Below are 72,089 nucleotides of genomic sequence, written 5' to 3' on the forward strand. Positions count from 1 at the left end.
GGTGCAGAAATTCTGGAGTGGCTGCAAGCTGCTATTTTTAGGTTGGGAAGGGCCAAATAACCATGGGCCTTCGCAGCCTGATAATATCAGCCCCCTGCTTTCTGCTTTACCTTGACTGATTATCAAAAATAGGGGGAATCCCACGTAATATTTTAAAATTATTTATTTATTTATTAGGTTAAACAAGACTAAAAACATTGTTTAGTGCCACGTGAAAGGCTCTAAATGGTGCAAATGTATAATATGTAGGGGGGTTGTGACATTATATATCTGTAGGATAGCAATCTATTTTGTCTAAAATATTTCTATCATCTATCTAGCTTTATCTTTTATATTTTTATTTTATATTTGTACATGTGTTTTTTGTGTATTTTTAGATGTTGAATTCTTTGCTTTTGACAAAATTCTGTTTTCTCTGCTGTCTTTATTTCAACAAACTTTTATTAAGACAAAAACACGTCAAAACTGCATCAAAACACATGTAACAAAAATGCAAGGCAAAAGCGCAAATAAACTAAGGTACTGAATTGGTGCAGAAATTCTGCGGTGTCAAAAACTCAACAAACACTAGTCATGGGAACCCTGGGGTATGTGCACACATTAGTATTTGGTGCAGTCATTTCTGCACCATTTCTGCATCTCTTGGCAGGAAAAACGCAGCAGAAAAAAACCCCGTTTCCGATACGTTTTTCTGGTGTTTTTGGACAGCAATTGCTATAGAGATAGATAATAGATATAGGAAAGACAGTACACGGACAAATAAACATATAATTGCACAACCTCCAGACATCTAATATATAAAGCTGAATGTGTATATGTATGTGTGTTTGTGTGTGTGTGTATGTCCGGGATTGGCATCTGCACCGTCGCAGCTACAGTCATAAAATTTTGAACACTCACACGTCTGGACCCCGAGAGCGTCATAGGCTATGTTGTGAGGCGAAATTTTAACCCCGCGCGTTCCAATTTACCAATCAATTTTGCCCTTATCTACATAATGGGGAAAAAGTGAAACGAAAAGTGTATCCGCACCGTCGCATTTACATTCATAAAATTTTGCACAGACACCTCATGTGACCCAGGGAACGTCGTAGACTATGTTTTGACAGGAAAATCTAACCCCGCGCTTTACAGTTACTCTCTGAAAAACATGCCTTCATTAAAGTAAATGGAGCCTGGAACTTCAGGTTATTAGTAGCAGCTTTGAGTGGTTGCTACAGGAACAAAAGACATTCATAGTATAAGAAGCGTATATGTGAGATAATAAGATGTCAGTGGGGAGATGGATAGAGAGAGACAGACAGAGAGAGAATCAGACAGATACAGACAGGGAAAGAGACAGACAGAGACAAACGGTGAAAGAGACAGACAGAGACAGACGGGGAAAAGGAGAGACAGACCTGGAAAGAGACAGACCTGGAAAGAGACAGACCTGGAAAGAGACAGGCAGATATGCAGACAGGTACAGAGACAGGAAGACAGGGAAGGAGAAGACAGCCAGAGAGACAGACAAAGATAGATGGAGAAAGACACAGACCTTGATAGAGACAGATGGGGAAAGAGACAGAGAAATAGAGACAGACAAAGACAGGCAGACAGGGAAAGAGACAGACAGGAAAAGACACAGACAAAGAGACGGCGAGACAGACGGGGTAAGAGACAGACCTGGGAAAGAGACAGACCTGGAAAGAGACAGATGGGGAAAGAAGCAGAGAGATAGAGACAGACAAAGAAAGAGACAGAGACAGGCAGCGAGGAAAGAGGCAGACCTGGAAAGAGGCAGACCTGGAAAGAGACAGACCTGGAAAGAGACAGACCTGGAAAGAGACAGACAGAGACAGACGGGAAAGAGACAGACGGGGAAAGAGACAGATCTGGAAAGAGACGGAGCACATTACTTAGCTAATTTAGTTAAATCTGTGTGGAATATCTGTGGTGTTGAAATATATGTTCTGAAATGCTTCTATTAGCTTAGTTTTTGCCTTTTAATAATTACATTTCTATCTATTTGTTTTGTTGTTTGTGTTTGCAGAATACATTTTTGTTAATGCATTCTATTTTGTTAACAGCAGTTATTAACATGGGTGAAGCCGGGTAGTACAGCTAGTATAATAATAAAATTGTAACCTGTGGAGCTTATTGGACAACTTTTTATGATTAAATAAATAAATGGGGGGAAAAAACAGCGTGGGGTGCCCCTTATTTTTGATAACCAGCAAGGGCAAAGCAGACAGCTGGAGGCTGTTATTATGAGGCTGGAAAGGCCCATGATTATTGGCTCCTTCTTAGACTAAAAGTAACAGCCTGCAGCCACCCCAGAAGCGGCACATCACATTAGATGCACCAGTTCTGGCTCTTTGCCTCAGCTCTTCCTGATTACCCTGGTGCGGTACAGGCCAATAACCATGGGTCTTCCCAGACGAAAAATAGCAGCACTCAACCACCCCAGAAGAGGCGCATCACATTAGATGCGCCAATTCTAGCGCTTTGCATGGTTCTTCCCTGGCGTGGTGGCAATCAGGGTAATGGTAGTTGGGGTTAATGGCACCTGTGTAGTGTTAGCTGGCATCAAGCCCAGGGATTAGTAATGGAAAAGTATGTATCAGACATCGCCATTACGTCCCCAGTAATAAAAAAAAATCCACACGTAAAAAATAATTTATTAAAATAAACACTTTCCATCATTCAATACTTTACTAAATAAAAAAAAAACAGCAGGACCACCGTAGTCCAAGGAATCTGCCATATTCCACAAATGGAAGCCTGAAAACATAAACATAGAGAAATAAAAACAAGACACAGTCACTAGTTCACCAATTTATTAAAAAGCAAAGTTGCCACGCAGGTCCAACGTAGTCCGGCTCTTACCAAGACGTTGCACAATGATCAAAGACTATGGAGGCTCAGAACAAGGCTCCATAGAGTTTGAGAAGACACAGTCCTTTGTTCACCAATTTATTAAAATGCAAAGTTCCCACCAAAGTCTGACGTAGTCCAGTGCTTCCCAGGATGTTTCTCCACAATAAAAGACTATGGAGGCTCAGAATAAGGCTCAGAACGAGGCTCAGAACGAGACTCCATAGAATTTGAGAAGCAGCCGCTCCCGCCTCTTGCCACGCACAGCGAAACCCGGCAATTCTGATGAATGGTATTGTCAGGAACGTCACTTATATGCAGTTGTATACCTTCTATGTCCCCCAAAATGTACTCGTGCCCCTATTCGTGTTCCTACACAATAGTAATGTCCATTTTTGAACACAGTCAACTTGGAATTGTTTCGCCTTTGTGTTCTTACACAGTAAAAATGCCCTGTGTGTGTCCTACACAATAATAGTTCTTCTCTTAGGGCTGTACAATTATACTACACCCTATGTGCCCCCTTTAGTCCCCAATATTGTTGTAATGTCCCCGAATGTTTACCCACACAATAATAATGGCCCTTTTTTTCAGCCACATTTATTGGTATTGTTTGTCCTTTGTGCTCCTACAAAGTAAAAATTACCTCTCTGTGCCCCTATACAAATGTAATGTCCCCTTCCATCCCCCAACACAGTAGTAATGTCCCTCTTTGTTTCCCACTTAGGCTGCTTTCACACATCCGGCTTGAGCTCTGCGGCTCAATCCGGCTGTGCAAGCTATGCAACGGATGCGGTGAAAACACCGCATCCTTTGCATAAGTTTTTCCTTTGCAGCCAGTCCGGTTTTTGCCGCTTGCGGCATGCTACTGAGCATGCGCAGTGGCAAAAACCGCATGCGGCGGCCGGATGCGGTTATTGCCGCATCGCGCCGCATCTGGCCGCCATAGACATGCATTGAAAAATGTGCCGCATCGACCGAATGCGGCGCGATGCGTTTTTTTTTTGCCGCACGAAAAAACGTGCCAGGCAACGTTCCATCCGGCCGCCGCATCGGCTAAATCTGCCGCATGCGGCATAAACCGGATGGAACGCAAGCCCTTGTGGCACAATGCGGCACTAATTAAAGTCTATGCAGAAAAAACGCAACCGGCAGCAAAAAAAAAACGGTTGCGATTTTCCTACAAAGTGCCGGATAGTGCCGCACAGGAAAAACCGGAGGTGTGAAAGCAGCCTTAGGCTGCTTTCACACATCCGGCTTTTGCAATGCGGCACAATCCGGCACTTTGCAGGAAAACCGCAACCGTTTTTTTTTGCTGCCGGTTGCGTTTTTCCTGCATAGACTTTAATTAGTGCCGCATTGTGCCGCATGGGCTCGCGTTCGGTCCGTTTTTTGCCGCATGCGGCAGATTTAGCCGATGCGGCGGCCGGATGGAACGTTCCCTGGCACGTTTTTTGCTCCGGCAAAAAAAAACCGCATCGCGCCGCATCCGGCGCTTTTCCCAATGCATCCCTATGGATGCCGGATGCGGCGCGATGCGGCAAAAACCGCATCCGGCCGCCGCATGCGGTTTTTGCCACTGCGCATGCTCAGTAGCATGCCGCAAGCGGCAAAAACCGGACCGGCCGCATGTAAAAAACTTATGCAAAGGATGCAGTGTTTTCACCGCATCCGTTGCATAGCTTGCACAGCCGGATTGAGCCGCACAGCTCAAGCCGGATGTGTGAAAGTAGCCTTATACTACAACATCTATCACAGGCAAAAGCTGCCCCCTCACTATCTCCCAGCATGCTCTGCAGTGTGGATCTAATTTGCATATTGAATTATTGCACAATATCTCTTATTTTTTCCCCAATTAGCTTTTTTACAGTTTGATTTCTTCATTAATAGGATATTACCGAAAATCTTTCAGAATTTACTGTAAAAAAAATAAATAAATTAAAATAATAAATAAAATGATGTCCATAAGTTAAAATATCCCATTTTTTTAGGCCTATATATAGCGGTCAGGTCGGATATCAGTTGGAGCTTGCTTTGGCAGCACATATACTTTGCTTTTGGCAGCACATTTACTAAACTTGGTACGATACAGAGAAGATAAGCATGGCCCCTGCGCAAGGATGACACGCAAATTCGTGAAGCGTTCCATATTTTGACGCATTTATTAACCCAAATGTACTTTTTTTTCGTCAATTTTTGAGGTAAGAACATTTCTGGCCTTGTTAACCCCTTCAAGCCATGGCCATTTTGCTTTATTTCCTTTTCGTTTTTCGTCCTCTTCTTCAAAAAAGCTCTAACGTATTGATTTTTCCACGTGAGGGCCGTGTGTTGTACTTTTGAATGACATCACTCATTTTTTCCATATAATGTACTGGAAAATGGGGGAAAAAAATCCAAAAGTGGAGAAATTGTAATTTAAAAGTGAAATTCCACAATGTAGGATTTTTTTTGCCACCATGTTTACAATTTGGTAAAAGTGACCCGGCATTATGATGCCTCAGGCCGGTGCGAGTTCGTAGATACAAAACATGTATACTTTTACTTTTATCTAAAGGGTGAAGAAAAAGCAGAAGTTTGTCCAAAAAAAGAATAGCGCTTTGTCGCCATGTTCGGAGACCTGTAGCATTCTCATTGTTCGGGATCTGGGGCTCAGTGACGGTTTTTTTTTTTGCGTTTTGACCTGATGTTTTTAATTATACCATATTTGTATATGATGATTTGATCGCCTGTTATTTCATTTTAGGGCCATGTTGCAATGACCAAAAACCATCATTTTGTCATCTGGAATATTTTTTCTCGCTACACCTTGTACTAATCAGATTAATTGCTTTTATATTTTGATAGCCCAAGCATTTCTGAACTCAGCAATACCAAATATGTGTATTGTCGCACCCCGGGGCAGCCGAGCTGCTCGGATCCAGGCAATCCGTGGCTCGAGGGGTCCCAGATCCAGGGGCACGTCGATCAATTTTTAAAAAAAATGGGAAAAATAATAAAAATAGTCCGACTACGCCACACGCGGTGCGCGGCCAGGGATGGCATGGCCACCGCTGCCGTTCTTCCCTGGGGGTGATGGATGGGGCAGCGTGGATGGTGAAGCCCTACGTGAGCAGGGCTTTTCCCCAGGGGTAGGTAGGGGTTAATGTGGAGGTGCAGTGAAATACCTCAGTCCAGACAGGGGAGTGCAGTTTGGTCGCTTTACTTACAGCTGGGTTCGCAACCTGGGGACGTGCTGGATCCCAGGTGCGCCCGAGTCCTGTGTCCCTGTGCCAGCTGACCTGGTGCCACTCGCCCACCGATGCACTTGTGTGTGTGTGTGTGGGTCCTCCCTGGCGTGGAGCACTTGGAGGTCCTCCTGGTGTCTGGGTCCTGCCGCAGACAGTTTGGACTATTTAAGGGAATATGTCCCGGTCCTCCCTTTGCTGCTTATGCCTCGGATGTTAATGGTGGCAGATGAGTCCTGGAAACCCACCCACCTGGCAGAGAATAGACGGCTTGAAGTCCCGGTGTGTTCTAGGATCTGCACCCCGTGCGTGCAAAGTACTAGGAGCCCTGGATTTCCACTCCCACAGCATTCCACTGTCCCTGGAGCTTGACCTCTCGTTCTCCAGATACTTTCTCCCCTGAGTGGCTGCTGTTTCTACTCAGGTCTTGGCGGGGTCTTTGCTACTTTCACTGTGCCTCAAGATTCCTTTCTCTGTCTTGACACCTTTACTGACAACTCATTCTCCTCCTTGCGACTGCTCACTTTCACTCTCTCCAGCCCGCTAACTGACTCCTCCCACTGTCTACCCACACTCCCCAGGCCATCCACTCCTCCCCCAGGTCTGATCTCTCCCTACCCAGTTGTCTGCCTGTTAGCTCACAGTGCCCAGCCCTGTCACCTGGTTCTATGGGAGTCTCCCGCCCTGGTTTTGGAGTGTATGTGTCCTGGTGTGCTGGTGTGTGTGTACTGACTGGCACAGTTATGTAGGACCCGAGCTGTTACAGTGATGTTACCTTGTTTTGTGACACCTGGTTACCGCAGGGGCGTCTCAATTTTGTTTTGTTTTTTAGTTTTTTAATTGTTTTGCTTTCAATGAGGCAAAAGGGGGGTGATTTGAGCTTTAGCTTTTATTTTTTCATATTTTACATAATTATTTATTTCTTTAATATTTTTTTACTGATTTTACTAGTTGCCCTAGAGGACTTTATGACTGTACACTGCGATGGCTTTTCCTGTTCAGAGCGATGCTGCAGCATCGCTCTGATCAGGAGAAATGCTGGTCTCCTGAGAGTGCTGGCGCTCTGTTGACTCTCACAGGAAGTGATTCATGACAGCATTAGGAGTAATAATCTGACCCCGAGCTGTCATGGAAATACAACGACGCCCCGTGATCGCATCACGGGGCCACTGACGGTGGCGGGAGCAGAGTTTGACAGTGTGATCTAAAGGGTTAACACACGCATGTCTGCTGATCAGATCCGCCGGAGCCCATGGTAACCGCAGGGACACGACCAATGGCGTCCTAGTCACTGGGTTAAATAAATAAATTATCGTAGTTAATTAAAAAACTGGCATGGGTTCCCTGCTATGTTTGGTAACCAGCCAAGGAAAAGCAGACAGCTAGGAGCTGATAGGCTGGGAAGGTCCATGGTTATTGGCTCGTCCAAGCCTAAAACTAGCAGCCTGCAGCTGCTTGAGAAGTGGGCATCACACTGGATGCTCTAATTCTGACGCTTTGCCCGCCTCTTTCTGATTGCCATGGTGCAGTGGCAATCGGAGTAATGGTAGCTGGGGTTGATGTCAGCTGTGTAATGTCAGCTGGCAGCAAGCCCAGGGGATAGTAATGGAGAGGCATCTATCAGGCACCCCCATTAATAACCCAGTAATAAAAAAAGACAACATACACAATTTAACAAAATGATTTATTAAAATAAACACTTTCCATCATTCACTACTTTATTAAAACAAACAAACAAAAAAATAGCACCGCCGTAGTCCAAGGAATCCGCCATAGTCCACAAATGGGAACCTGAAAAAGATAGAGAGAAATAAAAACAAGAGACTGTCCCCTGTGAGCCACTGTATAGTATTAGTAGCCCCATGTACAGTAGTAATGCCCCCTGCACAGTAGTAATGCCCCCTGTACAGTAGTAATGCCCCCTGTACAGTAGTTATGCCCCCTGCACAGTAGTAATGCCCCCTGTAGAATAGCAATGCCCGCAAGATCAGTAGTAATGCCCACCTTTGACCCCCTGTACAGTAGTAATGCTCCGTTGTGCAGTAGTAATTTCCTCTGTGAGCCCCAGTACAGTAATAATGCCTTCCTGTACAATAGTATTGCCCAACTGTGATCCCCATGTACAAAAATAATGCCCCCTCGTACAGTAGTATTGCCCTCTGTGAGGAGCCTCTGTACAATACTAATACCTCCTGTACAGTAGTAATGCCTCTTGTGAGCCCCTGTAAAATTGGAATGCCCCCTGTGTGTGCAGTAGTAATGCCCCATGTACCTTAGTAATTCCCCCGTGTGGCCCTGTACAATAGTAATGCCCGTTGTACAGTAGGAAATAGTCCCCATGTGCTCCCAGGATCCTGTGCGGCGGCGCGGATCTCATTTGCATATTAATTAGTGACAAATATTAACTATTTTTTCCCTGATTACATTTATTACACTTTAACTGCAACATTCATAGAGTGCTACCTAAAACCTTTCAGAATTAACTGATTTTAAAAATAATCTCCCTAAGTTAAAATATTTACTTTTATAGGACTATATATAGCGGACACGTCGGATGGCAGTTTGTGCTCGCTTCGGCAGCACATATGCTGAAATTGGAACGATACAGAGAAGATTAGCATGGCCCCTGCGCAAGGATGACACGTATAATCGTGAAGCGTTCCACATTTTCACACATTTCTCAACCCCAAGTTTTTGTTACCCTCATCTCCCAACATTTCGGCCCTTGTTAACCCCTTACGTTTTTTCGCTTTTCCTCTCCTTCTTATTCCAAAAGTCAGAACGTTTTTTTTATTTTTTCCGCAATATAGTTATATTTGGGCTTGCTTTTTGAGGGAAAACTTGACCTTAATACTAATAATTTATAAATGTATTCATTTATTTAGCGCTATTAATTCCACACTTTATATACATCAGGACACTGTCCCCATTGGGGCTCACAATCTAGAGTCCCTATCTGTATGTCTTTGGAGTGTGGGAGGAAACCGGAGTACCCAGAGGAAACCCACGCAAACACGGGGAGAACATAGAAACTCCTCACAGAAAGTGTCCTTGATGGGTTTTCAACCCAGGACCCCAGTTCTGCAAGACTGCAGTGCCAACCACTGAGCCACCGTGCTGCCCGTGACTGACATCATTGATTTTACATTTTTTTTTACTTTATAAAGTAGTGGAAAATGGTAAAAAAAAAATCCAAGTTCGGTGAAATTGCTAACAAAGTGCAAGTCCGCATTGTTTTGGGTTTTTTTTACTTTCCATTTTCACCATATGGTAAATTAGACTTTGCAGCATGATTGCCCAGGTCAGTACGAACTCTTAGATACCAAACATGTATCATTTTTGTTTTTATTTAAATGGTCAAAAAAAATTCAGAAATATGTAAAAAAACAAATAAATATACCTTTTCGCGATATTTTCCAGGACCGTAATGTTTTTATTTTTTGGGGATCTGGGACTATGGGAAGGTTTATTTTTTGTGCCCTGAGCTGACTTTTTACTGATAAAACCGGGGGTAGATATGTGTTTTATTACAATTTAGGCTATGTGCACACGTAAAGTATTTTGTGCAGCTCCACTTCTGCATCTTTTTGCAGGAAAACACGTTTTTGTACAAGGTTGTGCACTACATCGGATTCCCTGTACTACGTCAGACCTGCCTGGGTTTTTATTTTAAATATATTGGTGAACCAGGGAAAGAGTTGGAGAGTGGAGTTTTTTCAAATAAACTCTTTGTGTGTGTTTTTTCTTTTTACTTATCGGGTTAATTATGGGGGTGATTGATTGACGCCTCTTCATTAATAACTCCTAGGCTTGATGACAGCTGACATTACAAAGCTGACATCGACCCCAAAAATATATTACCCTGATAGCCACCGCACCAGGGCAATCGAGAAGAGTCAAGCAAAGCTCCAGAATTGGCGCATCTAATGTGGTGCAGAAATTCTGGAGTGGCTGCGGGCTGCTATTTTTAGGTTGGGAAGGGCCAAATAACCATGGGTCTTCGCAGCCTGATAATATCAGCCCCCTGCTTTCTGCTTTACCTTGACTGATTATCAAAGATAGGGGGAATCCCACGTAATATTTTAAAATTATTTATTTATTTATTAGGTTAAACAAGACTAAAAACATTGTTTAGTGCCACATGAAAGGCTCTAAATGGTGCAAATGTACACCTCATGACATGTATGACATGTATGACACCTCATGTAACCCAGGGAACGTCGTAGACTATGTTTTGACAGGAAAATCTAACCCCGCGCTTTACAGTTACTCTCTGAAAAACATGCCTTCATTAAAGTAAATGGCGCCTGGAACTTCAGGTTATTAGTAGCAGCTGTGAGTGGTTGCTACAGGAACAAAAGACATTCATAGTATAAGAAGCGTATATGTGAGATAATAAGATGTCAGTGGGGAGATGGATAGAGAGAGACAGACAGAGAGAGAATCAGACAGAGACAGACAGGGAAAGAGACAGACAGAAACAAATGGTGAAAGAGACAGACAGAGACAGACGGGGAAAAGGAGAGACAGACCTGGAAAGAGACAGACCTGGAAAGAGACAGGCAGATATGCAGACAGGTAAAGAGACAGGAAGACAGGGAAGGAGGAGACAGCCAGAGAGACAGACAAAGATAGATGGGGAAAGACACAGACCTTGATAGAGATAGATGGGGAAAGAGACAGAGAAACAGAGACAGACAAAGACAGGCAGACAGGGAAAGAGACAGACAGGAAAAGACACAGACAAAGAGACGGGGAGACAGACGGGGTAAGAGACAGACCTGGGAAAGAGACAGACCTGGAAAGAGACAGATGGGGAAAGAAGCAGAGAGATAGAGACAGACAAAGAAAGAGACAGAGACAGGCAGACGAGGAAAGAGGCAGACCTGGAAAGAGACAGACCTGGAAAGAGACAGACCTGGAAAGAGACAGACGAGGAAAGAGACAGACAGAGACAGACGGGAAAGAGACAGACGGGGAAAAAAACAGATCTGGAAAGAGACAGACGGAGCACATTACTTGGTTAATTTAGTTAAATCTGTGTGGAATATCTGTGGTGTTGAAATATATGTTGTGAAATGCTTCTATTAGCTTAGTTTTTGCCTTTCAATAATTACATTTCTATCTATTTATTTTGTTGTTTGTGTTTGCAGAATGCATTTTTGTTAATGCATTCTATTTTGATAACAGCAGTTATTAACATGGGTGAAGCCGGGTAGTACAGCTAGTATAATAATAAAATTGTAACCTGTGGAGCTTATTGGACAACTTTTTATGATTAAATAAATAAATGGGGGGAAAAAACAGCGTGGGGTGCCCCTTATTTTTGATAACCAACAAGGGCAAAGCAGACAGCTGGAAGCTGTTATTATGAGGCTGGAAAGGCCCATGATTATTGGCTCCTTCTTAGACTAAAAATACCAGCCCGCAGCCACCCCAGAAGAGGCGCATCACATTAGATGCGCCAATTTTAGCGCTTTGCATGGTTCTTCCCTGGCGTGGTGGCAATCAGGGTAATGGTAGTTGGGGTTAATGGCACCTGTGTAGTGTTAGCTGGCATCAAGCCTAGGGATTAGTAATGGAAAAGTATCTATCAGACATCGCCATTACGTCCCCAGTAATAAAAAAAAATCCACACGTAAAAAATACTTTATTAAAATAAACACTTTCCATCATTCAATACTTTACTAAAGAAAAAAAAAAAAACAGCAGGACCACCGTAGTCCAAGGAATCTGCCATATTCCACAAATGGAAGCCTGAAAACATAAACATAGAGAAATAAAAACAAGACACAGTCACTAGTTCACCAATTTATTAAAAAGCAAAGTTCCCACGCAGGTCCAACGTAGTTCGGCTCTTACCAAGACGTTGCACAATGATCAAAGACTATGGAGGCTCAGAACAAGGCTCCATAGAGTTTGAGAAGACACAGTCCTTTGTTCACCAATTTATTAAAATGCAAAGTTCCCACCAAAGTCTGACGTAGTCCAGTGCTTCCCAGGATGTTTCTCCACAATAAAAGACTATGGAGGCTCAGAATAAGGCTCAGAACGAGGCTCAGAACGAGACTCCATAGAATTTGAGAAGCAGCCGCTCCCGCCTCTTGCCACGCACAGCGAAACCCGGCAATTCTGATGAATGGTATTGTCAGGAACGTCACTTATATGCAGTTGTATACGTTCTATTTCCCCCAAAATGTACTCGTGCCCCTTTTCGTGTTCCTACACAATAGCAATGTCCCTTTTTGAACACAGTCAACTTGGAATTGTTTCACCTTTGTGTTCTTACACAGTAAAAATGCCCTGTGTGTGTCCTACACAATAATAGTTCTTCTCTTAGGGCTGTACAATTATACTACACCCTATGTGCCCCTTTTAGTCCCCAATACTGTTGTAATGTCCCCGAATGTTTACCCACACAATAATAATGGCCCTTTTTTTCAGCCACATTCATTGGTATTGTTTGTCCTTTGTGCTCCTACAAAGTAAAAATTACCTCTCTGTGCCCCTATACAAATGTAATGTCCCCTTCCATCCCCCAACACAGTAGTAATGTCCCTCTTTGTTTCCCACTTAGGCTGCTTTCACACATCCGGCTTGAGCTCTGCGGCTCAATCCGGCTGTGCAAGCTATGCAACGGATGCGGTGAAAACACCGCATCCTTTGCATAAGTTTTTCCTTTGCGGCCAGTCCGGTTTTTGCCGCTTGCGGCATGCTACTGAGCATGCGCAGTGGCAAAAACCGCATGCGGCGGCCAGATGCGGTTATTGCCGCATCGCGCCGCATCCGGCCGCCATAGGCATGCATTGAAAAATGCGCCGCATCGGCCGAATGCGGCGCGATGCGTTTTTTTTTGCCGCATGAAAAAACGTGCCAGGCAACGTTCCATCCGGCCGCCGCATCGGCTAAATCTGCCACATGCAGCAAAAACCGGATGGAACGCAAGGCCTTGCGGCACAATGCGGCACTAATTAAAGTCTATGCAGAAAAAACGCAACCGGCAGCAAAAAAAAACGGTTGCGATTTTCCTGCAAAGTGCCGGATTGTGCCGCACAGGAAAAACCGGAGGTGTGAAAGCAGCCTTATACTACAACATCTATCACAGGCAAAAGCTGCCCCCTCACTTCCTCCCAGCATGCTCTGCAGTGTGGATCTAATTTGCATATTGAATTATTGCACAATATCTCTTATTTTTTCCCTAATTAGCTTTTTTACAGTTAATTTCTTCATTAATAGGATATTACCGAAAATATTTCAGAATTTACTGTAAAAAAAATAAATAAATTAAAAAAATAAATAAAATGATGTCCATAAGTTAAAATATCCCATTTTTTTAGGCCTATATATAGCGGTCAGGTCCAATATCAGTTAGAGCCTGCTTTGGCAGCACATATACTTTGCTTTTGGCAGCACATTTACTAAACTTGGTACGATACAGAGAAGATAAGCATGGCCCCTGCGCAAGGATGACACGCAAATTCGTGAAGCGTTCCATATTTTGACGCATTTATTAACCCAAATGTACTTTTTTTTCGTCAATTTTTTAGGTAAGAACATTTCTGGCCTTGTTAACCCCTTCAAGCCATGGCCATTTTGCTTTATTTCCTTTTCGTTTTTCGTCCGCTTCTTCCAAAAGCCCTACCGTATTGATTTTTCCACGTGAGGGCCGTGTGTTGTACTTTTGAATGACATCACTCATTTTTTCCATATAATGTACTAGAAAATGGGGAAAAAAAATCCAAAAGTGGAGAAATTGTAATTTAAAAGTGAAATTCCACAATGTAGGGGTTTTTTTGCTTTTTTTGTCACCATGTTTACAATTTGGTAAAAGTGACCCGGCATTATGATGCCTCAGGCCGGTGCGAGTTCGTAGATACAAAACATGTATACTTTTACTTTTATCTAAAGGGTGAAGAAAAAGCAGAAGTTTGTCCAAAAAAAGAATAGCGCCTTGTCGCCATGTTCGGAGACCTGTAGCATTCTCATTGTTCGGGATCTGGGGCTCAGTGACGGCTTTTTTTTTGCGTTTTGAGCTGATGTTTTTAATTATACCATATTTGTATATCATGATTTGATCGCCTGTTATTGCATTTTAGTGCCATGTTGCGATGACCAAAAACCATCATTTTGTCATCTGGAATATTTTTTCTCCTTACACCTTGTACTAATCAGATTAATTGCTTTTATATTTTTATAGCCCAGGCATTTATGAACTCAGCAATACCAAATATGTGTATTGTCGCACCCCGGGGCAGCCGAGCTGCTCGGATCCGGGCAATCCGTGGCTCGAGGGGTCCCAGATCCAGGGGCACGTCGATCAGTTTTTAAATAAAATGGGAAAAATAATAAAAATAGTCCGACTACGCCACACACGGTGCGCGGCCAGGGATGGTATGGCCACCGCTGCCGTTCTTCCCTGGGGGTGATGGATGGGGCAGCGGGGATGGTGAAGCCCTACGCGAGCAGGGCTTTTCCCCAGGGGTAGGTAGGGGTTAATGTGGAGGTGAAACAGCAAGGGAAGAAGAAAGGATCCGGCAGAGATTCTTCTTAGGATAAAATCATCAAAAACTTTATTCAAATAATTTTAAAAGGATCATGAAGACCGAGTATCTATTTAAATCATGAGAGCTTGAGTCAAAGAAAACCAAAAGAGTCCTTAGTCATAAGGAGTTATGACTAAGGACTCTTTTGGTTTTAAATGGAAGTCCGAAACGCGTAAAGTTCTCATGACTCAAGCTCTCATGATTTAAATAGACACTCGGTCTTCACGATCCTTTTAAAATTATTTGAATAAAGTTTTTGATGATTTTATCCTAAGAAGAATCTGTGCCGGATCCTTTCTTCTTCCCTTGCTATTTCGCTTATTACCGGTTGAGACTCACCGGTGGATCCCAGGCACCCGCAAGGCTGAGCAGTCTGGGCAGCAAGTGAGCTGAAGATAAACTTTTTCTCGTTAATGTGGAGGTGCAATGAAATACCTCAGTCCAGACAGGAGAGTGCAGTTTGGTCGCTTTACTTACAGCTGGGTTCGCAACCTGGGGAGGTGCTGGATCCCAGGTGCGCCCGAGTCTTGTGTCCCTGTGCCAGCTGACCTGGTGCCACTCGCCCACCGATGCACTTGTGTGTGTGTGTGTGGGTCCTCCCTGGCGTGGAGCACTTGGAGGTCCTCCTGGTGTCTGGGTCCTGCCGCAGGCAGCTTGGACTATTTAAGGGAATATGTCCCGGACCTCCCTTTGCTGCTTATGTCTCGGATGTTAATGGTGGTAGATGAGTCCTGGAAACCCACCCACCTTGCAGAGTTAATAGACGGCTTGAAGTCCCGGTCTGTTCTCGGATCTGCACCCCGTGCGTGCAAAGTACTAGGAGCCCTGGATTTCCACTCCCACAGCATTCCACTGTTCCTGGAGCTTGACCTCTCGTTCTCCAGATACTTTCTCCCCTGAGTGGCTGCTGTTTCTACTCAGGTCTTGGCGGGGTATTTTCTACTTTCACTGTGTCTCAAGATTCCTTTGTCTGTCTTGACACCTTTACTGACAACTCATTCTCCTCCTTGCGACTGCTCACTTTCACTCTCTCCAGCGAGCTAACTGACTCCTCCCACTGTCTACCCACACTCCCCAGGCCATCCACTCCTCCCCCAGGTCTGATCTCTCCCTACTAGAGTTGAGCACGGTTCGCGGTTCGAGGTTCTCCAGTTCGCGGCTCGAGTGATTTTGGGGGCTGTTCTAGATCGAACTAGAACTCGAGCTTTTTGCAAAAGCTCGATAGTTCTAGATACGTTCGAGAACGGTTCTAGCATCAAAAAACCCAGCTAATTCCTAGCTGGCTTTCCGCTGTAATAGTGTAAGTCACTCTGTGACTCACACTATTATGACATTTCAGTGTATAGTGTGCGGGAACAGCGCATTCAGATCACTGCTGTATGGATAATGGCGATCGCCATTTTTTTTTTTTTTTCCTTGTCTTCCTTCCCTAAGCGCGCGCGTGTAGTGGGGCGGGCAGCATGTCAGCCAATCCCAGACACACACACAGCTAAGTGGACTTTTAGCCAGAGAAGCAACGGCATGTGTGATAGGATGTCCATGTCACATGTCCCTGCATTATAAAACCGGACATTTTCCTCCAGCACGCCATTATCTGCTTTCTGCGTCCTTGGTGTCAGACATCACTGGCGCAGCTCCGTCCTGAGTCCTATCGCCGATACTGCTGTATGCGTTCATACACAGCGCTGGACAGCTTAGGGAGAGCACTTTCTATCAGTCCTTTTAAGGGCTCGTACCGGCAGGGTCAGAGCCATAGGTGACAGGTCCTGAAAACAGAGTTTAACAGCTACACAAGATGACAGTGTCTGTGTAGCTAAGGTCTGGGATTTCCTCGCTGCATTTCCCCATTGGGAGGGATAAAAAGGCAGGCTTCCATTCCTCTACCCAGAGACCCACAACCCTGGCACTGTACCCTCCTGTCCTGTGCACACTCCAACTCCAACCCAGTAGTGCACAGATATTTGCAGCACGTCTGCCTGCATTGCACATTCCAACTCATTATAACTAAGCCATTATACTAGCAAACACTGAGTGTACCTAGTGGCATCCTAAACGTGGCTATTGGACTTCTGTATAGTCCCACTAGTGCACAGATATTTGCAGCACGTCTGCCTGCATTGCACACTCAAACTCATTGTAGCTAAGCCATTATACTAGCAAACACTGAGTGTACCTAGTGGCATCCTAAACGTGGCTGTTGGACTTCTGTATAGTCCCAGTAGTGCAAAGATATTTGCAGCACGTCTGCCTGCATTGCACACTCCAACTCATTATAACTAAGCCATTATACTAGCAAACACTGAGTGTACCTAGTGGCATCCTAAACGTGGCTGTTGGACTTCTGTATAGTCCCAGTAGTGCACAGATATTTGCAGCACGTCTGCCTGCATTGCACACTCCAACTCATTATAACTAAGCCATTATACTAGCAAACACTGAGTGTACCTAGTGGCATCCTAAACGTGGCTGTTGGACTTCTGTATAGTCCCAGTAGTGCACAGATATTTGCAGCACGTCTGCCTGCATTGCACACTCCAACTCATTATAACTAAGCCATTATACTAGCAAACACTGAATGTACCTAGTGGCATCCTAAACGTGGCTATTGGACTTCTGTATAGTCCCATTAGTGCAAAGATATTTGCAGCACGTCTGCCTGCATTGCACACTCAAACTCATTGTAGCTAAGCCATTATACTAGCAAACACTGAGTGTACCTAGTGGCATCCTAAACGTGGCTGTTGGACTTCTGTATAGTCCCATTAGTGCAAAGATATTTGCAGCACGTCTGCCTGCATTGCACACTCCAACTCATTATAACTAAGCCATTATACTAGCAATTTATGCTGCCAGTTTAAGGGCCGTAGTTGCATTGTCAGGGATATTTATTCTTTATTATTCTGCTGTTAATAAAGCTAGACCACCGCTGCAATCTACACCACCTCTCAATTTTTACTACCACATTTTCAGTGCACAATCTTGTCGCAATCAACATGAGTGGCAAAATGACAGATGCTGGTGGAAAGGGGAAGAGGCGTGGTGGAAAAGGAAAAAAAGGGTTTGTCCGTGGGGAAGGTGGCAAAGCTCCATTATCATTTGCTGAAGATAGACCATCTACCAGCATAAGTAAGATGTCTACTACTTACCGTGGACAATCCGATGTGCTCCCTTTTTTACGGACACGAACAACAGGAACAAAGCTAGATGATGGCCAAAAAAGGAAAATGCTTGAATGGATCTCAAGTGGTCCAACAAGTACCCTCTCAGCCACTTCAAGTACCGCATCCAAAAAACACCAGTCCTCTGAGTTGTCATCCCAATCAAACTTGCTTTCTCCCAGCTCTGAAGTCTCCATCAGCCCTGCACAATATGGTGGAACTGAGATGGCTGAGTCTGCAGAGCTGTTCAGTCACACTATAGCCTGGGAATCAGAGGTCTGCTCCCAAGCTACAGTGAGTACAGGCCAGGAAATGGTCTGCAGTGATGCCCAGAACCTTTGTGACTCTGATTCAGGCTGTGAGGACCAAGTTTATGAGCGTAATGTTGACCCTTTGTCACAAACTGTAACACCTGTGGTTATAGACAATGAGGAACATACTGATGACGATGAGACCCAGATACCAGATTGGGATGACAACTTAAATATTCAGTCAGGGCAAGAAGAGGCTCGGTCTGAGGGGGAGGGGAGTGCAAACACAACAATTGATGATGGAGTTCTAGATCCCACCTACTGTCAACCCCCAGTCAGGCACTCGAGGAGGTCAACAGAGGCGGTGGAGGAGGATGCAACCGACGACGAAGTTACCTTGCGCCTTCCTGGACAGAGTCGGAGCACTGGTATCACGTCTACAACTGCATCATCAGCCACCACTCTGCCTCTGAGCAGTAGTCGGGGGGGCTCAGCAGGTCGCATGCCCTCTAAGCCTTGCCTAGCCTGGTCCTTTTTTGACATAGCAAAAGATCGCCCAAATTATGTGATGTGTAAAATTTGTCGTGATTCTGTTAGTAGAGGTCAAAACCTCAGCAGTTTGACAACTTCTTCCATGAATCGTCACATGAATAAATATCATATGTCCCAGTGGGAAGCTCACCGTGCTGCAATGCGTCCTAGCGGAGCGAACCATCCACGGCCTGCCCCTTCCAGTGCATCCGCGCGCTCTTCATCTTCTAGGACTGTGGGGACAGCTGTCACACCTGGTTTTCCACGCACAACTTTCACCACTGTAACCGCAACAGGCAGTTTGCTTGGTAGGTCGTCAGTTGGTTTGGAAGGGGAAACAAGTGAGTGTGTACAGCTCTCTCAGACATCGATAGCACCAACGTTGGATGAAGGCAACATCATGTCTCCGCCTGCACTTTCCTCACAAACCTGCATTTTTCCAGGGACACCCAACTCAACACCGTCTACACACAGCAGCCAGATCTCTGTCCCTCAGATGTGGTCAAATAAAAGGCCATTTCCTGCGACCCATGACAAAGCTAAGAGGTTGACTCTATCCCTCTGTAAGCTCTTAGCTACCGAAATGCTGCCTTTCCGCCTAGTGGACACACAGGCTTTTAGAGACCTTATGTCTGTCGCTGTGCCCCAGTACCAGATGCCTAGTCGCCACTACTTCTCTAAGAAAGGTGTGCCCGCGCTACACCAGCATGTCGCACACAACATCACCGCTTCCTTGAGAAACTCTGTGTGTGAACGGGTGCATTTCACCACCGATACTTGGACCAGTAAGCATGGACAGGGACGTTACATGTCGCTGACTGGGCACTGGGTAACTATGGTGATAGATGGTGAAGGGTCTGCTGCACAAGTCTTGCCGTCCCCACGACTTGTGTGTCAATCCTCTGTCTGTCCAAGTTCCGCCACTGCTTCTGACTCCTCCACCTCATCTGGGTCCTCCACCTCCGCCCCAAGCCTGCCTGGTCAGGCCACCAGCGTTCTCACTGCGCAGAAGGAATCACACACCCCTCACTACTATGCTGGCAGCAGAGCGCAACGGCATCAGGCGGTCTTTAGCTTGACATGTCTTGGGAATAGGAGTCACACAGCTGAGGAGTTGTGGTCAGCTCTGCGGTCCGAGTTTAATAAATGGTTGTCTCCACTCAACCTGCAGACTGGTAAGGCCGTGTGCGACAATGCTGCAAACCTGGGTGCGGCCCTTCGCCTGGGCAAGGTGACACACATGCCTTGTATGGCTCACGTGTTGAACCTTGTTGTCCAGCAATTCTTAACACACTATCCCGGCCTAGATGGCCTTCTGACCAGGGCACGAAAACTGTCTGCTCACTTCCGCCGTTCAACCGCCGCAGCTGAGCGACTTGCATCTCTCCAGACGTCTTTCGGCATGCCGGTTCATCGCCTGAAATGCGATGTGCCGACATGCTGGAATTCGACTCTCCACATGTTACAGCGACTGTGGCAGCACCGCCGAGCCCTGGTGCAATACGTCATGATGTATAGCCTGGGCCAACGAGATGCAGAGGTGGGACAGATCACCCTGATGGAGTGGTCTCAGATCAAGGACCTATGCACCCTTCTGCACAGTTTCGACACGGCGACGAATATGTTTAGCGCTGACAATGCCATTATCAGCATGACAATTCCAGTCATTTACATGCTGGAGCACACGCTAAACACTATTCGGAGTCAGGGGGTGGGACAACAGGAAGGGGAGGAACTACAGGAGGATTCATATGCGCAAGGGACAACAACATCACCAAGGTCCAGACGTTCATCATCACCAACGCAGCAGGCATGGGACCATGGGGGATCAGGGATCAACAAGGGCACATAGTAGCAGGCGAAATGTTGAGGAAGGTGCAGGAGAACATGAAGAAATGGAGGACGAACTGTCCATGGATATGGAAGACTCAGCAGATGAGGGAGACCTTGGTGAAATTTCAGTTGAAAGAGGTTGGGGGGAGATGTCAGAGGAAGAAAGAACGGGTAGCACCTCTATGCCACAAACACAGCGTGGACTTGGTCCGCATGGCTGCGCAAGACACATGAGTGCCTTCTTGTTGCACTACCTCCAACATGACCCTCGTATTGTCAAAATTAGAAGTGATGATGACTACTGGCTTGCCACACTATTAGATCCCCGGTACAAGTCCAAATTTTGTGACATAATTCCAGCCATAGAAAGGGACACACGTATGCAGGAGTATCAGCAGAAGCTGTTACTCGATCTTAGCTCGGCTTTTCCACCAAACAACCGTGCAGGTGCAGGGAGTGATTCTCCCAGTTGTAACTTGACAAACATGGGACGGTCTCGTCATCTTCAACAGTCTACCCGTACCAGTAGGACTGTATCTGGTGCTGGTAACAGCAATTTTATGGAATCTTTTCATAATTTTTTTAGACCCTCCTTTGCAAGGCCACCAGAGACAACAAGTCTGACACATAGTCAATGGCTGGAGAGGATGATACAGGAGTATCTCCAAATGAACATCGATGCCATGACTTTGCAAATGGAGCCTTGCTCATTTTGGGCTTCAAATCTAGAAAAATGGCCAGAGCTCTCCAGTTACGCCTTGGAGATTTTGTCGTGTCCAGCTGCCAGCGTTGTCTCTGAACGTGTCTTCAGTGCTGCTGGGTGTGTGCTGACAGATAAGCGCACGCGTCTGTCCAGTGACAATGTGGACAGACTAACGTTCATCAAAATGAACAAGTCATGGATCCACAAGGAATTTACTACCCCTGTGTCATCTTGGGGAGAGTAAATGCTTGTGGATTTGGAATGTGCTTGATGCAAATCAAAACATCCTGTTTGCAACTAGGGCACAACTGCTGCCACTGAATGGGTGGGTGTGTGTGGGGCCCAATTTTTGGAAAAAAAGGAGACTCCGCTTGGAGTAACCCTTGCTTACATTGTTTTTAAAAGAAGCCAAGATGAACAAGTCATGGTTCAGCAAAGACTTTGCTGCCTACCCCGGTGTCATCCTGGGGACGGTTAAGAATAGCGTATTTTTGAATGTGCTTGATGCAAATCTAGCTGTGAAGTGTACAACTGGGGCACAACTGCTGCCACTGAATGGGTGTGTGTGTGTGGGGCCCAATTTTTGGAAAAAAGGGAGACTCCGCTTGGAGTAACCCTTGCTTACATTGTTTTTAAAAGAAGCCAAGATGAACAGAGCTGGGATCAGCAAAGACTTTGCTGCCTACCCCGGTGTCATCCTGGGGACGGTTAAGAATAGCGTATTTTTGAATGTGCTTGATGCAAATCTAGCTGTGAAGTGTACAACTGGGGCACAACTGCTGCCACTGAATGGGTGGGTGTGTGTGGGGCCCAATTTTTGGAAAAAAGGGAGACTCCGCTTGGAGTAACCCTTGCTTACATTGTTTTTAAAAGAAGCCAAGATGAACAGAGCTGGGATCAGCAAAGACTTTGCTGCCTACCCCGGTGTCATCCTGGGGACGGTTAAGAATAGCGTATTTTTGAATGTGCTTGATGCAAATCTAGCTGTGAAGTGTACAACTGGGGCACAACTGCTGCCACTGAATGGGTGGGTGTGTGTGGGGCCCAATTTTTGGAAAAAAGGGAGACTCCGCTTGGAGTAACCCTTGCTTACATTGTTTTTAAAAGAAGCCAAGATGAACAAGTCATGGTTCAGCAAAGACTTTGCTGCCTACCCCGGTGTCATCCTGGGGACGGTTAAGAATAGCGTATTTTTGAATGTGCTTGATGCATATCTAGCTGTGAAGTGTACAACTGGGGCAAACTGCTGCCACTGAAGGGGTGTCTGTGGGGCCAAATTTTTGGAAAAAAGGGAGACTCCGCTTGGAGTCACCTTGCGGTGTTTTACATGATTTTAGAAGGGCGTGCCATGCCTATATCTGTGTCTCGTCCTCTTTTTCCTCGTAACGCTGTTTTGTTTTCAAATGAGAATTTGTCCTTGTCACTTTCCCATGTGCTTGTGTTGTGTTGTGAGTTGTTTGTCACCTTTTGGACACCTTTGAGGGTGTTTTCTAGGTGTTTTTATGTGTTTGTGATTGCCTGCCATAGTTTCCTATGCAGTTCGAGTTCGGTTCGTCGAACGTTCGACGAACCGAACTCGAACGGGACCTCCGTTCGGCGAACCGAACTCGAGCCGAACCGCGACCGGTTCGCTCATCTCTACTCCCTACCCAGTTGTCTGCCTGTTAGCTCACAGTGCCCAGCCCTGTCACCTGGTTCTATGGGAGTCTCCCGCCCTGGTTTTGGAGTGTATGTGTCCCGGTGTGCTGGTGTGTGTGTACTGACTGGCACAGTTATGTAGGACCCGAGCTGTTACAGTGATGTTATCTTGTTTTGTGACACCTAGTTACCTCAGGGGCGTCCCAAATTTGTTTTGTTTTTTAGTTTTTTAATTGTTTTGCTTTCAATGGGGCAAAAGGGGGGTGATTTGAGCTTTAGCTTTTATTTTTTCATATTTTACATATTTATTTTTTTCTTTAATATTTTTTACTGAGTTTACCAGTTGCCCTAAAGGACTTTATGACTGTACACTGCGATTGCTTTTCCTGTTCAGAGCGATGCTGCAGCATCACTCTGATCAGGAGAAATGCTGGTCTCCTGAGAGTGCTGGTGCTCTGTTGACTCTCACAGGAAGTGATTCATGACAGCATCAGGAGTAATAATCTGACCCCGAGCTGTCATGGAAATACAAGTGTGCCCCTTGATTGCATCACGAGGCCACCGACGGTGGCAGAAGCAGAGTTTGACAGTGTGATCCAAAAGGTTAACACACGCATGTCTGCTGATCAGATCCGCAGGAGCCCAAGGTAACCACAGGGTCACGACCAATGGCGTACTAGTGACGGGGTTAAATAAATAAATAAATTAGTTAATTAAAAAACTGGCATGGGTTCCCTGCTATGTTTGGTAACCAGCCAAGGAAAAGCAGACAGCTAGGGGCTGATAGGCTGGGAAGGTCCATGGTTATTGGCTTGTCCAAGCCTAAAATTAGCAGCCTGCAGCTGCTGCAGAAGTGGAGCATCACACTAGATGCTCTAATTCTGACGCTTTGCCCGCCTCTTCCTGATTGCCATGGTGTGGTGGCAATCGGAGTAATGGTAGCTGGGGTTGATGTCAGCTGTGTAATGTCAGCTGGCAGCAAGCCCAGGGGATAGTAATGGAGAGGCGTTTATCAGGCACCCCCATTAATAAACCAGTAATAAAAAAAAGACAACATACACAATTTAACAAAATGATTTATTAAAATAAACACTTTCCATCATTCACTACTTTATTAAAACAAACAAACAAACAAAAAAAAATAGCAGGACCGCCGTAGTCCAAGGAATCCGCCATAGTCCACAAATGGGAACCTGAAAAAGATAAACAGAGAGAAATAAAAACAAGAGACTGTCCCCTGTGAGCCACTGTATAGTATTAGTAGCCCCATGTACAAAAGTAATGCTTATCAATGAGCCCCTCTACAGTAGTAATGACCTGATGTACAGTGGTAATGCCCCCTGTGTTCCCCAGTACATGAGTAATGCCTCCTGTACAGTAATAATGCCCTCTGTGAGCCCCTGTACAATTATAATGCCCCTGTACAGCAGTAATGTCCCATTGTACAGTAGTAATACTCTCTGTGAGCTCCTGTACACTAGTAATGCCCCCATGTACAGCAGTAATGCCCTCATTCACAATAGTAATGCCCCCTGTACAATAGTAGTGCCCCCTTGTGCAGTAGTAATGCCCCATGATCAGTAGTAATGCTCACTTGTGACCCCATGTACAGTAGTAATGCCCCCTGTACAGTAGTTATGCCCCCTGCACAGTAGTAATGCCCCCTGTACAGTAGTTATGCCCCCTGCACAGTAGTAATGCCCCCTGTACAGTAGTAATGCCCCCTGTACAGTAGTTATGCCCCCTGCACAGTAGTAATGCCCCCTGTACAATAGCAATGCCCCCAAGATCAGTAGTAATGCCCACCTTTGACCCCATGTACAGTAGTAATGCCATACCTCCCAACCGTCCCGGATACAGCGGGACTATCACGATTTGCAGAGTTTGTCCTGTTGCCCTGGGCGGGAGGTCTGTATCCCGTGGCTCCACCCACCCACTCTCTCCCCGCCTCGCTGCTTTTCCCTCCAACCATCCTAGCACGTGACGTGAGCATTACAGAGCAGAGCACGCTAGTCTCTGTGCTGCTTCTGCTAAGGGCTGCTTCTCACTTGCGAGTTTCTCGCAGTAGAGCAATACGAGAAAATCTCGCATTGGAATCGGACACATGTTAATGAATGATTTAGCTCGCATTTGCGATTTTTTTCTCAGTCCAAATCGGACTGAGAAAAAAATCGCAGTATGCTGCTTTTTTGCGAGTTTCTACTGCGAGTCTCTCCAATGCAAGTCTATGGGAGCGTGTAAAAAATCGGATGTCACGGGACGGCACTCACACCATCCTAGTGACATTCGATTTTCTAAATACATTTCTCGCATGTTTCCTAAAACACTGGAAACGAGTGATATCGCACAATGTCTGTCAATCACTATTCTCTGTCAGTCGGTCTCTCCCTCTCGCTCTCTATTCTCTCTCTGTCGGTCGGTCGGTCGGTCACTATCTCTGTCCCTCTCTCTCTGTCTATGTCGGTCTATCCCTCTCCCCCCCTCTCTCATACTCACTGATCCCCGATCACCAGCGCGGCGCTGCACGTCGTTCACACTCCTCCGGCGGCTTCTCCTCTTTTGAAAAAGCCGGCCGCTCATTATTCAATCTTGTATTCCCTGCTTTACCCGCCCACCGGCACCTATTATTGGTTGCAGTCAGGCACGCCCCCACGCTGAGTGACAGCTATCTCACTGCAACCAATCACAGCAGCCGGTGGGTGTGTCTATGCTGAGCAGTAAAATAAATAAATAAATAAATAATTAAAAAAAAATGGCGTGCGGTCCCCCCAATTTTAATACCAGCCAAGATAAAGCCATACGGCTGAAGGCTGGTATTCTCAGGATGGGGAGCTCCACGTTATGGGGAGCCCACCCGGCCTAACAATATCAGTCAGCAGCCGCCCAGAATTGCCGCATACATTATATGCGACAGTTCTGGGACTGTACCCGGCTCTTCCCGATTTGCCCTGGTGCGTTGGCAATCGGGGTAATAAGGACTTAATGGCAGCCCATAGCTGCCACTAAATCTTAGATTAATCATTGCAGGCGTCTATGAGACACCCCCAATGATTAACCTGTAAATTAAAGTTAATAAACACACACAGTGAAAAAATCCTTTATTTGAAATAATAAACAATAACAAAGACCCTCGTTCACCACTTTATTAAGTACGCAAAAAACCCATCCTTGTCCGACGTAATCCACGGAGGTCCCTCGACGCTCTCAGCTCTGCTACATGACGGTGACAGGAGCTGCAGAAGACACCGCCGCTCCTCTCAGCTTCTTGCAGCCACTGAGGTGACTATCGCGATCAGCTGATGATGTCAGTCAGGTTACTCGCGGCCACCACTGGATCCTCCAACAGTGACAGCAAGTCACCCGAGTGACAGCGATGAAGTCACAGGTGAGTTGCGGTCACGGGGGGAAGATCCAGCTAGCCGCGGGTAACCTGAGTGACAACAGCGCTAATCGCGCTGCTCAATTCAGTCACTCAGGGGATTAGCGGTCACCGGTGAGTCCTTCACGGGTGACCGCTTATCAGGACGTGACACAGACAGAGCCGCGGCATGACAATGAAGTGGGGTGAAGTTCACCCGAGTTCATTCTGATTGTGTGGCTCTGTCTATGTCTACTGTCATCTGCCATTCAGCTCTGCTACATGGCTGTCTGTGGCTGCTGTCAGCGGCCATGTAGCAAAGCTGAATGGCAGATGACAGCTGCTGAGAAAAAAAAGGATCACACACGGATCGCACACGCATTGCACTCGCACTGCAATCATAAGAAAAATCTCAGGATCGCAGTGCAGTTGCATTGCATTCTGACCTAATGTGAACTAAAATCATCAAAATCATCATTTTTTTTCAGCTAACTCGGACCGATTTTACTCGCATAGATGGTCTTTCCAGCCTAAGGTAATGAATCTCACCCCCCCCTCCCCTATCCCGAGCCTGTGCTCCTCCAGCTCTTTCTCTGACTCCCGTGTGTTTGTGTCCTGATCTATCGTGTGTTTGCTTCTCAATGCTGCAGGCACACGGTAGATCAGGACATTGGGGACAGGACAGTGTGTACTTACCACTTGTTTCCTCTCCTGCAGGTGCACAGCACTGGCCGGTAATATGCAAAGATAGAAGCATTGCCAATGCTTCTATCAGCTACCGACCACATGATCTCCTGCTTGGCAGAGTTGCTGCATCTTAGGCTGCTTTCACACCTCCGGTTTTGCAGTCAGCCAATCCGGCTCTAAAACCTATGCAACGGATGCGGCGACAAAACCGCATCCTTTGCATAAGTTTTTTACATGCGGCCTATCCGGTTTTTGCCGCTTGCGGCAGGCTACTGAGCATGCGCAGTGGAAAAAAACGCATGCGGCGTTCATAGGCATGCATTGCAAATTGTGGCGCATCAGCCGGATGCGGCGCGATACGGGTTTTTTTGCTGGACAAAAAATGTGCCAGGCACCGTTCCATCCAGCCGCCGCATCGGCTAAATCTGCCGCATGTGGCAAAACCCGGACGGAACGCAAGCCCATGCGGCACAATAAGGCACTAATTTAAGTCTATGCAGGAAAAACTGCAACCGGCAGCAAAAAAAAAACGTTGAGTTTTTCCTGCAGAGCGCCGTATTGTGCCGCACAGCAAAGACCGGATGTGTGAAAGCAGCCTTAGGCTAAGTTCACACATCAGTTTTTTCCAATCAGGCACAATCCGGTTTGTGCCTGATGCAACGGATCCGTCTCAGATTGTGAAAAAACTGATGCGACAAATCCGTTTTTTGTTTGTTTTTTTTTGTTACGCTGAGAGAGAGACAGAGACCCCACCATCACTGCACAAACACTGGCACTACCTCACACGCATCATCACCGCACACGCCAGCACTACCCAGCACGCATCATCACCGCACAGGCAGGCAGGCACTACCTCACACGCATCATCACCGCACACGCCAGCACTACCCAACACGCATCATCACCGCACAGGCAGGAACTACCTCACACGCATCATCACCGCACACGCCAGCACTACTCAGCACACATCATCACCGCACAGGCAGGCACTACCTCACACGCATCATCACCGCACACGCCAGCACTACCCAGCATGCATCATCACCGCACACGCAGGCACTACCGCACACACATCATCACCGCACAGGCAGGCACTACCTCACACGCATAATCACCGCACAGGTAGGCACTACCCAGCACGCATCATCACCGCACACACCGGCACTACCCAGCACGAATCATCACCGCACATGCAGGCACTACCTCACATGCATCATCACCGCACACGCCGGGACTACCCAGCACACATCATCACCGCACACGCAGGCACTACCCCGCACGCAACATCACCGCACACGCAGGCACTATCCTGCACACATCATCACCGCACACCCCTGCACTACCGCATGCATCATCACCGCACACGCCGGCACTACCCAGCACGCATCATCACTGCCCACGCCGGCACTACCCAGCACGCATCATCACCGCACACGCAGGCACTACCTCACACGCATCACCACCGCACATGCCGGCACTACCCCGCACGTATCGTCACCACACACCCCTGCACTACCGCACACATTATCACCGCACACGCCGGCACTACCCTGCACGCATCTTCACTGCACACAACCCGGCATTACCTCAGTGACGTCACCGCTGACAGCGCGACTCCCTTCAGTTGCTGCGTGGAGCTGATAGAGAGAGGCGGTGTTCTACTGCCGTACCTGTCAGCTTCATGTAGTAGAGCTGAGAGCGTCGTGGGACCTCTGTGGATTACGTTGGACTTGGAGGGGTATTTGGGGATTTTAATAAAATGGTGAAAGAGGGTGTTTTTTGTCTTTTATTCCAAATAAAGGATTTTTTTTGGGTGTATGTGTTTATTTACTTTCACTTACAGGTTAATCATTGGGGGTGTCTCATAGACGCCTGCCATGATTAACCCCTTATTACCCCGATTGCCACCGCACCAGGGCAATTCGGGAAGAGCCGGGTAGAGTCCCGGGACTGTCGCATCTAATGGATGCGGCAATTCCGGGCGGCTGCTGGCTGATATTTTTAGGCTGGGGGGCTCCCCATAACGTAGAGCTCCCCATCCTGAGAATACCAGCCTTCAGCCGTGTGGCTTTATCTTGGCTGGTATCAAAATTGGGGGGGGAACTGCACGCCGTTTTTCTTTTAATTATTTATTTATTTTACTGCACAATATAGACCCGCCCACCGGCGGCTGTGATTGGTTACAGTGAGACAGCTGTCACTCAGCGTGGGGGCATGTCTGACTGCAACTAATCATAGGCGCCGGTGTGCGGGGAAAGCAGTGAATACGAGATTGAATAATGGGCAGCCGGCATTTTCAAATCAGGAGAAGCCGCCGGAGCAGTGTGACAGCCGTGCAGCCCCACGCCGGTGATCGGTGAGTGGGTGAGAGTGAGTGAATGAGTCAGTGAGTGAGTCAGTGAGTGAGAGAGTTTGAGAGAGAGTGAGTGATTGATTGATTTTCTGACAAGCAATGAATTTATATCACTTCTGGGCATGCTCAGAAGTAAAAACCGGATACGGTACATGCTTCCGGCGTTTGAAGCATGACACCGTATCCGGCTCGCATAGACTTTCATTATGCACCATGCCGCACAGCGCCGCACCCGGCACTATGCATTTTTTTGCCGCTGGCAAAAAACGTTCCTCTCTGCGTCCTGTGCAGCCGCCGGAGTGACGATTTTTGCCGCATCCGGCAAAAACTGGATTAAACACAAGTACATGCGGCACAATCCGGCGCTAATAAAAGTCTATGAGGAAAAAACGCACCCGGCGGCAAAAATAAAACCACATGCGTTTTTCCCACAAAGCGCCGGATTGTGCCACACAGCAAAAACCTGATGTGTGAACATACCCTTAGCTGCACACCCTATTCAGCTCTCCTCCTAGGTCCTAGCTGCCTGCACACCCTGTTAAGCCCTCCTCCTGGGTCCTAGCTGCCTGCACACCCTGTTCAGCTCTCCTCCTAGGTCCTAGCTGCCTGCACACCCTGTTCAGCTCTTCTCCTGGGTCCTAGCTGCCTGCACACCCTGTTCAGCTCTCCTAGGTCCTAGCTGCCTGCACACCCTGTTCAGCCCTCCTCCTGGGTCCTAGCTGCCTGCACACCCTGTTCAGCTCTCCTCCTAGGTCCTAGCTGCCTGCACACCCTGTTCAGCTCTCCTCCTGGGTCCTAGCCGCCTGCACACCCTGTAGTTAACTCCCTGCCTGTTCTGCACATTGCTGATCTGTGGCGGCTCAGAGTGATCACAGACAGCTTCTGCAGTTTCAGTTTGCTGGATGGGTGTAGATGGGGAGTGGATATGGGTGTGGCTGTTTGTAAAATGGGTGTGGTTAGGGGGCATGGCCTAAAATTGCCACAGCGCGCGTTGCCTCCCTGTACAGTAGTATTGCCCAACTGTGACCCCATGTACAAAAATAATGCCCCCTCGTACAGTAGTATTGCCCCCTGTGAGCCTCTGTACAATAATAATACCTCCTGTACAGTAGTAATGCCTCTTCTGAGCCCCTGTAAAATTGGAATGCCCCCTGTGCAGTAGTAATGCCCCATGTACCTTAGGAATTCCCCCGTGTGGCCCTGTACCATAGTAATGCCCGTTTGACAGTAGGAAATAGGCCCCATGTTCTCCCAGTATCCTGTGCAGCGCGGATCTAATTTGCATATTAATTAGTGACAAATTATTACTTATTTTTTCCCTGATTAGATTTTTTGCAGTTTAACTGCAACATTCATAGAATGCTACATAAAACCTTTCAGAATTAACTGATTAAAAAAATAATCTCCCTAAGTTAAAATATTCCTTTTTATAGGACTATATATACCGGGCAGGTCGGATGGCAGTTTGTGCTAGCTTCGGCAGTACATATGCTGAAATTGGAACGATATAGAGAAGATTAGCATGCGTTGGCTATCAGGGCAATATATTTTTGGGTTGATGTCAGCTTTGTAATGTCAGCTGTCATCAGGTCTAGGAGTTATTAATGAAGAGGCGTCAATCAATCACCCTCATTATTAACCTGATAAGTAAAAAGAAAAAACACACACAAATAGTTTATTTGAAAAAACCCCACTCTCCAACTCTTTCCCTGGTTCACCAATATATTTTAAATATGAAGGACTGGAGAAAACGGGTTTAATGCCGCGCTAAAAACCACGAGCATGTATAAATCAAATTATTCTCTTTATTTAGATCATTCCTACGCGTTTCAGAGGCTTATCTGCCTCCTTCCTCAGGGAAAAGAAATTCTTTTTCCCTGAGGAAGGAGGCAGATAAGCCTCTGAAACGCGTAGGAATGATCTAAATAAAGAGAATAATTTGATTTATACATGCTCGTGGTTTTTAGCGCGGCATTAAACCCGTTTTCTCCAGTCCTTTATATTTAAAATTTGCTCTATAACGGGGCCGCTGCAGAACCACCCAAGCGCTCATCCACGCTAACAAAGGGGTTGTGACTGGCACAACCCGGCCAGGTGAGTGCACTGTCTTTATCCTCTTTCACTCTGTAAACCGGGTAAAACCCTATTGCGCCTTTTTTTCTCCCCCATTACAGCACTCACCAATATATTTAAAATAAAAACCCAGGCAGGTCTGACGTAGTCCAGGGAATCTGACATAGTCCAGGGAATCCAATGTAGTGCACAACCTTGTACAAAAACGTGTTTTCCTGCAAAAAGATGCAGAAGTGGAGCTGCACAAAATACTTTACGTGTGCACATAGCCTAAATTGTAATAAAACACATATCTACCCCCGGTTTTATCGGCAAAACGTCAGTTCAGGGCACAAAAAATAAGCCTTCCCATAGTCCCAGATCCCCAAAAAATAAAAACATTACGGTCCTGGAAAATGTCGCGAAAAGGTAAATTTATTGTTTTTTTGGATATTTCTGAATTTTGTTTGACTACTTAAATAAAATAAAAAAATATAGATGTTAGGTCTGTATGAACTCGTAATGAGCTGAGGAATGATACCACCAGGAGAGTTTTATTATATAGTGAACATGGTATATAAAAAGCCAAAAAACAATGCGGAATTGCACTTTGTTAGCAATTTCAGTGCACCTGGATTTTTTTTAACATTTTCCACTCCTTTATATGGTAAAATCAATGATGCCAGTGAAAACGTTAACTTTTCCCACAAAAAAGAAGCCCTTCTAGAGTATATTTAAGGAAACATAAAAAAGTTATAGCTTTTGGAATAAGGAGAGGAACATGAAAAAAAAAAAAAAGTAAAATGGCCATGGCATGAAGGGGTTAATGAGGCAAAAAATGTTCTTTAACCCCTTCAGCCCCCGGGCACTTTCCGTTTTTGAGTTTTTGTTTTTTGCTCCTTTTCTTCCGAGAGCCGTAACTTTTTTATTACTCCGTCAATCTTGCCATATAAGGGCTTGTTTTTTGTGGGACGAGTTGTACTTTTAAATGAAACCATAGCTTTTACCATATATTGTACTGGAAAACAGCAAAAAAAATCCAAGTGTGGAAAAACTGCAAAAAAAGTGTGATCGCACAATAGTTTTTGGGATGTTTTATTCACCGTGTTCACTATATGGTAAAACTGATGTATGGGTGTGATGCCTCAGGTCGGTCCGAGTTTGTAGACACCAAACATGTATAGGTTTACTTGTATCTAAGGGGTTAAAAAAAATTCACAAGTTTGTCCAATAAAAGTGGCGTACGTTTTGCGCCATTTTCCGAAACACGTAACGTTCTCATTTTTCGTGATCTATGGCTCAGTGACGGCTTATTTTTTGTGTCTCGAGCTAACATTTTTAATGGTACCATTTTTGCGCAGATGCTACGTTTTGATCGCCTCTTATTGCATTTTGCGTAAAACATGCGGCGATTAAAAAACGTAATTTTGGAGTTTGGAATTTTTTTGCCACTACGCCGTTCACCAATCAGATTAATTGATTTTATATTTTGATAGATCGGGCATTTCTGAACGCGGCGATACCAAATATGTGTATATTTATTTATTTTTTAACCCTTTAATTTTCAATGGGGTGAAAGGGGGGTTATTTGAACTTTTAGGTTTTGTTTTTATTTTATTTTTTAAAACTTTTTTTTTAGTTTTTTTTTTTTTCACTAGTCCCCCTAGGGGGCTATAGCGATCAGCAATCCGATCGCTCTCCAGTATCTGCTGATCACAGCTATACAGCTGTAAACAGCAGATTCAGTCACTTCCGGTTTCCCTCTGCTCTGTGCCGAGGAAAAACGAAAGTGAAACTTCGTAGCTGCAGGCGTCATCACATGACCCTGTGCTACGATGGCAACCACCGAACGTCACGTGATCACTCACGTGACGTCCGGTGGGGGCGGTGGTAAGTAAAAAACATGGCCACGCGCATATACAGTTAGGTCCAGAAATATTTGGACAGTGACACAAGTTTTGTTATTTTAGCTGTTTACAAAAACATGTTCAGAAATACAATTATATATATAATATGGGCTGAAAGTGCACACTCCCAGCTGCAATATGAGAGTTTTCACATCCAAATCGGAGAAAGGGTTTAGGAATCATAGCTCTGTAATGCATAGCCTCCTCTTTTTCAAGGGACCAAAAGTAATTGGACAAGGGACTCTAAGGGCTGCAATTAACTCTGAAGGCGTCTCCCTCGTTAACCTTAATGAAGTAGTTAAAAGGTCTGGGGTTGATTACAGGTGCGTGGTTTTGCATTTGGAAGCTGTTGCTGTGACCAGACAACATACGGTCTAAGGAACTCTCAATTGAGGTGAAGCAGAACATCCTGAGGCTGAAAAAAAAAGAAAAAATCCATCAGAGAGATAGCATACATGCTTGGAGTAGCAAAATCAACAGTCGTTTACATTCTGAGAAAAAAGGAATTGCCTGGTGAGCTTGGGGACTCAAAAAGGCCTGGGCGTCCACGGATGACAACAGTGGTGGATGATTGCCGCATACTTTCTTTGGTGAAGAAGAACCCGTTCACAACATCAACTGAAGTCCAGAACACTCTCAGTGAAGTAGGTGTATCTGTCTCTAAGTCAACAGTAAAGAGAAGACTCCATGAAAGTAAAAACCATTCATCAATTCCAAAAATAGACAGGCCAGAGTTAAATTTGCTGAAAAACACCTCATGAAGCCAGCTCAGTTCTGGAAAAGTATTCTATGGACAGATGAGACAAAGATCAACCTGTACCAGAATGATGGGAAGAAAAAAGTTTGGAGAAGAAAGGGAACGGCACATGATCCAAGGCACACCACATCCTCTGTAAAACATGGTGGAGGCAACGTGATGGCATGGGCATGCATGGCTTTCAATGGCACTGGGTCACTTGTGTTTATTGATGACATAACAGCAGACAAGAGTAGCCGGATGAATTCTGAAGTGTACCGGGATATTCTTTCAGCCCAGATTCAGCCAAATGCCGCAAAGTTGATCGGACGGCGCTTCATAGTACAGATGGACAATGACCCCAAGCATACAGCCAAAGCTAACCAGGAGTTCATGAGTGCAAAAAAGTGGAACATTCTGCAATGGCCAAGTCAAACACCAGATCTTAACCCAATTGAGCATGCATTTCACTTGCTCAAATCCAGACTTAAGACGGAAAGACCCACAGACAAGCAAGACCTGAAGGCTGCGGCTGTAAAGGCCTGGCAAAGCATTAAGAAGGAGGAAACCCAGCGTTTGGTGATGTCCATGGGTTCCAGACTTAAGGCAGTGATTGCCTCCAAAGGATTCGCAACAAAATATTGAAAATAAAAATATTTTGTTTGGGTTTGGTTTATTTGTCCAATTACTTTTGACCTCCTAAAATGTGGAGTGTTTGTAAAGAAATGTGTACAATTCCTACAATTTCTATCAGATATTTTTGTTCAAACCTTCAAATTAAACGTTACAATCTGCACTTGAATTCTGTTGTAGAGGTTTCATTTCAAATCCAATGTGGTGGCATGCAGAGCCCAACTCGCGAAAATTGTGTCACTGTCCAAATATTTCTGGACCTAACTGTAGATCTCGCTGCCAGACTTTGGCAGCGAGATTTAAGGGGTTAAATGTTGCGAGTGGAAGCGATTCCACTCGCAACATGCAGGCACACATGTCAGCTGTTTAAAACATCTTATATGCGTGCCGACCGCCGCCGCCTGCTCGCGGCAGGGGGCGGGGCTTAACAGGACACGATCCTTGACGGATAGATCCGTCCAAGGTCGTGACGTGGTTAACTCAGTAAATGAGGGTGAAAAAAAATTGTGTTGAGAAATGCGTGAAAATGTGGAACGCTTCACGAATTTACGTGTCATCCTTGCGCAGGGGCCATTTTTTCGGGTGTGTGTGTTTATTTACATTCACTTACAGGTTAATCATGGAAGGTATCTCGGAGAAACGCCTGCCATGATTAACCTAGGACTTAGTGGCAATTATAAGCTGCCATTTAACTCCTTATTACCTCGATTGCCACCGCACCAGGTCAATTCGGGATGAGCCGGGTAGAGTCCCGGGACTGTCGCATATAATGGATGCGGCAATTCTGGTCAGCTACTGGCTGATATTTTTAGGTCGGGGTGCTCCCCATAACGTGGAGCTCCCCATCCTGAGAATACCAGCCTTCAGCTGTGTGGCTTTACCTTGGCTATATCAAAATTGGGGGGACCGCACGCCGGTTTCTTTAATTATTTATTTATTTTACTACACTACATAGACCCGCCCACCGGCGGCTGTGATTGGTTGCAGTGAGACAGCTTTAACTCAGCGTGGGGGCATGTCTGACTGCAACTAATCATAGGCGCCGGTGGGCGGGGGAAGCAGTGAATACTAGATGGAATAATGAGCGGTCGGCATTTTCAAAAGAGGAGAACCCGCCAGAGACGTGTGACAGCCGTGCAGTGCCGCGACGGTGATCGGTGCGTATAAAGGAGGGAGGGAGAGACTGACCGACAGAGAGAGAGACCGACGGACCGACCGACAAAGAGAGAGACTATTTACACACCGTCATGGCATGCCCAGAAACAAAAAACGGAAACTGGCGCCGACTTCCGGCATATGACGGATTTCCCCGGATCGGCGTCCATAGGGTCCCATTATAAAACACCCCGTACGGTGCCGGATCCGGTGCGATCCGTTTTTTTGCCAGCCAAAAAAACGTTCACCTCAGCGTTCCAGCCGGCCGCTGGAAAAGCAAATTTTACCGAATCCAGCGAAAACCAGATGGAACGCAAGGCCATCCTACGCAATCCGGCGCTAATGAAAGTCTATGGGGAAAAAATGCATCCGGTGGCAACAGACGCCTGATGCGTTTTTTCATGTTTCTGCCGGATGCGTCTGATGGCAAAAAACTGATGTGTGAACATTAGCTGCACACCCTGTTCAGCTGTCCTCCTGGGTCCTAGCTGCCTGCACACCCTGTTCAGCTCTCCTCCTGGGTCCTAGCCGTCTGCACACCCTGTTCAGCTCTCCTCCTGGGTCCTAGCTGCCTGCACACCCTGTTCAGCTCTCCTCCTGGGTCCTAGCCGTCTGCACACCCTGTTCAGCTCTCTTCCTGGGTCCTAGCTGCATGCACACCATGTTCAGTTCTCCTCCTGGGTCCTAGCTGCCTGCACACCCTGTTCAGCTCTCCTCCTGGGTCCTAGCTGCCTGCACACCCTGTTCAGCTCTCCTCCTGGGTACTAGCCGCCTGCACACCCTGTTCAGCTCTCCTCCTGGGTCCTAGCTGCCTGCACACCCTGTTCAGCTCTCTTCCTGGGTCCTAGCCTCCTGCACACCCTGTTCAGCTCTCCTCCTGGGTCCTAGCCACCTGTGTGGCTAGGACCCAGGGATATTGTCCGTGACGCCACCCACGGTTGTGGTGAGATTGGTGACACCACCGCTGCTCTGGACGGGGATCCCGGGAGCGATGACAGGGAGCAGCTTGGATGTTGGTTCTCCCCTCCGTGGGTAGGGGGGTTGGTTGTCCCGGGGCCCGGTGAGGGGGGTTGGGATGGATAGCAGGCGGGTTACAGGGCCTGGTGAGGTGCAGGGTCGTGGGGGCAGCGCTGTGCCGCACGGCACGGTGGTACTCACTCAGCCAATGATGAACACAGAGTCTCCGGTAAAACAAACGGCTGGATGGACGGGTCCCACAGACGGCTGCGGTGTTTCTCCTCCCGGCAGGTTGATGGTGACTGCCTTTCCCTGCACCTGTGTAGTGTGTACGGTTCCAATGGGTTCCCACCGGTAACCCGCTCCCCAGCTTGGATATGTGCTGAAGGAGCCCCTTTTGCCCGCAGGCTCTGGCCCTGGGAACTTTAGCCTTGGCGGTGACTGTGTTTCCCTCTCTCGGTTGGACTGTTGCCTTCTGTCGGGACTTGGCTGCTGGGAAACCCAGGAGGTTCCCTTCGCTAACGGATTTGACAAATTGCACGGCGACTCCTAGCCTTGTCGGGGTCCGTAAGCCCCTGCCGGATGGTGCTGGCTTCTCTTTGCGCACCGGTCCGGTACCGCCGGGCCACCGTCCGTCCACGGTCCTTACGGCTAGCTCCAATAGGCCTCTCCTGCAGACGGTCACCACCGTTTGCCAACCTTGCTGTTCCGTCCGGGCCACACACCCGGACCACTTTCTGTCTGCTCCTCTACCACTTCACTCCTTCCATTTCAAACTCTAAAACTCAACTCCCTCCTTTTCCCGCCTCCAGGACTGTGCACTCCTCGGTGGGCGGGACCAACCGCCTGGCCCACCCCCTGGTGTGAACATCAGCCCCTGGAGGGAGGCAACAAGGATTTTGTTTGACTTTGGTGTGCCTGACCGGGAGTGTGGGGTGTGTTGGTGTAGTGCTTGTGACGTCCTGGCTTGTCCAGGGCGCCACACCTGCACACCCTGTTAAGCTCTCCTCCTGGGTCTTAGCTGCCTGCACACCCTGTTCAGCTCTCCTCCTGGGTCCTAGCTGCCTGCACACCCTGTTCAGCTCTCCTCTTGGGTCCTAGCTGCCTGCACACCCTGTTCAGCTCTCCTCCTGGGTCCTAGCCGCCTGCACACCCTGGTCAGCTCTCTTCCTGGGTCCTAGCTGCCTGCACACCCTGTTCAGTTCTCCTCCTGGGTCCTAGCTGCCTGCACACCCTGTTCAGCTCTCCTCATGGGTCTCAGCTTCCTGCACACCCTGTTCAGCTCTCCTCCTGGGTCCTAGCCGCCTGCACACCCTGTTCAGCTCTCCTCCTGGGTCCTAGCAGCCTGCACACCCTGTTCAGCTCTCTTCCTGGGTCCTAGCTGCCTGCACACCCTGTTCAGCTCTCCTCCTGGGTCCTAGCCGCCTGCACACCCTGTTCAGCTCTCCTCCTGGGTCCTAGCCGCCTGCACACCCTGTTCAGCTCTCCTCCTGGGTCCTAGCTGCCTGCACAGCCTGTTCAGCTCTCCTCGTGGGTCCTAGCTGCCTGCACACCCTGTTCAGTTCTCCTCCTGGGTCCTAGCTGCCTGCACACCCTGTTCAGCTTTCCTCCTGGGTCCTAGCCGCCTGCACACCCTGTTCAGCTCTCCTCCTGGATCCTAGCTGCCTGCACACCCTGTTCAGCTCACCTCCTGGGTCCTAGCCGCCTGCACACCCTGTTCAGCTCTCCTCCTGGGTCCTAGCCACCTGCACACCCTGTTCAGCTTTCCTCTTGGGTCCTAGCTGCCTGCACACCCTGTTCAGCTCTCCTCCTGGGTCCCAGCTGCCTGCACACCCTGTTCAGCTCTCCTTCTGGGTCCTAGCTGCCTGCACACCCTGTTCAGCTCTCCTCCTGGGTCCTAGCTGCCTGCACACCCTGTTCAGCTCTCCTCCTGGGTCCTAGCTGCCTGCACACCCTGTTCAGCTCTCCTCCTGGGTCTTAGCCGCCTGCAAACTCTGTACTTAACTTCCTGCCTGTTCTGCACATTGCTGATCTGTGGCGGCTCAGAGTGATCACGGACAGCTTCTGCAGTTTCAATTTGCTGGATGGGTGTGGATGGGGAGTGGATATGGGTGTGGCTGTTTGTGAAATGGGTGTGGTTAGGGGCATGGCCTAAAATTGCCACGGCGCGCCGCAAACTTTGTCCCTTTTTCCCTTCTTTAAATGCTGGGAGGTATGGTAATGCTCCGTTGTGCAGTAGCAATTTCCCCTGTGAGCCCCAGTACAGTAATAATGCCCCCTTTACAGTAGTAATGCCCCCTGCACAGTAGTAATGCCCCCTGTACAATAGCAATGCCCCCAAGATCAGTAGTAATGCCCACCTTTGACCCCATGTACAGTAGTAATGCTCCGTTGTGCAGTAGTAATTTCCCCTGTGAGCCCCAGTACAGTAATAATGCCCCCCTGTACAGTAGTATTGCCCACATGTGACCCCCATGTACAAAAATAATGCCCACTCGTACAGTAGTAATGCCCCCTGTGAGCCTCTGTACAATACTAATACCTCCTGTACAGTAGTAATGCCTCTTGTTAGCCCCTGTAAAATTGGAATGCCCCCTGTGCAGTAGTAATACCCCATGTACCTTAGTAATTCCCCCGTGTGCCCCTGTACAATAGTAATGTGACGCCCTGGGCAAGCCAGGGGTCACAGGTCATAACACCACCACACCCTACACCCCAGTTAGGAACACCAAGGCTAACCTAAAATCCTTGTTGCCTTCCTCCAGGGGCTGATGTCCACACCAGGGGGTGGGCCAGGCGGTTGGCTCCACCCACCGAGGAGTTCACAGCCCTGGAGGCGGGAGAACCAGGCAGATAAGAAAATTTAGTGAAGTAGAAGGAAGTGGTAGAGGAGCTTGAGAGAGGAGTTAAAGTGGAAGACTAAGTGAGAGTAGTGACAGAAAAAGGAACAGTTAAGCAAGCCTGAAGTTGGTCCGGGTGTGTGCCCCGGACTGAGACAGCAAGGTCAGCAGACGGCGGTGACTGTCTGCAGGGGAGACTGCTTGGAGGTTGCTGGAAGGACCGCGGACGGGTGGTGGCCCGGCGGTACCGGAGCGGTATACGAAGAGCAGTCAGCACCATTGGCAGGGGCCTTTCGGATCCCGGCAAGGCTAGGAGTCGCCGTGAATTTGCCAAATCCGTTAGTGAAGGGGACCTCTGGGTCTCCCAAAAACCAAGTCCCGATTGAAGGCAACAGTCCAACCGTTGGAGAGAGACACCGCCACCGCCAGGGCACCAGTTTCTCAGGGCCAGCACCTGCGGGCAAAGTAGGGCTCCTCCGGCCCACATCCAAGCCGGGGAGCGGGTTACCGGTGGGAACCCATCGCAACCATCATCATCTTAGGTGCAGGAAAAGGGACCGTCACCGTCAACTACTGGGGAAAAGCAAGTGCAGCCGTCCGTGGGAACCGTCTTTCCAGCCGTGTGTTTTACCGAGAACTGTGTCATCGTCTCAGGCTGAGTGAGTACCACAGTGCTGCAAGGCACAGCGCTGCCCCCACAACCCTGCACCCCACCAAGCCCTGCATCACGCACCACCTCATCACTGGGCCCCGGGACAACAACCCCTACCCACGGAGGGGAGAACCAACAGCTTTGCTGCTCCCTGTCATCAGTCCCCGGGATCCCCATACAGAGCAGCAGTGGTGTCAACAAATCACCACAACCGTGGGTGGCGTCACGGACAATAAACTATCCCAAATCCCAATCCCCTTTCACTCACGGGCGAGGAGCGCCGCTCGAGTCCCCGGGATCCGGCCCATCGCTCGAGCCACCGAGCAGCAGCAGCAGGCCGCAGCAGCCGCAGCGGCAGCCGGACCCGAGCAGTGGGAGAGCGCGGTGTCCCCTCCTCCGCCCGCGACAACTTGGCGTCACGAACAGGATCTTACCGCTCTGCCGTTGGGTAGAGGTGCGCCTTGTGACCGCCGGAGGTGTCCGGACAGAAAATTTCAGACGTCGCCATCTTTGGCGCGAAAAGTTCACGCTCGAGCGTCTTCTCGAGTAGTGGAGGCGCGAAGGCCAAGACCCCGCCCCGATAGAGGAGGGGCCGGAAAGAGGCTAAGGGGGACGAAAACAAGATGTCTGCGCCCGACGGAGCCGCTGGAGGAGCGGTGGTCGCAGCCGCAGTGGCACCCGTAGAAGGGAATGGGCCTGCCCAGGTCCCGGCCGTGCTGGCAGGAGGTGCCGCGGCCCCCGCTCTCGCTTAGGTGATGCCGTTCTCCTTGCCTTGCAGTATGACGGGAAACCTGATGCTTTACAGGTCTTCCGGAAAAAGCTTAACCCGTTGCTAGAACTGTACCCCCTGACTGATAAGCAACGTGCAGCGGTAGTGCTGGGCCAGTTAACCGGCGTGGCTGAGCAGGAGGCGGAGACCTGGGCTGAGGGGGACCGGCTCTCTGTAGCCACCATATTTGAGAAGCTACAGACTGCCTTTGAGACCCGTACCGAAGCTGAGCTGAGGATGCAGTTTTACCAGTGCTGGCAACGGTCTGTGGATAGCATTCGGGACTACGCTTTACGTCTGCAAACCACCCTCCACATGCTCAAGCGGGTGAACGCTATCAGTGAGGCGGACAGCAACAAGATGTTAGTAGAGCAATTTGTGCTGGGGATGAGGTCCCCTGAGGATCGCAAACAACTCCGGCTGTGGGCCCTGGAACACCCTGATGTGGACTTTGCTGTGTTAAAGGAACGGGCCATTAAAGCACTGCAACCCCCGGCTTCAGAAACCTTGGAGCCCGCCCCGTGGTCCGTTGAGACGGCCCCCGTCGTGGTGGCCCCTGCCCTACCAACCTCTCCAATCCCTACAGCCCCAAGCAGCACGATGGAAGAACTGGCAGCCCAGGTCCGTCGCATGGACGGAGACCTTGCCAAGATCCTTGCTGCACTCCAACCCTTGACCAGATCCCAGCCTCCAGCACAGATACAGCTTGCCGACAGCCCTGAGGATGTCCCCTGGATGCAGCGGAGAAGTACTAACAATTTGCGAAACAGACCTCCAACCTGTTACAAGTGCCGTAAGCCTGGGCATTACTTCCGACAGTGCCCGTTAAACGAGCAACCCCTGGGGCCGCGGGCCAGTCCTCAGGAGTAGAACCCCGTGGCCCCCCAGACTGGCGGGACCGGTATATCGGGGCCCGGCCTATCATCCCGATGGCTGTGGACGGCATACCGGTGATGGCTCTCTTGGACACTGGATCACAGGTAACCACCATACCATACACATTGTACCAGCGGTATTGGGGGATAGACGAGTTGGCACCCCCAGATACTAGTATAACACTGATTGCTGCTAATGGACTCCCATTGACCCAAGTGGGGTATAAGCAGGTGGCTATGACAGTGGGGCAAGCTGAACTGCAACATCAGGGTATGATTGTGATCATGAATGAACCCAGTGATCATAACCCGAAGATAAAGCTAGGAACCAATGTGATGGAGCACTGTATGGGTGATGTGTTGGCCCTACTGCAACAGCTGGCCGCCACGGCGGCGGGGAGCCGACAGAGAGCTGTGCAGCGTGAGATCCGAGCCTTGATGTACCGCCAGCATGTAAACTCAACAGGAGGAGAGATTGGTGGAGTGAGAGTGATGGATGTTGCTCCGTTGATTGTGCCCCCTAGGAGTGAGATGATGATTTGGTGTAGGGCAGCAGTAGGGCCTCAGGGGCGTGACTACCCTGCCATGATGGAGCCCTTACCCTCCGAGCACTGGCCCACGGTAATGGCCGCCCGAGGGGTGGTAGACGTAAAGAAGGGGAGAGTGCCCGTGAGGGTACTGAACTGTGGGGAGGAAGAAGTCAGGCTTCCCCGGTATGCCACCCTTGCCAAGCTGCTCACCCTAGATCCCCACACCATCCACGAGGCCACTCCCTCAGTTTCCCCACCTACTACCAGCACGCCCCCGCTCCAAGGGGAGGTGAACGAGTGGCACCAACAGCTACACGTGGGCACTGACGATACCCCCACACATCACAAAGCAGGGGTATACAGGGTGGTGCGGGAGTATGAGCAAGTTTTCAGCAAACATCCACTAGACTTTGGGCAGATCAAAGGGGTCCAACACCACATCCCCACCGGTGAGCACCCCCCTATCAAAGAGAGGTACAGGCCTATTCCCCCTGCACATTACCAGTGTGCCAAGCATATGTTGAGGAACATGAAGGAGGCAGGGGTTATTCGGGATAGCTGTAGTCCCTGGGCCGCTCCGTTGGTACTGGTCAAGAAGAAGGATGGCACCATGCGGATGTGTGTGGACTACCGGAAAATTAATCAGATAACGCATAAAGATGCCTACCCACTGCCCCGTATTGAAGAGTCTTTGGCCGCACTGAGAACCGCAAACTACTTCTCTACCCTTGACCTCACCAGTGGGTACTGGCAAGTGGCAGTGGCCCCGGAGGACCGGGAGAAAACCGCCTTCACCACCCCAATGGGGCTCTGTGAATTCAATAGTATGCCGTTTGGGCTGTGCAATGCCCCTGGAACCTTCCAACGGCTGATGGAGTGCTGTCTGGGACATCTAAACTTCGAGACCGTCCTGTTGATCTGATGTGATGTGATACCTGGATGATGTGATCGTGTACTCTCAGACGTATGAAGCCCATCTGGAGCACCTAGCCGAGGTGTTCGCGTCCCTTGCCAAATACGGGATGAAGTTGAAGCCCTCTAAGTGCCACCTGCTGAAACCCAGAGTGCAGTACCTGGGGCATGTGGTGAGTGCGGAAGGTGTCGCCCCCGACCCTGAGAAGATAACTGCCATCCAGGACTGGCCAAGACCAACCACCGTGAGGGAAGTAAGGCAGTTTTTGGGTCTGGTGAGGTACTACCGGCGCTTCATCAAGGGGTACATGAAGATGGCTGCTCCCATGCAAGACCTCCTCGTGGGACAGACCAAAGGTGGTAGACCCATCGGAGCCCCACTGGTGTGGGAGGACAGGCATGAGGAATCCTTCCGTCAGCTGAAAGCGGCCTTGACTGGAGAAGAGGTCCTAGCGTACCCTGACTACGGCTGCCCATTCATCCTCTACACAGACGCCAGCAATGTGGGTTTGGGGGCAGTCCGGTCCCAGGTCCAGAAGGGAAAGGAGAAGGTGATTGCCTATGCTAGCCGAAAACTCCGGCCGACTGAAAGGAACCCTGAGAACTACAGCTCCTTCAAGCTCGAGCTCCTGGCACTAGTGTGGGCTATCACCGAGCGGTTCCGCCACTACTTGGCCGCAGCAAAATTCACCGCTTTCACGGATAACAATCCGTTGACTCACCTGGACACGGCCAAGCTGGGCGCGTTGGAGCAGCGGTGGGTGGCCAGACTAGCCAACTATGACTTCACAATCAAATACAGGGCCGGTCGTGTCAACATTAATGCTGATGCACTCTCTCGGATGCCCCACTTGTCAGAAGGAGGGTGCGAGGATGATGACCTCGAAGAGATCGAGTTGCCTGCATTTCACCGGCCACCAACTGAGAAGGTACATGTCCACCAACAACGGGTGAACCTGGATCCGCTGCCCAGTCAGGAGTGGCAGGAAGCTAAAAATCAGGCGCCCGTTGTCCGCCTAGTCAAGACCCTGATGAAGCAAGGCGCTGCTGGGATGGTCCCTGCCGCCCCAGCTGAAGCCCAACGCTTGTGGAAGGAACGGACCCGGCTGTGTCTCCATCAGGGGAGGTTGTACCGTGAGCTGATCAACCCGAAGACCCATGAGAAGATCCGCCAGTTGGTTATTCCCCAAGCTGATGTACCCACTGTTCTGCAGGCGTACCATGATGGTGCCGGCCGCTTCGGATGGAAGAAGCTGGAGATGCTGTTGAGGGAGCGGTTCTATTGGAGTGGGATGCGGGAGTCTGTGGAGGCCTGGTGTCGAGAGTGCGGTCCTTGTACGTTGAGGAGGAAGGATGAAGCCAGCCAGAAGGCTCCCCTACGCCCGATCATTACACCATTACACACCAACCGCTGGAGCTGGTCGCCTTGGGCCATGTAAAGCTCACCCCCAGCCGAAGTGGGTACACTTACGCTCTGACCATAGTAGATCTTTACTCCCGGTTCATGGTGGTTGTCCCGGTCAAGGACCTAACCGGCCGTACCGCCGCTAGAGCGTTCCAAGCTTACTTCTGTCGACCCCATGGATACCCTGAGAAGGTGCTTACCGACCAAGGTCCAGCCTTTGAGGCGGAGGTGTTCCATGAGTTCTGTCAGCTGTACGGCTGCAAGAAGATCCGGACCACACCTTACCATGCCCAGACCAACGGTATGTGTGAGAAGATGAACCATCTGGTCCTTGGCCTCCTCAAAACGTTGCCGTTGGAGGAGCGGAACCTGTGGCCGGAGAAGCTGCCTGACTTGGTCGATATGTACAACAATATCCCGTCTAGCTCAGCGAAGTGCACCCCAGCGTATCTGATGAGGGCTCGGCCCGGCCGACTGCCGGTGGACCTGGAAATGGGACTGGAAGCCCCAGAGACACTCCCCTCAACGGCTGAATGGGACACCCGGCGGAGGATGCAGTACCGACAAATTCAGGAGTATGTGGAGAAGAATCTAAGTCAGAGTCGAGAACAACAGGAGCGGCGCTTCAATCAGAAAGCATCTGCGGGCCCTTTCCAGCCTGGAGATGTGGTGTTAAAGCGGAAGAGAAAGACCCACAAGCTGGATGATCAATGGGAACAAACCCCATACGTCATACAGCCCACAGGATGGGAGGATGGGAAGGCCTACCAGATCAGTCGTGACCAAGGGGGCACTTTGGCCACGGTTTCTCGAGACCATCTGAAAAGATGCCCACCAGCATTGAGGGCAACGCCTGAAGTACCGGTTCCTCCACCAGCAGAGAAGGCAAAAGAGGTGATCCACACTGTGATGGGTGACTTCCCAGCAGATTGGCCTACACAGAACGGCGCAGTGATTCTTCCAGTGATACTGTTCCCACAACCTGTGGATGAAGAAGTGATGGAGGCGGTCAACCGTGAGCCAGAACCAGTGCCAGTGCCCAGGGATGAACCTGTACCCAGCTCCCCTATGCCTCCGCCTGCCCCACACGATAGCAGGGAGGAGGAACTGATTGTTCCCTCTGCCCCACTGCCTAGCCCCACTTACACCGGACCCCGGAGGTCCACCCGTTCCAACCTAGGTAGACCCCCACTTAGGTACAGGGAAACCGTCCTTTAAAAGGGGGCGGAAGTCTGAGTGCGTTTGAAAGTTTTAAAAAGTTCTTGCAAAAATGAGAAAATGATTACCGTGAAAGTAACCTGATTGTCTACCGTGATTGGGAACTGGCCGTTGCCGGCACTGTTATCCCCGTGGGGACCATCTAGCTGCATAGAAACTCCTATGGACAAGCCCGTGAACTTGCAGGGCAACCACAAACGTTAAGTGGGTTGTAAATAAAAATCTGTTGTTGCAGCTACCGTAACCGCCTCCGGAGAGGCAGGTTGGAGGGAGGGCCCGCAGTGGAGCAGGCTGGGGCCCAGCCACCACAGGAACCGGTGGCTACCCTCTGGAGGGGAAGGACAGATCCCGCTCGGGTAACTGGTTCAGGACTGGGGTCAAGGGGTGCTGCCTGGGTTTTAGGGGCAGCATCAGGGCCAGGTTACTTGGGTGGGAGAGAGCGGCAGCCGCAACCGTTTTAATGTTACCGTTTTGCAACGTTTAAGTACCGAACCGCCCAATGTGGGATGATGTCATAATTTGTATGTGTGTTATTCTTTTTTTTTTATATCTTTTCAGAAAATAAAACCGGAGTTGGACGGGCAGCCCGCGGACGGTCTGCATTTTACTAAGGGGGAATGTGACGCCCTGGGCAAGCCAGGGGTCACAGGTCATAACCCCACCACACCCTACACCCCAGTTAGGAACACCAAGGCTAACCTAAAATCCTTGTTGCCTCCCTCCAGGGGCTGATGTCCACACCAGGGGGTGGGCCAGGCGGTTGGCTCCACCCACCGAGGAGTTCACAGCCCTGGAGGCGGGAGAACCAGGCAGATAAGAAAATTTAGTGAAGTAGAAGGAAGTGGTAGAGGAGCTTGAGAGAGGAGTTAAAGTGGAAGACTAAGTGAGAGTAGTGACAGAAAAAGGAACAGTTAAGCAAGCCTGAAGTTGGTCCGGGTGTGTGCCCCGGACTGAGACAGCAAGGTCAGCAGACGGCGGTGACTGTTTGCAGGGGAGACTGCTTGGAGGTTGCTGGAAGGACCGCGGACGGGTGGTGGCTCGGCGGTACCGGAGCGGTATACGAAGAGCAGTCAGCACCATTGGCAGGGGCCTTTCGGATCCCGGCAAGGCTAGGAGTCGCCGTGAATTTGCCAAATCCGTTAGTGAAGGGGACCTCTGGGTCTCCCAACAACCAAGTCCCGATTGAAGGCAACAGTCCAACCGTTGGAGAGAGACACCGCCACCGCCAGGGCACCAGTTTCTCAGGGCCAGCGCCTGCGGGCAAAGTAGGGCTCCTCCGGCCCACATCCAAGCCGGGGAGCGGGTTACCGGTGGGAACCCATCGCAACCATCATCATCTTAGGTGCAGGAAAAGGGACCGTCACCGTCAACTACTGGGGAAAAGCAAGTGAAGCCGTCCGTGGGAACCGTCTTTCCAGCCGTGTGTTTTAGCGAGAACTGTGTCATCGTCTCAGGCTGAGTGAGTACCACAGTGCCGCAAGGCACAGCGCTGCCCCCGCGTCCCTGCACCCCACCAAGCCCTGCATCACGCACCTCATCACTGGGCCCCGGGACAACAACCCCATACCCACGGAGGGGAGAACCAACAGCTTTGCTGCTCCCTGTCATCAGTCCCCGGGATCCCCATACAGAGCAGCGGTGGTGTCAACAAATCACCACAACCGTGGGTGGCGTCACGGACAATAAACTATCCCAAATCCCAATTCCCTTTCACTCACGGGCGAGGAGCCCGGGATCCGGCCCATCGCTCGAGCCACCGAGCAGCAGCAGCAGGCCGCAGCAGCCGCAGCAGCCGCAGCGGCAGCCGGACCCGAGCAGTGGGAGAGCGCGGCGTCCCCTCCTCCGCCCGCGACAGTAATACCCCATGTACAGTAGTAATGCCCCATGTACATTAGTAATTCCCCCTGTGTGCCCCTGTACAATCGTACTGCCCCATGTACAATAGTAATGCCCCATGTACAGTAGTAATGCCCCATGTACAGTAGTAATTCCCCCTGTGAGCCCCTGTACAATAGTAATAATGCCCCATGTACAGTAGTAATGCCCCATGTACATTAGTAATTCCCCCTGTGTGCCCCTGTACAAGCGTACTGCCCCATGTACAATAGTAATGCCCCATGTACAGTAGTAATGCCCCATGTACAGTAGTAATTCCCCCTGTGAACCCCGGTACAATACCAGTAATGCCCCATGTACAGTAGTAATGACCCATGTACAGTAGTAATTCCCCCTGTGAGCCCCTGTACAAGCGTACTGCCCCATGTACAATAGTAATGCCCCATGTACAGAAGTAATGCCCCATGTACAGTAGTAATTCCCCCTGTGAGCCCCTGTACAATAGTAATAATGCCCCTGTACAGTAGTAATTTCCCCTGTGAGCCCCTGTATAATAGTAATGCCCCTGTACAGTAGTAATTCCCCCTGTGAGCTCCTGTACAATAGTAATGCCCCATGTACATTAGTAGTGTCCCTTGTTCAGTACCTGTGAGCTTCTGTACAGTTGTAATGTCTCCTATACAGCAGGAGGTCCTACAGAATCTGCAAATAAAGAATGTAAGGACAGTGTGAACTGAATATCTCCTCCAGAAACGTACATGGCAATTTATACATTATTTAAAATAATAGTAATCATATTTAAAAAATAAAACATTACATCTAGCAGAGGATGGTTTCGATCCATCGACCTCTGGGTTATGGGCCCAGCACGCTTCCGCTGCGCCACTCTGCTGCCTGTTGTTTAATTGCTGTTTTTACCTATTTTACAACTACGTCATCGCCAGCAAAAGAGTAAGAATCACGTTTATATTTACTTCACACTTTGCCAGATGGATGAATTCTCTGACGATTCTTATCTCCTGAGGTAAAAGCCCCGGATCAGCAGTAATTGCCTCAGGTGATAGACTTGTTCATATATTCCACAGTCACTGCCGTCTGTAACAACCACAGCTGCCGTCACACGTTCTCCCAGGATCCTGTGCGGCTCATTTGCATATTAATGTGTGACAAAATATTACTTACTTTTTCCCTGATTATTTTTTTGACATTTTAACTGCAAGATTCGTAGAATACTACAGAAAACCTTTCAGAATTAACTGAAGAAAAAAAAAATCTCTTTAAGCTTTAATATTCTCTTTTTCAGGACTATATATAGCTGTCAGGTCAGCTATGAGTTCGTGCTCGCTTCGGCAGCACATATACTAAAATTGGAACGATACAGAGAAGATTAGCATGGCCCCTGCGCAAGGATGACACGCAAATTCGTGAAGCGTTCCATATTTTGCGCATTTATCAACCAATTTTCCCGACCTCTACTTTTGATAGGTAAAGAATGTTTCTGGCCTTGTTAACCTCTTCATTCCATGGCCACTTTACATTTTTTTTCATTTTTCCTCTACTTCCAAAACCCATAACATTTCTATTTTTCCATCAATGTAGCCATGTAAGGGCTTGTTTTTTGCAGGACAAGTTAACCTTTCGAATGACACGATTCATTTTACCATATAGTGCAGAGAAAAATGAGAAAAAAAATTCCAAGTGCGATAAAAATGCAAAAAAGTGCAATTCCACAATTGTATTTTAGGTTTTTTATTCACCATGTTCACTATATAGTAAAACTGACCTGGCTTTATGATTGTCCAGGTCAGTACGAGTTTGTAGACACCAAACATGTATAGGTTTACTTTTATCCAAGGCGTTAAAAGAATTCACACGTTTGTCCCAAAAAAAGTGGCGCACTTTTCGCACCATTTTCCGTGACCCGTAGCGTTCTAATTTTTCAGGATCTATGGCTCAGTGACGGCTTATTATTGTGCGTCTCAAGCTGACGTTTTTAATGGTACCATTTTTGCGCAGATGTGACATTTTCATCAACTGTTATTCTATTTTGCGCAAAATTTGAGATGACCAAAAAACGTAATATGGATTTTTTTTCCGCTACGCCGTTTGCTGATTAGATTAATTGATTTTATATTTTGATAGATCGGGCATTTCTGAACGCAGTGATACCAAATGCATGAACATTTTTTTAATTTTTTTAACCGTTTAATTTTCAGTGGGCAAAAGGGGGGGTGATTTGAACTTTTAGGTTTTTGTTTTTTTTAAATTTTTTAGAACTTTGTTTATACTTTTTTTATTTTAATTCACTAGTCCCCCTAGAGGACTGTAAGCATCAGCTGTCTGATCACTCATTCATTCTGATCATCAGAGCAGCACAGCTCTTGATCAGAACAAATGCTGCTTTACTGTTGCAGCCGCTGCTCCATCGGCTGTAACAGCAGCTACGTCATGATAGTGGCAGGAGTCTTCACATGACCTGTCGCTATCATGGCAACCATTTGCTACCCGTGATCGCTTCATGGGGCTTCCTATGGTGGCGAGGAAAGGCGATTTCCCCACTGCGGCCATTTAAATCGCGCTGTCACATTTTGACACTGCGATCTAAGTGGTTAACAGGCACGGGTGGATTATGAATCCACCTGTGCCTGATAGCCGCACATGTCTGCTGTTCAGATCAGCAGACATGTGCAGAGATCTCCGCGGACTCACCGCAGCAGCCAGCAGCGATTACCCCTTCATGATTTAGGATGTACCGATACATCCTCGGTCGTGAAAGAGTTAATGCAATGTTGCAACAACCAAAAAAAATGTAATTCTGACGTTTTCATTTTTTTTTTTGCTATGCCCTTTATAGATCAGATAAATCTACTTTATATTTTGATAGATTGGTGATTTCTGAATGCAGCAATACCAAATATGTGTATTTTTTATTATTATTTTATTTTCAATGGGGCTATATGGGGGGGATTCAAACTTATGGGGTTTTTTTGTTTTGTTTTTCTTATTGTATTTACTTGTCCCCTTAGGGGAGTTGAAACTGTGATCCTCCATTCTTCACAGCAGAAATCACCATCTCCTAAGAATGTCGCTCACAGCCGGTGTTCACAGAAGGATTGTAATCACAGGCACAGGGGTTATCAGCTGACCCCCGACTGTCATGACAACCTATTGGTGCCCTGGAATTACATCACGGGGCCGCCAACTAGGGCAGAGAGTGACATGCTCTCAGCCGGTGCATGTTATATCAGAGATTGACAGCGGGATTTAACTGGCTAATAACCGCCAGCAGACCACCAATCTACCCGGAGCTGTTACAGGCAGATGACGGCTGAAAAATCAGCCGTCATCTGCCTCTAACAGCTTCAGGTAAAGATGCGGGCTCAGCATGTGAGCCCACTCCGGAGTGTGGGGAAAGATGTGGGCTCACACGCTGACAGCACTCAGGGGGCATTATTACCTGAAGGCAGCACTGAGGGGGTATTGCTACTTGAAGGCAGCACTGAGGGGGGATTAGTACTTGAAGGCAACAGTGAGGGGGCATTAGTACTTGAAGGCAGTACTGAGGGGGCATTATTACTTGAAGGCAGCACTGAGGGGGTATTGCTACTTGAAGGTAACAGTGAGGGGGCATTGTTACTTGAAGGCAACAGTGAGGGGGCATTATTACTTGAAGGCAGCACTGAGGGGGCATTAGTACTTGAAGGCAGCACTGAGGGGGCATTATTACTTCAAGGCAGCGCTGAGGGGGCATTAATACTTCAAGGCAGCACTGAGGGGGCATTATTACTTCAAGGCAGCACTGAGGGGGCATTATTACTTGAAGACATCAGTGAGGGGGCATTATTACTTGAAGACATCAGTGAGGGGGCATTATTACTTGAAGACATCAGTGAGGGGGCATTATTACTTGAAGACATCAGTGAGGGGGCATTATTACTTGAAGACATCAGTGAGGGGGCATTATTACTTGAAGACATCAGTGACGGTGCATTATTACTTGAAGACATCAGGGAGGGGGCAATATTACTTGAAGACATCAGGGAGGGGGCAGACTTAGACTAGATGCTCATAATGAAACTAATAAACAGACCCTCAAACCTTCATATGTGAGGACCCCAGTGTCGTATATGGTACACAGTAGGTGGGGGCCCTGTTACTGGTTTCCCATTAGGGCCACAGGATTCTGTCTACATTCTTTTTTCTTTTACAGAGCTCCATTCCTAGCATCTTCTGGGACCAGTAAACTGATTTCCTTATCATGTTCTCGTATATCAGACGGACAAGATGTGATGTTACAGACAGATATTATTTTTATTGTTTTGTACGACATCCAAGATCAAATAATCGCTGAGTTGAAACCTAAATTTGTGGGTGTGGGCAGGAAAATAGAAAAAAAAAGTCTTAAAATTTATTTCCATAATTAAGCAAAATATGCCCAAAGGAAAAATTCAGGTAAGGTACCTAGGTCTTTTTTTTTTACTATTACTTCACTGTTAAATTAAGTCCCCCCCCCACAGCCCCTCAAACAAGATGATGCCCCACACAAAGCCCTCTACACAGAATTATGTCCCCACACATCCTCCCATGCATAATGTCTCCCCAAAGATCCCTTACACAGTATTAAATACCCACACAGTCTCCTTGCACAACATTATATCCCCCCCACAGGCACCTTGCACAGAACTATGTCCCCCTGCAGCTCACTTGCACAAAATAATATCCCCCATACAGACCCATTACACGGTATTATGTCCCCAAACAACCCCCATGCACAATATTACAGTATTATGTTCCCCACACAGATGTCTCACAGTGTTATGTCCCCCACAAAGCCCCCATGCACAGTATTATGTCCCTCACAAAGCTCCCATGCACAGTATTATGTTCCCCACACATCCCCCTTACACAGTATTATGTCCCCCACAAAATCCCCATGCACAATATTATGTCCCCTTTACAGCCCCCTTACACAGTATTATGTCACCAAACAACCCCCATGCAAAGTATTATGACCCCCCCCCACAGCTCCCTTACACAATATTGTGTCCACACACAGCCCCCATGCACATAAATATGTCCTCCACAAAGCTCCCATGCACAGTATTATGTCCCCCACAAAACCCCTTACACAGTATCATGTCCCCACACAGCACCCTTGCACAGTATTATGTACCCCACAAAGCCTGCTTACACAGTATTATCTTCCCACACAGCCCCCATGCACAGTATTATCTTCCCCACAAAGCCCCCTTACACAGTAATATGTCCCCTACACATCCTCCTTACATAGTATTATACTTCCACACAGTCCCCAAGCAGAGTATGTCCCTTCCAAAGCCCCATTACACATTACAAACCCCCATTATAAAGTGCCCACACAACCCCCATGCACAATATTATATCACCCTCACAGCCCCCATGCAGTATTATGCCCCACAGTCCACTTGCAGAGTATTATGTCCTTCCACAGTCCCCATGCACAGTATTATGTCCTCCACAAAGCCAATATTCACAGTATTATGTCCCCCACAAAGCCCCCTCGACAGTATTATGTTCCCCACACAGCCCCCCAAGCACAGTATTATGCTCCCCACAGCCCACTTGCACAGTATTATGTCCCCCCCAAAAAAACATTACACAGTATTTAATCCCCCACAAAGCTCCCTTACACAGTATTATGCTTCCACACAGTTCCCATGCACAGTATGATGTCCCCCATACAGGCTTTACACAGTATTATGCCACTACACAGCCACCTTTGCACAGTATTATCCTCGCCCACAGCCCCCTTTACACAGACATATGTTTCCCTCCCTCACCTTGCATGTTCCATCATTGTGTTCACTGCTATCTGTGTGACACCCCTGATCTTATCAGAGTGTCACAGGGAACTGCACCCCTTTTCCTTATGGTGCAGAACTCACCCTCCATGGTTCTGGGATCCTAACTATTGCTTCCATCAGCATTCAAATCCTAGTCACACCTCACACCACACCCTGTCAGGCACACCAGTGGGTGGTCTAGCTGGAAAAGGGCCAACCGCCTAGGGGTCAGGCAGACTGGTGGGAGGGGCATAGGACAGTTGAGTAGTAGCCCTCAGAGTGGAGGAGTTGTAGCTCCCTGGGAGACTTTGGTTAAGTCACGGACAGTGGTCTGGGACCGGAGGAGTCGGAGACCCGGTCGCAGGGTACTGGAGAAAGGTGCCCAGACTTAGTTTTGGAGAACGGTCGGCACCGGACAATCTAGTAACCGGACTGGTACTGCGCATGGTGGGGTACTGGACCCTAGATCAGGGAGTAGCGTCACGCAACCTGATAATTAACCTGTGGGGGATAGTCTCTTTATGACCTTTCCCCAAGAGCTCAGGGATCGAAGGCACTAACACTACGAGGGGGAAAGGGCTTTCCAACTTATGCGGCCCACTGAAATCCCAAGTGTTAGCCATCGAGAGCACAGCTCCTCTATTTAACCATAGGGAGCGGGACCCCGACAGCTTCAGGCCGAGGGGTCATTCAGAAACATCTAAACACAGTGCATGGAGGCAGGTCCAGAACCATCAGCAATACCAACAGGGACGGATTGCCAGACGAGCTCCCCAGAGTGGCAGCGGCACCCAGAGACTTGGTTTATTCCTGTGTCAGAGTCTACTTAATGGTCGCACCAACATCCACACGGCCTGAGTGAGTATGCTGCTTCCCCCCCCTTCTGCATCCTGCCTGCCGCATAGCCTGCACCACGCTTCCCCACACCTCTACCATCCAGAGTCCCGGGGCCTCCCCTACCCATGGAGGGAACGTCATCTGGTTGCCCCACTCCATCTCCCCCGGGTGCTCCCATCGGCAGCGGCAGTACTCCCCTTACCCTGAACCACGGGTGGTGTCACGAACACTAATCCCCTGTAAATAGTCCCCTTTTATTTTCGAGTAGCCGCAAGCCCCCGGGTCCGTAGACCCTCGAGCCACATCAACCCCGGATCCGAGCAGTCTGACTGCTGCAGGGGTGGTACATCTGCATCCTGAGGATGCAGATATCAGTGACAATGAGACATCGGGTGGAGGGCGGCCGTCTGGTGAGAGATGCCACAGCATAAAGCCCTTTTGCGGTCTCAGTCAGCTCGACTGACACACACAAAGGGCTGCACTTTGCCGTGGTCTGCTTTAAGTTGTATACAAGAGCCCGCCCTAATAGTTATGAGGGGTACAAAAAAATAGAAACGTGCTCTCCATTTTGCAGAGTTGGTACTTGCTTACCCAAGTACAGAAATTAGGTTAAAACAACTATATTCTGTGTACAGGGGGTGTCATTACTTTTTCACAAGAGAGAGTGCTGTGGATTTTAACATTTGCCTGCCAGCAGCTTAATGCACCCACATGCCATACACGTCGCTAGATGAGAGTTGGGAAAATTCATACATTTTGGCAAAACTGGATAACCATCGGGTGTGTAAAGGGGCCTTCCGACTCTCCCCTGACAGATGATGACAAAGATGTGGAATTTCAATACCTTTTTTTTTTTTTACAGTAGCGATAAGTTGCAACCAGAGTTATCTGGCATCGACTTACTCTCCTTAGATCTGTCACGCATGTGACTAGCAGGGTTTACTTAGTACCTAGTAAACCCGCAGATGTTACAACACATACGGAACACAGGGGGTCACGATACAACGGAGGGAGAGGGGTGAGGGGGCACCTCCTAAACTCAACTCAAGCTGACTCCTGAGCTACATAGCGTCCCTATACAGGTTCTTGCAACTGTCACCGAGCCGGATACCTTAGGCCCTCAGCTAACCCTACACTCACCCTGTCTAGTGAGCAGGCCGACGAGATCACTAAACTCGCCACTACATACAGAAACAAGAGGGCAGGAATACAAACAGGGGAAAAGGACATGCAAGGAAGAACACTCCACTCGGCTTCAATGCAGTAAATATCACTGCTGCACACAACAAGACAACCTTCTTCCAAAGCAGGCTCCTTCCAAAGTGGACCACATCGAAATGAGAAATTCCGTTTCAATCACAGGCATCATGTGATCAGATCACATGACTTAAATAGGGAAGGGGAGTGATCCCAAGGAGCAACACCTGAGATTTGCAGCTACAGCCAGCAGCCAGGAAGGAAAGGAGGCTTAACCTTTACAGCACCACAAGCAACGGAGATGTTATCAAATAAAAGTAGTGACCCTCCCAGCTGCAAGGGGCTATGACCTTCTGACACCAGATTCACCCAGGGTCTTCCCTGAGCGAGATAAACTCATGACAAGCGCACATGTGGCGCCGGGCCACAGGTAACAACACACACACACACACACACCCTCAGCAGTTCACAGCAGTCATCCCCAGTGAGACCTGATTTCTTCCTCGGGTTCAGACAGACACACCAGGTGGGCAGAGTCAGGCAGATGGGCACGCCCACCGAGGAGTTTAGCTGGCCTGAGGCAGGAAACAAGCCCAGACAAGTCCAGGCAGAGGAAGAGAGAGGAGGTCTGCAGAGAGGCAGACGCAGACAGGGGCCTAGGTTGGAGCCTAGGGCCCTCGTGTAGCAGTCAGGCAGACGGTAGTGGCCATCTGCGAGAGCCGGGAAGACAGTCTGGTGGAACCGTAGGTAGCCGGGGCTGGGCGGTGGCCCACCGGTACTGAACCGGGGAGCCAGCTGGAAACCGGAGCGCAGGAGGAGCGTACGGAAGGTGCAGGAAAGGACTTACATTACCAACCTGGGGTCAGGGGAAAACACCGCAGCCGTCTGTGGGACCCGTCCATCCAGCCGTTTGTTTCATCAGAGACTCCGTGTGTGTTACTGGCTGAGTGAGTACCACCGTGCCGTGCGGCACAGCACTGCCCCCGTGACCCTGCACCTCACCAGGCCCCGTAAACCGCCTGCCATCCATCCCTACCCCATCACCGGGCCCCGGGACAACCAACCCCCTACCCACGAAGGGGAGAACTAACATCCAGGCTGCTCCCTGTCATCGCTCCCGGGATCCCCGTCCAGAGCAGCGGTGGTGTCACCAATCTCACCACAACCGTGGGTGGCATCACGGACAATATCAAATCCCCACAATCAATCCCCACCCTTTTCACTCACGGGCGAGGAACGCCGCTCGAGTCCCCGGGATCCGGCCCACCGCTCGAGCCACCACCGAGCAGCAGCCGCAGCACCAGCGGCCGGACCCGAGCAGTGGGAGAGCGCAGCGTCCCCTCCTCCGCCCGCGACACACATGCATGCTCAGCAGAGACTAGCATGCATGTATGTGTATGGAAGACTTGGGAGGGGTAATTGTCAGCTAAATATGGGGCTTGCCACAAAAACATTAGACCGTCAAAGATGTTTGGGTTTTTTTCCTTGGTTTTTTTTTTACTAAAATTTGGTTTATTTAACTTAAATCTGGGAGTGGTACTGTTTTTTATGTTTTTAATAATATTTTTTTATTATCTGTATGATATACAGTTTTATGTCTTTGTTGTAGGCATTTTTTTCCTTTTTTCTAGAATTATTTAACCCCAAAAATAATCAGAATCACCCATGAAACTGTGTGTTATAGACCTGTCCCAGAACCGGGCTTTGCTCCTCTCACTGAACTGTTGTGGTCAATATTAGGCTTTGTAGATGGCCGTCGGGCTCCCATGCAATAGTCTACCTGGGTTTATATAAGGCTCACCAATACACACACTTGTGTCTTGGTAGTAAGACTTTTAGATTTTTAGTCCTGTCCACCTGCAGCCTCCAGCGCTTCACCAGCCCATCAGTTTATTCTCATAATATTTTTAGCTCCTCAGCTATATATATTCTGTAAATTTACTATTTATGTGTTGTTGAAGTTGTGGAACAAGTCTATGTACTTATGCATTTATTATGTTGTAATCTATTAGCACATGTTGTATTATATGTGGGTGGATCTCATTAGTAGGGATGATCCTGTCTTGTAGAGGCACATGGTATATTTTTGTCTGGCAAGGAGATAATTTCTGCTCATTTGCATATAAAAAAACGTGGATTTCTTAGGAACCATTTTTCGGATCACCGATATCAAAGTATCATTTGCTTCACTTTCCTATGACCTGTGTGTCCATATACATGGCTTAGGCGGATATTCCTACTGACAGACGCCCTTTAACAATAAAGAGAGAAATCTAAATTACATCAATATTTGGTGACCGCCCTTTGCCTTCATCAATTCTTCTCGGTACACTTGTACCTGCACAAAGGTTTTGTTGGAACTTTGCAGGGAATTAGTTCCAAACATCTTGGAGACCTGACACCAGATCTCATTTGTATGAGGCTGTGCAGATTCTTCTCTTCATGTGATCCCAGACAGACTGGATAATGTGCTTTGCCTTTATATCAAATATTTGGCTGTAACAGAAGGCAGTTTGTTTTCTGAATGGCCGGAGAGCAGTACCAAAATGATGGTCTGCAGGAACAGTGGAGGGTCCTCAGGATTGGAGACTTGGTCAGGATTATTGGTATCTCTAGTGTTCAGACATACAGGCAGATACCTACCAATTATCTAATATAATCAGGGACGCGTCTTATTAGCTCAAAATGTATTCCACATTCGGCTAATGTAATAAAGAAGAATGAAGAGTCCTGGAAGTGATGATCTGGCCAATGTCATTAAGAAGAGCGTGGAGTCCTGGAGGTGATGACCCGGCCCCGGAGCCCTGATCTCACATCATCCAGTCTGTCTGGGATCAGGAGACAGAAGGATCCGCACAGCCTTATACACAGGAGATCGGGGGTCAGGCCTCCAAGATGTTTGGAAAAACCTCCACCCGAGGTCCTTCAAAACTGTACACAAGCGACCTAGAAGAAGTGATGAAGGCAAAGTTTGGTCACCAAATATTGATCTGGTTTAGATTTCTCCTTTGTTCATTCACTTTACATTTTGTTAATTGATAAATATGAACTATTAACACTTAAAATTCTTAATTTGCAACAATTTGTCCTCACCTGCCAAAAACATTTGCACAGTACTGTATGTATACTTTATATCTGTAGATGAGGTTGTGTAATAAGTCTATGCGCTTACGTATTTCTTTATGTTGTAATCTAGTAGCACATGCTGTACTATATATGGGTGGATCCCATTATTAGGACTGATCCTATCATGTAGAGTCCCAAGGTATATTTTTGTTAATTCTACTAATTAACTTTCTTAAAGGGCTTATCCATTTTTAGAAAATCCATTCCATTGTGTATTACTAAGGAATTCTGAGTTAATGGAGAGGTTTCGTCCATTCATTCTCATCTATTGCTCAAAGTGAAGAATGGTTATAAAGAGCGTCCTTCTCCCTGGAGGACTTGTCCTGTCCTGCAGAGAGTCCAATGGACAAACTGTAGAGTAATACCAGATTTCTCCTGTGGGGACACTGCAGGAATATTAAACTCTACAACTATCATGTCATGATCCAGGCCAGCTTTTCCCTGCTGCTGGTTACACCTAGCTCTGGCCTGGTCATGTCAGGGGTTAACTTCCCTTGCCTCATTCTGGATCCCAGGACGCTATATATTGCCTCTCTACCTATGGCTCAGTGCCAGTGATATTTCTGCCTTGTATACTGGCTCTGGTGAGTATTCCCAATATGTCCTACCTTACAGCTACTGTGTCCTGACTTTAACCCTCCCCCGTTTGTCTGCCTGTCCCGGTCCCTGACTTCCCTCTCCTGTCTGTTGTTTGCGTTTCCCTCTGCATACCTGATCTCCCGGTTTCCGACTTGGTTCTGTTTTCTGACTTTGATATTGATCCTCCCTTTGCAGTGACTCGACTTTCCTGGCTTTAGACACTGACTGTTTGACTATTGCCCCTTGGTTCACCTGTTAACTGCCTGCTTAAGTTACTCTGCTGTACTTCACCTGACTTTCCGTAACAGTGTTTCTTTGTCTCTCCTTCACTACTCTGCTGCCACATAGTGGGGAATACACTGTACTACGTCTTACTAGCTTTTGTACAGCGTGACATATCAGTTTTTCTGAGATTTCATTGTACCATTGATTTTCTTTTTTTCTGAGTGGTCAGTGGGTGAGTCTTAAAAATTTAAATTTGAGTTCCAATGGGAGTTTTCAGCAAATAAACGTGTAATTATGACAACATTTGTACAACAGGACTTGGGAGGAGGGGATGGAAGTGTGCTAAAGACTGTGCAAACAACGATTAAGGACTATGTCTGAAACTTATCGTATCTCCTTTTTTTGGTGTTGGATTTGACGGCCAAAGAGACTGCCCTGGAAAGAGACTGCCCTGGAAAGAGACTGCCCTGGAAAGAGACTGCCCTGGAAAGAGACTGCCCTGGAAAGAGACAGACACAGAGATAGAGAGAGAAAGACAGACACAGAAATGGAGACAAATAGACGGATACAAATATAGACAGAGAGATAGAAACACACAGACAGAGAGACAGACACACAGAGACTGGGAGAGAGACATAGACAGTTACTATAAGTGAATTATTATTATTTATTATTATTATTATAATTATTATTATTATTTACAACTTCTTTTTTTTTTATTTGTGTCTAGCTTAGAGCAGATTCCATCAAAAGATTCTGCCAAATTGTTTTTAATTTTTTTTACCAGGTGTTTCTTAAACCCTGAAGCAGAAAAAAACCCACTCAAAATACTGAAAATATGAGCCAAAAAAGTGTTTTTACAGTAAAGACAAAACGGAAGGACTTTCCAAGATAATGACAAAGGCCGTTTTAATCAAAGTGCGGCTAAGAGTAACAGTAACGTATACCCTCTTTCACTTGTAAAGCGCCATGGAATAAATGGCGCTATAATAATAAATAATAATAATAACAGGAGAAAATTAACTTTATTCCTCCCAGTAGCCGCCTGGGGCGTGCAGTAACTGCTGTCACTCAAACTCCATGTACACATACGTTAACAATATTAGTAATACAGTGAATATATTTAAAAAAAAACACACATTATTTAAAAAAATTAATGTAATTTTAATAATTAATACACATATTCAGGCTCCATGACACATATATAGTGGCTTTGACTTCAAAATTTGTTCCTTTTGGTCCCTAACATCTCAGATCTCATCTGTACAATTCCCTAAATCCATTTCTTTTTTAAGTTTTTCGAACTTTATAGACTATCACATTATGGTGGCACATATTTATGCAAAACAATATAATTTTTCCCCTAAATTAAATCCTTAAAAGCCCCGATTCATAGTTTATGATATTTTTACATCCCTTGTTTTAATTTTTTTTACCTTTCTGTATTTGTTGACCTTTTTGCACCAATTTCTTCTAAATGGGGCATGTGGCTCATGAGTTTTGCATGGAAATTAAAAAAAAAAAAAAAAAAAAAAAAAATACTCTTTATTTTGTTTGTAACTTTTTTTTTTTTACAGTTTTTGATGTAAAAAGTCACTAAAATGATCACAAAATTTACAGAAAAATTTCAGGCATACATAAATTCACTCCAGAGGGGTGGGGGAGGACTGGAGTATATTTGCTCAAAAAATTAGTGACTTTTTAAAAAGTTTCAATTGATGACTTATCTGAAAACATTTGGAACCCCGATCACAATACAAACATGAAAAAAAAAATGAGTGAACACATAAAATTAACTTTAAAAAAAGGAGCAAATTAAAAGACTAAGGTGCAAACTAGAAACATAAAAAAATAGACAAAATAAAGGTATAAAAGCAGTAATAAATAGTGAATAAAATAGAACTCTTCTAAAAATGTTAATGGTGTATCTCTTTTTTTAAAAGAATTTTTGTACTAAGGCAATCAGAAAGCTTCCTTCTGGGACACAGAACAATCAGTTGTGATCTGTGGGATCAACCCAGAAGTAAAGCAGGCTTTACACGCTACGAGATCGCTACAGCGATCTCGTTGGGGTCACGGAATTTGTGACGCACATCCGGCCGCTGTAGCGATTCCGTTGCGTGTGACACTTATGAGCGATTTTGCATCGTCGCAAAAACGTGCAAAATCGCTCATCGGCGACATGGGGGTCCATTCTCAAATATCGTTACTGCAGCAGTAACGAGGTTGTTCCTCGTTCCTGCAACAGCACACATCGCACCGTGTGACACCGCAGGAACGAGGAACCTCTCGTTACCTGCCTCCCGGCCACAATGCGGAAGGAAGGAGGTGGGCGGGATGTTCGTCCTGCTCATCTCCGCCCCTCCGCTTTTATTGGGCGGCGGTTCAGTGACGCTGCTGTGACGCTGAACGAACCGCCCCCTTAGAAAGGAGGCGGTTCGCCGGTCACAGCAACGTCGCAGGGAAGGTAAGTAGTGTGATGGGTCCGAGCGATGTTGTGCGACACGGGCAGAGATTTGCCCGTGTCGCACAACCGATGGGGGCGGGTACGCACGATGGCGATATCGGTACCGATATCGCAGTGTGTAAAGCGGCCTTAAGTGTTACGTTTTCCTGCAGTGCCACCACAGGAAAAACTAAGCATTACACCAATTAATATGTTGTCTGAGTCATGCAGGACAGAACAGGTCATCCAGTGGAGGACACACTCACTGTCACTTCTCTGCACAATGGTCAAGAGATGAGGATCCTAAACTAGACAACCCCTTTAAGAACGATTACACCAAATCCAATGGCAATTCTGTTAGTGAACCATCTCTACAAACTAGGGTTCAAAGAATGAAGGGCAAATCTATAGAACTAGTTCCCAGTAGATTTTAGTGCTTCCATACTAAAGCTAATGTAACTTTATAATTACTCCATTATTTCCGGATTCCCTTCTTGACAGTATAAAATTAAAATCAATCACCACTTTGGTCACAGGTAAGGTGGCACCACCCTTTTATTAATGCTATGCCAATTTTAGACGAGCACGCTCTAATTACATGGGATGTGGCATTTATACAGTCCATGTACAGGTCTAGCTAAGAACTGTGAGCCAGGTTCTAGGTGTGCCGATAAGGAATATGGGAAGGTCTCGATAAACCCTCATGGCCATATATCAAACTGATTTAGGTGTTAGCACATGACTCCTAAATGCCTGGATGTTCCATAATCTTAAAGGTATTATCCAACACTATGACAAGGATGACGTGTCCTTGTGACAGGTCATCAATATCAGATCATAGGGTCCCAACACCCAGCACACCCAAGAATGCGCTGTGACCAGGCCCCTCAGTATGTAGACAGCCACAGCTCCGTACACTATGTAGTGGTCTTTTTTGAGTACTGCTGCTCAGCTCCCGCTAAATTGAATATAATTTGTAGTGGCCGTTATTGGGTACTGCAACTCAAAGTTTATGGCGCTGTACTATTCAGACACTCCAAACTCTGAACTTTTAATAGCCCCAGCTTCAGGTATCGGCTAAGTGGTCCTGGTACCAGGTGTCATATCACATATTAAAGGGATTGTCCAGGAATATTTTTTTTTTTTACCATGTGCCTTAGAACTCACGAGCAGTTGCTATCTTGCTGTCGGTTCTGCCCGTCACCTATTTCTGCTGGCACAGAGTTATCAGAGACCGCTCCTGCAGCTTCCACTGACATCAGGTCGACAGAGCAGCAATTCCTCTTCCACTCTACTTTGTTACAGGGTTTGACTGCCGATGTCATGCTGATTGACAGCTGGCTCCTCGCTGCATAACTTCGGGGATATAGCTGTCAATCAGTATGACATTGGCTGTCACATCACGTTGATAAAGCAGCCTGGAAGAGGAAGAGCTACTCTGTTGATGAAAAGCAGCAGAATCGCCAATAGGTGCAGTCCGTAACCACTCTGAGCTGGCACCAGGTACAAAAAGTAAGTAGTTAACAACTACTTACCTGTTAGTTCTTAGGCCCATAGTAAAAAAATAAAATAGTCCCCTTTAATGACCTATCCTTAGGCTAGCTCATCAATATCTCTCTCCTACCAACACCCTTAAAGAGGTGTTGATGTTCCTTTGTCCATTGGCAGTGGTGTGACTGCCAATGTCATACTGATTGACAGCTATATCCCCGCGGTTATGCAGCGAGGAGCCAGCTGTCAATCAGCATGACATCGGCAGTCACACCCTGTAATAATGTAGAGTGGAAGAGAAGTTGCTGCTCTGTAGTAGAAATCCATAACTGTCCCCTTCCAGAAATTGTGCCACACCTGTCTTTAGGTTATGCCAGGACTTTCAGCTTAGCACCACTGAAATGAATAATTGTAATACCACACACAACCTGTAGACATATGGGGTGCTGTTCCTGGAAAGAAAATCAAAGATAGCATCATTCATTTTCACAGCTTGTTCACATTTATTGTTTCAATATTCCTTTAGTCTTTTATAGAAACATACATTGAAGAAGACAAAAAATCAGAGTGCACCTTTAAATAATCTATATTTGATAATCCTTCATATTTGGTGCCAACCACGCAGTCTCAAGCAAAAAATGGGTCAGTAGTGAGTTATCTAATGGAACAATAGATCTGCCATGGTTGACCTGTTTCAAGGCTTAGAAGGATGTAACTGTCGCCAAAAATGAAACCCAGAAGGTGCCAAGTCTTCCAGTCCAGCACAAACTCGTTTCATATCCAACCTCCATATTTGCCAATGGCAAAATCCAGTTTAGGTTTGCCCAACTAACGTAAGTGCCAAGCCAAGAAGGTGCAAAATTCACTTTGAAATGCATCTCCCGGCATATGCATTTTGGGAGGCAAAACTTGTCTTGTTACAGTGGTCACCTCATTGCAGATGATGTACTTTTACTCCTGGTCTGAAACCCTTTAAGAAGGTCAACCTAGTCTTCATGTTTTTTTGACCAACAATATCCATGGAAGTACAGCCGCCAAGACAGCCACAAGAAATATCAATAATAGGATCATTATTAAAGAAGGAGAGCGACAACAGTTCGCCCGGGCGTCAACATGATGGGTTTCAGTGTTGGTAGTGACAGTGTCCTCGCTGCTTTCCATGGGTTGGCCTTGATCACTGATGATAAAGACTTGAGAGCCACACGTATGACCAATTAGACCTGGGCTGATATCAGCAGAACATGTGCACATGCAAAGGTCTTGAGGACTATGCGGTCCGGTGGTTTCAGGAATCGGTATGACCAACGTGTTGGGGTTTCCTATTATGGTAGAATGAGTAAGGCAAGAAGGACTATGAGGAACCTCCAGAATCTGATTGAGTTCTCCAGTTTTTGGTGGCAAAATAAGTCCCCTCTTGCTGAGGAATGTCACATACCGGCACAGTGGACATATGATATTCTTCTTTATGGAGCCTTCTTTTTTGGCTGTCATGAGATACTTCACAAGGCAATCATGACAGAAGGAATGACCACAGCTCAACCTCCGCTCAGAGATATTGGGGTTCTGTAGACGTTCATAGCACACAGGACACTCGTTTGTAGGGGTCTCCTTACCCATTTCTTCAGCCGACATGACTTTCAAATATGTCCTACAAAGTAAAAAGAAAAATTGTAGATGAGATATTAGGCTTGGGATACGCTCCTATTATGTAATACACACTACATTCATTATCATTTTCACTGAATGGGCTCACATCTGTCTGGCACTGTTATGAAAGGGAACCCTGGTGAAGTATGGGGTGTATCTCACCCTGTTAAGGGGAACACTGTGATGACATTGTTCTGGAATAATGTTATGACTACATGTTATGTGTAGCACTGTTATGTCTATGTTGTTATGTAGGGGCACTGAAGATGGAACTGTTATTGCTATACAGTCATGGTCGATAGTGTTGTCATTTTTCAAATTGTTCAAAAAAATAAAGTATTTCTCCCAGAAAATTATTGGAAATACACATTTTATTATACACATGTTCATTTCCTTTGTGTATTGGAACAACACAACAAGAACAGAAAACAAGGCAAATTGGACTAATGTCACAAAACTTCAAAATGGGCTGGAAAATGTTCTTGGCACCCTCAATTTGGTTGCTCACCATTTGGAATAAATAACTGCAATCAATTGCTTCCTATAACTATCATCATAAATAGAGAACGGAGGGCACTCACCACATGGAGGTAGAAATCTTGCATTTATTTTTTACATGGAGCAGGCATAAAAGGACGGAGGGGAGAGGGACAGACCACACGGTCCTCCTGGTGTCTGACACCGGGTACTACATAGCGATCCAAAATTCTTTGGTAATCTTAAGATTTCATGATGCCTTGCACACAGTCAAGGTACCCAGAACCAGAGGCAGCAATACAACCCTGAAACATTTTTGAGCCTCCACCATATCTGACTGTAGGTACTGTGTTCTTTTTTGTAGACCTCATTCTGTTTTCGGTAAACAGTAGAATGATGTGCTTTACCAGAAAGTTCTATCTTGGTCTCATCTGTCTACAAGACACTTTCTGAGAAAAATTTTGGCTTAGTCACGCTCATTTTGGCAAACTGCAGTCTAGCTTTTTTATGGTCTCTGTGTCAGCAATGAGTCCTCCTGGGTCTACTGCCATAGAATTTCTTTTCAGCACAAGTTTGAGCAGACACTGATGCACCCTGAGCCTGCAGGACAGTTTGAATTTCTTTGGTACTTGATTGGGGCTACTTTTCCACCATCTGGATTATCCTACATTGCAAACTTGTATCAATTTTTCTCTGCCATCTACATCCAGGGAGATTAGTTTCACTGCCATGGGTTGTAAATTTCTTGATTCTGTTGTGTACCATGGACAAAGGAACATCAAGATCTCTGGGGTGGACTTGTAACCTTGATATTGTTGATATTTTACAACAATTTTGGTTTCTCAAGTTCTCAGAGAATTCTCTTCTCCTTTTTCTGATCTCCATGCTTTGCGTGGCACATACAGACACATAATGCAAAACTGAGTCCACTTCTCCCCTTTTTATCTGGTTTCAGGTGTAATTTTCATATTTCCCACACCTGTTTCTTGCAATAGGTGAGTTTGAACGTGCCTTATATGATTGAAACAAAGTTGTTTACCCACAATTTTGGAAAGGTATCAACAATTTTTCTGGCCTATTTTTAGAGTTTTGTGTGAAATTTTGTCCAATTTGCCTTTTTGTCCCCTCATATTTTTTGTATTGTTCCAATACACACTAAGGAAATAAACATGTGTATAGAAAAATGTGTAATTGCAATAATTTTCTGGGAGAAATACTTCGTTTTCTGGAACAATTTCAAGGGTGAGAACACTATTGGCCATGATTGTATTATTGTATTATTCTATGAGGGAACTGTGGATGGCAGTCTTACGGCTGCATTGTAAAGGCACTGTTTACGTACACAGCCTTTAGCATTGTTGTCACAGTGTTTGGCTATACAGTGGCTGGCATTGTTATGTCTGCACCACTATGGAAATGTTTGGGTGCTTTGTGTCTGGGAGGCATTTTGGTGATAGAATAAAACAAATCTCAGCTGCGCCAGACCTCACCTGCAATTCATTATATTCAGTTAATGAGTGACACAAATCTTTCATGTTTTCTTCTAAAAGAAGAAGTCGCCTTGCCATTGGTTGTTGGGCTCACCTAAAACTGGACATTTTTGTGTGCTATCTCAATTTTTACATATTTTTCATCGCAGTTATATTTGTCTATGTTCCCATTTTCATTGTTCCACATATGTAAGCACTACAAAGTGCAACTGTATTCTTTTTGTTTCTCTCTTATAAAAGATTGTCAGCCTTGTACTTTGTGACTTGTAAGATATATAAGAGCAAGGAGTACATATATATATCATGAACATACTGTACATAATATTGTGCTGGTGAGGAGATGTATCTAAGCCTATCATGTGCAACACTGTCTGCTGAGTCAGTAAATCTACAAATATGTCTCTAATGTCACATTAGACTAAAATCGGCCGAACCAAATGATATCGGTGGGAGCAGCCGACAGTTTGATGAGTATGGGGGCCTCCTGATTCTCCCGCAGGTAGATGAAGTCAGAGGAGAGAGGGATCCAGTTGGTTGAATTTCAGCAGCAGATCTTTTGATCTCCGATAACTAAAGCCACCGCCAGAAGAGCCTGGCAGCAGCTTTCTCATAGAGGGCAAAGAAGCACTCAAGCACTGAGCATTCCTGTGTATGGGCTTGTTCAATGTTTTTGCCATGTTTTAGACTGGGAAAAAGTTCTGCGTTTTACAATACGAACAACATGAATGAGATTTCTGAATCTTATGCAGACACTACTTCTATTTCACCTGCAGCTTTGAATCTTCAAAGGCATTTTTAAAATCTATTGCATGTGAATTCTTTTAGTGATTTTGTAGAGTTTTTCACCCATTCAAATCAATGGAAAAAAATTCACAAGTAAAAATCATCAAAAAATATGTAAAAACAGAGCACAAGGGATGTCATGCGATGTTCATCTCTGCACATGTGGCACCCCTGTGGCTTCAGGCGCCACAGGGTACTGCACCTCACCCGAGGTGCAGTATTCATCTCGGATACAGAGAAGGTCATCACCGGTAACCACCACCAACACACTCATTCAATACATAAACACGGGAGCTCTTCTACTGGGACTGGGCTAGGGTAGGTGCTGGGGTGGCCATCACAAGGTATGGGACCTCTTACCCACTAGTTCAGGAACCAGAGAGGCGGGGCACCAACAGGGGAAGTTAGGCGCCATCCACACTTAGTCAGTTAGTTTTCCAGCAGGTGCTGAAAGCGCCAACAAGGCAATTAGCCCCAGGCGCGGCAAGCGCTAGGATGCACGGCCAGACAAGGAAAGACATGAATAGTTCAGGGCCCATAGTCTGGAGCTGGAGGCTCGACCCGGGTTCTTAGGAAAGAAGGGGGATCCCAGGGTTCACAGGGAGTGCGGAAGTCACCCGTGTCCCGTTCCACGGGCCAGGAGCTGGAGTGGAGGGAAACCGTCAAAAGGTGACGCACAGAAGGAAACACCGACCTCGACCTCCGAAGTATCCGGGATCGGCTGAAGCCCATCACAGTGTAGCCTGGTACTCAATGGCGGTGTGCTTCCAGTGAGTAAAGAGCTTTAACTGCATTCTCTGTCGTCCCATCATTGCCGGCGCTACTATCATCACACCCCTGCGCCATAGACGACTACTACCACCATCATCCTCCCTGGGGCCTGAACTCTGCCTATGGAGAGCTGTATCATCCGAGCTGCATTGTCATCAGCCCCAACAGAGAATTCTCGCAGTGGCAGCTAATATTGGCCGCACACCACAGGTGGTGTCACGAACAACTACTCCCATCATCCCCGTCACCATCTTTATTGACACCGCTGGGGGTAACGGAGCCAGGCAAGGCCGCCACGGCAACCCAGGAGAAAAACCACGGCCCGGTAACGAGTAGCCCCCATGGGCGTGTCACACCTGCTGGTACTGTGGCTTCAGATTCTGTTCATACTCCAGAGTCTGACAAACAATTTGACGCTGGTGGAGTGTTCAGCCAGAGCCGGGCATTGACTGGTTCAAGATCACTGGTCTCCAGTTCTGCAGGAGTTAGTCCCTGCAGACTGGTGAGCAGGACCTAAGTGCTCAAGTTGCTGATTGCAATGTGCAGCTGTCTCCTACCTATATTAACCACACCTTTCTTCCTGTAAGTGCTGATGATATCTTCTGCGATCCCGGTCTGGGTATTTCTCCTGTACATGGTGATCCGTGTTGCGCTTTTGAGTGGTGTGGACGATCCCCTGTTGTGCGTTACTTCCTCCCCTTCTTCGTTACTCCCCAATACTCATATTGTTGCTCCTGTGTTTGTTGAGTGTGGTGTGTAAGAGTTTTCGTTCTCCCTTGTCCGTGTCATTTTGTAGTGTTTCGTTATTGTGTCTTCCAGCACGCCCCGAGGGTGTAGGAGAGGGAAGTAAGATCAGGGTCCGAACAGAAGTTAGGGTCACGCTGGGGGCTTGAACTTTGCTACCATCAAACCTACCTTCGAGATAAGGGACAACGCAGGGTCACAAGTCTTAGGGCCAGCCAGAGGCCCCTGTCCTGTCTCCATATACCCCATGACATATGAGCATAATTTAAGCAACGTTTTTCCTGCCAACACGGGAGAGACGGCTGTTAGCCGAAGGATCATTTGTCCAACATCTATCTAATGTGTATAGGGAATTTAAAGTGTTTTTCTCAAGTTTAAGACCCTGGTCCTACTTGGGTATAAAACAGACAAGTGCAATGCGAGAAAAAAATGTAATTGCACTCAGACCCATGTTATTCAATGAGTCATGCATATAATATAAATGTCCATGCTGGTGTATCTAAACGCCTCTTGTGTGATACTGTGCTGCTGATCTCCTTTAACTAAGACTACCATGTGTGATAAAATCTGTTCAGATGTTTCATCTTGTAATGTTGAGCTAATATATCTAAGCCAATCATGTGTGATACTATCTATTGAACGGGTGTATCTCATCCAACCATATGCGATTTACTGTTTCTATGTATATCAGCCTCGACGTGTGATTCCATTCCCCAATATTTCTGCTATCATGATCTAAAACAGTGTCTTGAAAAACTATTCATACCCCATGAACTTTTTCACTTTTTTTCACATTACACCCACAAACGTAAAAGTATTTTGTTGGGATTTTATGTGATAAACCAATACAAACAAGCAAGTATTTGTGAAGTGTAAAGGAAATGATACATGGTTTTCTAAATATTTTAGAAATATTGATCTGAAAATTATGCTATGCATTTGTATTCATCCCCCAGTAGCCCTGATACCCTAAAATAAAATCCTGAATTATTAATTGCCTCCAGATGTCACATAATTAGTAAATTAAGCCCTACTATATGTAATTTTTCAGTATAAATACAACTGCTTTGTGAAGACCTCAAGTTAGTTTGAGAACATCAGGGACCATATAGCATCATGAAACCAAGGAACACACCAGACAGGTCAGGAATAAGGTTATGGAGAAGAATAAAGCAGGGTTAGGTTATAACAATTAGCACTGAATATGTTCAATCTATCATCCAAAAATGGAAGCATTATGACAGAACTGCAAACCTTCCAAGACATGGCCATCCACCTAAACTGACATCTGGAGCTAAGAGAGGATAATTAGAGAAGCAGCCAAGAGGCCCATGGTCACTCTGGAGGAGCTGCAGAGATCCACAGCTCAGTTGGGAGAATCTGTCCACAGGACAACTATTATTCAAATACTCCACAAAACTGTCCTTTATGGAAGAGCAGCAAGAAGAAAGGCATTTTTGAAAGGTATTTGCAAAAAGACATGTGGAAGTCACAGCGTGAATGTGGAAGAAGATAAGACCAAAGTAGAACTTTTGAGGGTAAATTTAAAACGCTACGTGTGGCAGAAAATTAAACTGTACATCATCCTGAAAACACCATCCCCACTGTTAAACATGGTGGTGGCAGCGTCCTGCTGTGGGGAGGTTTTTCTTCATCAGGGACAGGGGACTGGTCACAGTTGATGATAAGATAGATGAAACTAAATGTAGGGCAATCCTGAAGGAAAACCTGCTAGGGGCTGCAAAAGACTTGAGACTGGGGCATAAGCTCACCTTCCGATAGGACAATGACCCTAAATTTACTGCCAGAGCTACAATGAAAGTTTAGATCAAAGCATATACATATTTGTGAATGACCCAGTCACAGTCCAGACCAAAAGCCCAATGACAATCTGTGGGAAGCCTTGACAATTGCTGTTCACGAATGCTCTCCATCCAATCTCACAGACCTAGAGCTATTTTGCAAAGAAGAATGGGCCAAAACATTCAACCTCTAAATGTACAAAACTGGTAGAGACATAGCCCAAAAGACTTTCAGCAGTAACTGCAGCAAAAAGTGTTCCTTGTTTGTGGGTGTTACGTGAAAAAATGGTGAACAGTTCGTTAGGTATGAATACTTTTTCAAGGCACTGTATATCTAAGCCTATCATGTGTGATACAATTTCAGAGACCAACACAAAACTACATCCCCCATTATGAAATACAGAACTAATGTATCTAAGCCTATCCTGAGTTACATTGTATCCCATGATCATAATATGAAGAAACAAAAAAATACCAAAAAATATAAAACGATATCCGACATCACAAAGGAAAACTCGTTAAAGCCGTCTCTAAAAATATTCTATATTAACTAACAGTTTACACGGAGTTGTTTTCGCACAGCCAAAACCGGACTGGTTGACTGTCAATCATTAAAAGGGGACTTACTAGTTGTAGCTCTGGAGAGCCAAAGGTCTGTCCTCCTAGTCCCCGTTTTCTACGTCTTGAGAAGCTGAAGGCAGAAGAAGACGAATGAAAGTGAACAGGGTGTTTTCTACGTTGTACGAAAGGCATTTTCCTCATCATCCAATGCAGCGATCCCTAGAACTGACGTGAATAATCACTGAATGCTGCTTAACCTGTTTTTTTTTTGCCTACTGGGTTTGGCATGGAGCTAGGAATCTATCCATCTTTCCTGGCCAAGTAGTAACGTGGCTCCGTTGGTATCAGTTGAATTTACGCTGGTCACTCACTTATTAGTTTTGCTCAGATCTGGCACAAGGCCCATCATTGTCTGAAGAATTACAAGGGTAGTCAAAGTGCATTTAACTTACAGAGCTCCATAAAACAATAACAAAAGA

General features: G+C 47.2%; 1 protein-coding gene, 1 long non-coding RNA gene and 4 other non-coding genes across 6 annotated transcripts; 4 read left to right on the forward strand and 2 right to left on the reverse strand.

Annotated features, from left to right (window-relative positions):
• Window positions 1-4,907: 4,907 nt before the first annotated feature.
• LOC142313560 (U6 spliceosomal RNA) lies at window positions 4,908-5,011 on the forward strand. Its single transcript, XR_012754554.1, has one exon. It is a non-coding gene; the product is annotated as a U6 spliceosomal RNA (small nuclear RNA).
• A 3,633-nt stretch (window positions 5,012-8,644) lies between these two features.
• LOC142313542 (U6 spliceosomal RNA) lies at window positions 8,645-8,751 on the forward strand. Its single transcript, XR_012754536.1, has one exon. It is a non-coding gene; the product is annotated as a U6 spliceosomal RNA (small nuclear RNA).
• A 4,726-nt stretch (window positions 8,752-13,477) lies between these two features.
• Window positions 13,478-13,581, forward strand: LOC142313561 (U6 spliceosomal RNA). The gene has a single exon (XR_012754555.1). It is a non-coding gene; the product is annotated as a U6 spliceosomal RNA (small nuclear RNA).
• A 10,254-nt stretch (window positions 13,582-23,835) lies between these two features.
• LOC142310393 (uncharacterized) lies at window positions 23,836-48,682 on the reverse strand. Its single transcript, XR_012754149.1, has 3 exons — window positions 48,430-48,682; window positions 48,259-48,314; window positions 23,836-23,930 (listed from the first exon to the last, which is right to left on the reverse strand). It is a non-coding gene; the product is annotated as an uncharacterized LOC142310393 (long non-coding RNA).
• A 267-nt stretch (window positions 48,683-48,949) lies between these two features.
• On the forward strand, window positions 48,950-49,056 carry LOC142313523 (U6 spliceosomal RNA). The gene has a single exon (XR_012754518.1). It is a non-coding gene; the product is annotated as a U6 spliceosomal RNA (small nuclear RNA).
• A 14,574-nt stretch (window positions 49,057-63,630) lies between these two features.
• Window positions 63,631-71,748, reverse strand: RNF222 (ring finger protein 222). The gene is made up of 2 exons (XM_075347917.1): window positions 71,677-71,748; window positions 63,631-64,983 (listed from the first exon to the last, which is right to left on the reverse strand). The coding sequence occupies exon 2, from the start codon at window positions 64,965-64,967 to the stop codon at window positions 64,329-64,331; it is 639 nt and encodes a 212-aa protein (XP_075204032.1). The 5' UTR covers window positions 64,968-64,983; window positions 71,677-71,748; the 3' UTR covers window positions 63,631-64,328.
• Window positions 71,749-72,089: the final 341 nt, after the last annotated feature.

Source organism: Anomaloglossus baeobatrachus, chromosome 5, assembly GCF_048569485.1.
Source record: "Anomaloglossus baeobatrachus isolate aAnoBae1 chromosome 5, aAnoBae1.hap1, whole genome shotgun sequence".
NCBI lineage: Eukaryota > Metazoa > Chordata > Amphibia > Anura > Aromobatidae > Anomaloglossus > Anomaloglossus baeobatrachus.

What these genes read in the sequence shown, in the direction of transcription:
- RNF222 (XM_075347917.1), bottom strand. Translation starts at nt 64,967, where the DNA reads ATGTCGGCTGAAGAAATGGGTAAGGAGACCCCTACAAACGAGTGTCCT.